At 34.0% G+C, this 60,948-nt stretch overlaps 4 protein-coding genes across 5 annotated transcripts; 2 read left to right on the forward strand and 2 right to left on the reverse strand.

The window, feature by feature from the left end:
* Positions 1-14,627: 14,627 nt before the first annotated feature.
* Positions 14,628-16,375, reverse strand: LOC134279841 (uncharacterized). Of its 2 annotated transcripts, XM_062762254.1 has the most exons (3): positions 16,299-16,375; positions 15,762-15,816; positions 14,628-15,460 (listed from the first exon to the last, which is right to left on the reverse strand). In XM_062762254.1, the coding sequence occupies exons 2-3, from the start codon at positions 15,778-15,780 to the stop codon at positions 14,709-14,711; spliced, it is 771 nt and encodes a 256-aa protein (XP_062618238.1). In that variant the 5' UTR covers positions 15,781-15,816; positions 16,299-16,375; the 3' UTR covers positions 14,628-14,708. The 2 variants fall into 2 exon arrangements, with proteins under 2 accessions (XP_062618238.1, XP_062618237.1); XM_062762253.1 differs by lacking the exon at positions 16,299-16,375 and having other exon boundaries at positions 15,762-15,893.
* Positions 16,376-18,131: 1,756 nt separating this feature from the next.
* Positions 18,132-38,562, forward strand: LOC134279842 (CCAAT/enhancer-binding protein zeta-like). Its single transcript, XM_062762256.1, has 28 exons — positions 18,132-18,222; positions 23,496-23,594; positions 23,794-23,864; positions 23,984-24,236; positions 24,880-24,979; positions 25,209-25,397; positions 25,715-25,779; positions 25,906-26,031; positions 26,195-26,240; positions 26,381-26,424; positions 26,526-26,610; positions 26,977-27,061; positions 27,214-27,310; positions 31,842-31,926; positions 32,368-32,482; positions 33,328-33,469; positions 33,856-33,987; positions 34,180-34,339; positions 34,434-34,576; positions 34,715-34,814; positions 34,922-35,069; positions 35,251-35,360; positions 35,979-36,051; positions 36,312-36,514; positions 36,759-36,849; positions 37,264-37,306; positions 37,467-37,548; positions 38,372-38,562. The coding sequence occupies exons 1-28, from the start codon at positions 18,139-18,141 to the stop codon at positions 38,506-38,508; spliced, it is 3,108 nt and encodes a 1,035-aa protein (XP_062618240.1). The 5' UTR covers positions 18,132-18,138; the 3' UTR covers positions 38,509-38,562.
* Positions 38,563-40,751: 2,189 nt separating this feature from the next.
* On the reverse strand, positions 40,752-50,610 carry LOC134279854 (dr1-associated corepressor-like). The gene is made up of 7 exons (XM_062762272.1): positions 50,490-50,610; positions 46,301-46,373; positions 45,816-45,909; positions 45,545-45,676; positions 42,969-43,035; positions 42,515-42,807; positions 40,752-42,306 (listed from the first exon to the last, which is right to left on the reverse strand). Exons 1-7 carry the CDS (start codon positions 50,529-50,531, stop codon positions 41,976-41,978), a joined length of 1,032 nt encoding a protein of 343 aa, XP_062618256.1. The 5' UTR covers positions 50,532-50,610; the 3' UTR covers positions 40,752-41,975.
* A 399-nt stretch (positions 50,611-51,009) lies between these two features.
* On the forward strand, positions 51,010-58,604 carry LOC134279843 (BTB/POZ domain-containing protein 9-like). The gene is made up of 12 exons (XM_062762257.1): positions 51,010-51,119; positions 52,889-53,102; positions 53,350-53,485; positions 54,196-54,426; positions 54,683-54,947; positions 55,228-55,447; positions 55,660-55,779; positions 56,166-56,275; positions 56,546-56,735; positions 56,920-57,027; positions 57,270-57,348; positions 57,453-58,604. The coding sequence occupies exons 2-12, from the start codon at positions 52,918-52,920 to the stop codon at positions 57,690-57,692; spliced, it is 1,884 nt and encodes a 627-aa protein (XP_062618241.1). The 5' UTR covers positions 51,010-51,119; positions 52,889-52,917; the 3' UTR covers positions 57,693-58,604.
* Positions 58,605-60,948: the final 2,344 nt, after the last annotated feature.

Consider the following 60,948-nt stretch of genomic DNA (forward strand, 5'->3'; position numbering starts at 1 on the left):
ATTAAGAAATTTCTTCCATTAAGTACAAGAAAACTTTTCTGCAATGCATACATTTTGCCTTCAATAAACTATTGTCTCACAGTCTGGAGTAATACGTCCAAATGTAACATTGAGAGAATTCATAAGCTTCAGAAACGGGCTGCTAGAATTATTCTTGATGCAGCACCTGAAAAACTAGGATGGTTAAATGTTTTTGAATTAGTTACGTTTCATAAATGTATTTCATTGTATAAAACTTTTTATGGTATAAGCCCAGAATATATGCAGGATCTTTTTATTTTTCACAGTTCTGAATCATACTCATTGCGTTCAGAATTTAATTATAATCTTCGATTACCAAAGCATCGAACCTTCTTATTTACAAACTCTTTACAATATTCAGGTGTACATTTATGGAATGGTCTACTATGGCACGCCAATTGGTTCAAAAGTATTTTCTGCATAACGATAAAGATTTTACGGTGGTATATTTAGGACACGCAATTATTTTTTTTTTAATTATAAGAAAAAAATTATCTTGTGAAAAACGACATACATTGTAATTATCTTGTGAAAACGAGATATTATCTTGTGAAAACGACTTATTATCTTGTGAAAACGAGATATTATCTTGTGAAAAAGAGATATTATCTTGTGAAAACGAGATAATATCTTGTGAAAACGAGATAATACCTTGTGAAAACGACTTATTATCTTGTGAAAACGAAATATTATCTTGTGAAAACGAGATAATATCTTGTGAAAAAGAGATAATTATCTTGTGAAAACGAGATATCTTGTGAAAACGAAATATTATCTTGTGAAAACGAGATATTATCTTGTGAAAACGAGATATTATCTTGTGAAAACGAGATATTATCTTGTGAAAACGAGATATTATCTTGTGAAAACGACTTATTATATTATGTCGTTTTCACAAGATAAACGCGAATATGTGTGTGAAATGGATATGAAAAGTGAAAGATTTGAGGCAATAGAAGTCATAGACTACACCCCCCCCCCCCGCCCGCGAAATAGATTTTTGACGTTTTGACGAGTTTTATTTTTTTTTTCTTTCTTTGCTTGTCAAGAAATTTCTTGGATTGGATTTTTTTGACAGGGGTGGACCCCCCCCCCCCCCTGGAAAAAATATCTGGACCCACGCCTGCATCTAACACCAAACATAAAAAAATATTTTATTCTAATATCACATGTATTCATACTTATAAAACATCAGGATATTAGTTTTGGTTGAAGATCTTTAGTTTACTTTGTTATGAATTCTTTCCATGTAATCTCATATTTTCAGTTATAAACTACTCAATAAAAAACAAGACATTTCTTGCGAGCGTTACCCTCATTCGTAATGACGATTACATGATAAATGTTTTCATTTTAATAAAAAGGACCAGATGAAGGAGAATATATATACTCTATGTGTTTTATATTTACATGCGCTTTTGTGTTTTGTTAATTTTAAAACATTGTGCTTTCCTAAGTACATTTATATTACATACAATGTTACAAATAGGATGCAATATGAAAAATTAGAATGGATACAGCAGTGTCATAGAACGCGTTTTATCACTCAAAAAATGCAAATAATTCATGCTCTTTATTCTGTTTACATTTCCAATTCGACTTCATGATTTTTAAAATTATTTTCCAAACACTATAAGTTTCTTATAAGATTACTTTTTTTAACATATGTCTCTGGGAGCTTAAAGATTAATTTTCCGTCCGTCGTCGTTACTCCCGGTCAAACCGGAAGTAGCAAAAAATGGCTTATTTTTGCAATTAATTAACTTAGCCCCAGAGGTTCATTATTTGAACAAACTAGCATTTTGAGGATGTTATAAATATCACTAATCATTTTTGTTGAAAAGAAGATTTTAAAAGGTTTCCCTGTATATCCCTACACTACCTGAGGATGATTCCACATGAATTTCATCTTTCCTGGCCCAGTGGTTCTGGAGAAGAAGATTTTTAAAGATTTTTCTAATATATTCCTATGTAAAACTTGGGTCGGCCATTTTGGCCCCAATGAGAACAAATTTGAATCTACACTACCTGTTATTATTCCACATGAGTCTCCTGGCCCAGTGGTTCTGGAGAAGAAGATTTTTAAAGATTTTTCCTATATATTCCTATGTAAAACTTAGGTTTCTTTTCCACTTATTTTTCAAACTTATTATTATGCTTTCATATGAGTTTCATCTTTCCTGGCCCAGCGGTTCTGGAGAAGAAGATTTTTTGAAAATGCCATTAATTTTTAACAAATTCATGATTATCTCCCCTTGGAAAAGGGCGTTTCTGAACAAACTTTCCCCTTCACCCAAGGATACTTTTAGCAAGTTTATTGAAAGGTCCAGCGGTTCTTGAGAAGAAGTCGAAAATGTGAAAAGTTTACAACGACGACAACGACAGACGACGGACAAATTTTGATAAGAATAGCTCACTTGAGCCTTCGGCTCAGGTGAGCTAAAAATGGCTTATTTTTGCATTAATCAACTTAGCTTCAGAGGATTCAAAGCGTTTTGGGGCGTTATTTCTCATTTTTGTTAAAAATGAAAGCTACTTCCGGTCAAAACAGGACGGAAGACCTACTCGTTGCTTTCAACGAGCTTTGCTGTAGTTATTATTAAGGTCTTTCGTCTTCAGCGGAAGACCTTCCTGTTATTCTTAGGTTTCTTTTCCACTATTTTTCCTATTATTATTTTTTTTCTTACCGATTTTGTGCACGCGAGTTCTCGGAAACGGCTCGATGGATTTTCATGAAACTTTCAGCTTTGATGACAAATTAAAAAATTAAGGAAATATATTTTTTTAAATTTGATGACGTCACTTCCGGTTCGTAGATTTTCGCGATTATGTCATTTTTTAGAGGGTCACTTTGTCCGGCAATGTTCTCAAAAACCGTTGAAGATAGAAGTATGAAATTTTCAGTGATGATAGATCAACCTTTGGAGAAGTGCATTGAGTATATCATTTTCACCGGAAGTAGGTAGCGCCGACGCTCGCTATGGCCCGAAAATAGTCCTATCAAGAATTTCAAAATTTTTAACACCTTTTCTACGATATTTTTTACCTGGAATTATTTTGTTAAAACATATTGAACAAAAGAAGTGTAGAATTACAAGATCTTTCAACTGATATCTCCAAAAAAGGGCTAAATGGAGGGCCGTGAGGGGCCGAAAGTTTTTCCTTTATATCTGAAAAAGTGTTGAGAATTTGTAATACGTCAAAGAAGCAAAGTTGTTCAAAATGTCAAGTTTAATCTATTGGAGTCGTTAAAATATGTCCGGCGACGTCATTTCCGGCCAAACCGGAAGTAGTCGAAAAACGCCTATTTTTGCCGTTCGTGACCAGTTTTTAGGTAACACCTGTCACTGGGAGCAGAAAAAAATTAATTTTCCGTCAATCGTCATCACTTCCGGTCAAACCGGAAGTAGCAACAGGGAACAAGACCACATTATTAATTCTTTAACCCACCTCTGATATTTAAAAAAAAAAAAACTTCAAGAATACTCTCCTAAGCTACTTGTAAGTAGAGATTTAATTTAAAAAAAATGGCCTTGACCTTGACCTTTTATTTTGACCCAAATTTCATCCCCAAACTCTAGAATATAAAGCTCACTCATTAATTCATTAAGCAACCTCAAAAAAACGTCAAGAAAAGGCTCCTTGTTAGAAGAGATTCAATTACACATAAATACACATAAAACTGCGGAAACTTTGAGGCATGGTAGAGCTATGTATGGAGAAGTGCATGAGGTATTTCAAATTTACCGGAAATGATGCACGTCGGCGCTCGCTATGGCCCGAAATAAACATATCACGAATTTCAAAATTTCTCACACCTTTTCTTCGATATCTTTTTACCTAAAAAATATTTTGATAAAACATAAAGAACATAAGATGTGTAGAATTGCAAGATCTTTCAAATGATATCTCAGAAAAGGGGCTGGCCCCTAAAATAAGGGATCTAGATGGGCCAACAGTTTCTTCTGAATATCTCAAAAAGTATTGAGAATTTGTAATACGTCAAAGTAGCAAAGTTGTTCAAAATGTCAAGCTCAATCTATCGAGATTGTCAAAATACGTTAAACGACGTCAATTCCGGTCAAACCGGAAGTAGTAAAAAAATGTATATATTTGCCGTTATTGACATGTTTTTGGGTAACATATGTCACTGGAAGCATAAATCTTAATTTTTCGTCCGTCGTCATCACTTCCACTCAAACCGGAAGTAGCCGAAAATAGCTTATTTTGAAGGTTTTGACGCAAAAGTGAAAGTATATAGTCATTGGAGACAACTTAGTTCATCGCTTTCTTTTGTTGACGTCACTTCCGGTCAAAACAGGACGGAAGACCTATCGTTGCTCTGCAACGAGTTTTGCTCTAGTTATTATTGTTTTTTTTTCTCACCGATTTTGTGCACGCGATTTCTCGAAAACGGCTGGATAGATTTTCATGAAACTTTCAGGACTGAGAGAACATCAAACAAATCTGATAGATAATTTTTTGTTTTGATGACGTCACTACCGGTTTTGAGATTTCCGCGATGTAGTGATTTTCAGGGGGTCTCACTGTTCATCATTTTTCGCTAAAATGCCTTTAGACAGAAACATAAAATTTTCAGCGATGATAGAGCAAAATGTGCTGATATGTCACACACCACTCTTTTTCTCCGGAAGTCCCGCACGTCGGCGCTCGCTATGGCTCAAAACAAGTCCTATCGGGGACTTAGAAATTTTTCACACCTTTTCTGCAATATCTTTTTACATGTTAATGTTTTTAAAAGACATATAGAACAAAAGTTGTACAGAATGTCAAGATCTTTCGAAAAAAAATCAACGATAAGGGGCTGGCCCCTATAATAAAGGGCCAAAAGGGGCCGAAAGTTTTTCCTTTATATCTCAAAAAGTATTGAGAATTTGTAATAAATCAAAGAAGCAAAGTTGTTCAAAATGTCAAGCTTTATCTAATGGAATCGTCAAAATACACCCGGCGACGTCACTTCCGGTCAAACTGGAAGTAGTAAAAAATTGCATATTTTTTGCTGTTCTTGACAGGTTTTTGAATATCATATGTCACTGGAGACTTAAATCTTAATTTTCCGACCGTCGACGGCACTTCCGGTCAAACCGAAAGTTGCCAAAAATTGCTTAATTTTTCAATAATTAACATAGATTTGGAGGATTAAACCATTTTTGGACTTCATTACTCTTTTTTTTTAATGAAAGTTACTTCCGGTCAAACAGGACGGAAGACCTACTCGTTGCTTTGCAACGAGCTCGGCTCTAGTTATTTTTAATATTGTTTTTTTTTTCTTACCGATTTTGTGCACACGATTTCTCGGAAACGGCTCGATCGATTTTCATGAAACATTCAGGACTGATTGAACATCAAACAAACCTGATATATAATTTTTTGTTTTTATGACGTCACTACCGGTTTTGAGATTTCCGCGATTTAGTGATTTTCAGAGGGTCACATTGTCCAGCATTTTTCTCAAAATTGCTTTTAGAGAGAAACGTAAGATTTTCAGCGATTATAGAGCAATATGTGCTGATGTGACACACACCTCTCTTTTTCTCACGTCGGCGCTCGCTTTGGCTCAAAAAAAGTCCTATCGGGAATTTAGAGATTTTCACACATTTATGGCAATATCTTTTTACACATTAATATTTTGTAAAGATATATAGAATAAAAGTTGTGAGGAATGTCGCGATCTTTCGAATGATATCAATGATTAGGGGCTGGCCCCTATAATTAGGGGCTGGGAGGGGCCAAAAGTTTTTTCTTAATATCTCAAAACGTATTGAGAATTTGTAATACGTCAAAGAAGCAAAGTTTTTCAAAATGTAAAGCTTAATCTATAGGTGTCGTCAAAATTCGTCCGGTGACGTCACTTCCAGTCAAACCGGAAGTAGTCGGAAATTGCTTATGTTTGCCGATTTAGTGAAAAGGTTTTTGGGATTTTCAAAAAGCATAAACACAAAAGCATGAAATTTTCTGATGCCAGAGTAACGTTTTGAAAAGTCAGTAATTATTCTCTCCGGATGTACGTAACTTCCGGCTAGCTACATGTACCGGAAGTATCGTAAAATTCAAAATTTTTAACATCTTTTCTTCAATATCTTTTTGCTAGAAATATTTTGTTAAAACATATAAGATTTCGAAAAAAGGATTAAACCATTTTTTAATTTCTCAAAAATTACTCATTTTTTTTTTGAAAAATGTTCAAAATGTTGAATCTGATGTCAAAATTTGTCCGGTGACAAACAGGACCGGAAGTACCTCAGAAAATGCGTATTTTTGCCGTTCTTTACAAGTTTTGGGGTAACATCTGTCACTGAGAGCATAAAATTCAATTTTCCGACCGTCGTCGTCGCTTCCGGTCAAACCGGAAGTAGCAAATAATGGCCAATTTTTGCATTAATTAACATAAATTTGGAGGAATCAAACCATTTTGGATGTATTTATTCATTTTTTTAAAGAGTGAAAACTTTCAGGACTGATAGAGCATGGAAAAGAACTAGAAATACTAGATATATATTTTTTTATTTTGATGACGTCACTTCCAGTTTTGAGATTTTTGAGATTTGGTGATTTTTCAGAGGGTAATTTTGTCCGCAGCACTTCTCAAAAAGCACTTAACACAGGAATATGAAATTTTCAGTGATGATAGAGCAAGGAATGTAAATTTGTATATCACAACATTTTTACCAAGTGCTGCACGCCGGCGCACACTATGGCCCAAAAAAAGTCATATGGCGAATTGCAAAATTTCTAACACCTTTTCAACGATATCTTTTTACCTGGAAATATTTTGTTAAAACATATAGAACAAAAGAAGTGCAAATTCCAAGATCTTTCAAATGATATCTCGGAAAAAGGGCTGGCTCTTAAAATTAAGGGCTTAGAGGGGCTGAAAGTTTTTCCTTTATATCTCAAAAAGTATTGAGAATTTGTGACACGTCAAAGAAGCAAAGTTGTTCAAAATGTCAAGCTTTATCTATTGAAGTCGTAAATATACGTCCAGCGTCGTCACTTCCGGCGAAACCGGAAGTAGTCGAAAAACGCGTATATTTGCCATTCTTGACAAGTTTTTGGGTAACAAATGTCTCTGGGAGCTTAAAAATTAAGTTTCCGTCCGTCGTCGTTACTTTCGGTCAAACCGGAAGTAGCAAAAAATTGCTTATTTTTGCATTTATTAACATAGCTTTTGAGGATTCAAAGCAATTTTGGGCGTTATTTCTCATTTTTGTTTGAAATTAAAGCTACTTCCAGTCAAACAGGACGGAAGACCTACTCGTTGCTTTGCAACGAGCTTTGCTCTAGATATTATTGTTTTTTCTTACCGATTTTGAGCACGCGAGTTCTCGGAAACAGCTCGCTCAATTTTCATGAAACTTTCAGGACTGATAGAACATCAAACAAACTTGATACATAATTTTTTGTTTTGATGACGTCACTTCCGGTTTTGAGATTTTTTGCGATTTAGTGATTTTCAGAGGGTCACTTTGTCCGGCAGTTTTCTCGAAAAGCACTTAACACAAAAGCATGAAATTTTCAGCGATGATAGAGCAACATGTGCTGATGTGACATACACCTCTCCGAAAGTGCAGCACGTCGGCGCTAGCTATGGCCCGTAAATATCCTATCAAGAATTTAAAAATTTTAAACACCTTTTCTGCAATATCTTTTTACATGTTAATATTTTGTGAAAACATATAGAATAAAAATTGTAGAGAATATCACGATCTTTCAAAAAATATCAATGGTAAGGGGCTGACCCCTATAATTAAGGGCTGAGAGGGGCCATTTTTTTTCCTTATATGTCAAAAAGTATTGAGAATTTGTAATACGTCAAAGAAGCAAAGTTGTTCAAAATGTCAAGCTTAATCTATTGTAGTCGTCAAAATATGTCTTGCGACGTCACTTCCGGTCAAACCGGAAGTCATCAGAAAATGCATATTTTTGCCGTTCTTGACATGTTTTTGGGTAACATATGTCACTGGAAGCATAAAACTTAATTTTCCATCCGTCGGCATTACTTCCGGTCAAACCGGAAATAGCAAAAAATGGTTGTTTTTTTTAAGGTTTTGACACAAAATTGAAATCATAAAGTCACTGGAGACGACTTAGCCCATTGCTTTCTTTTGTTGACGTCACTTCCGGTAAAAACAGGACGGAAGACCTACTCGTTGCTTTGCAACGAGCTGTGCTCTAGTTATTTTTATTATTGTTTTTTTTCTTACCGATTTTGTGCACGCGATTTCTCGGAAACGGCTTGATCGATTTTCATGAAACTTTCAGGACTGATGGAACATCAATTAAACCTGAGACGTAATTTTTATTTTCATGACGTCACTTCCTGTTTCGAGATTTCCGCGATTTAGTGATTTTCAGAGGGTCACATTGTCAAGCATTTTTCTGAAAAAGTGCTCAACACAGAAGCATGAAATTTTCAGCGATGATAGAGCAACCTTTGGAGAAGTGACACACAATTTCGTATATCACAACCACCGGAAGTACGAAGTGCGCTCTTGCTATGGCCCGAAAAAAGACCTATCAAGAATTTCAAAATTTTCACACATTTTTGGCAATATCTTTTTACACATTAATATTTTGTAAAGACATATAGAACAAACGTTGTGAAGAATGTCACGATCTGTCGAAAGATATCAACGATAGGGGGCTGTCCCCTATAATAAAGGGCCAAAAGGGGCCGAAAGTTTTTCCTTTATATCTCAAAAAGTATTGAGAATTTGTAATACGTCAAAGAAGCAAAGTTGTTTAAAATATCAAGCTTTATCTAATGGCGTCGTCAAAATACGTCCGGCGACGTCACTTCCGGTCAAACCGGAAGTAGTAAAAAATTGCAAATTTTTGCTGTTCTTGACAGGTTTTTGGATATCATATGTCACTGGAAGCTTAAATCTCAATTTTTCGTCCGTCGTCGTCACTTCCGGTCAAACCGGAAGTTGCAAAAAATGGCTAATTTTGAAGGTTTTAATTAGAATTGAAATTAAACCATTTTGGGACTTCATTACTCTTTATTTTTTTTTTAAATGAAAGTTACTTCCGGTCAAACAGGACGAAAGACCTACTCGTTGCTTTGCAACGAGCTCGGCTCTAGTTATTTTTATTATTTTTTTTTCTTACCGATTTTGTGCACGCGATTTCTCGGAAACGGCTCGATCGATTTTCATGAAACATTCAGGACTGATTGAACATCAAACAAACCTGATATATATTTTTTTGTTTTTATGACGTCACTACCGGTTTCGAGATTTCCGCGATTTAGTGATTTTCAGAGGGTCACATTGTCCAGCATTTTTCTCAAAAGTGCTTTTAGATAGAAACGTAAGATTTTCAGCGATTATAGAGCAATATGTGCTGATGTGACACACACCTTTCTTATTCTCCGGAAGTGCAGCACGTTGGCGCTCGCTATGGCTCGAAAAAAAACCTATCGGGAATTTAGAAATTTTTCACACATTTTTTGCAATATCTTTTTACACATTAATATTTTGTAAAGACATATAGAACAAAAGTTGTGAAGAATGTCGCGATCTTTCGAATGATATCAATGATCAGGGGCTGTCCCCTATAATTAGGGGCTGGGAGGGGCCAAAAGTTTTTTCTTAATATCTCAAAACGTATTGAGAATTTGTAATACGTCAAAGATGCAAAGTTGTTCAAAATGTAAAGCTTAATCTATAGGTGTTGTCAAAATTCGTCCGGCGACGTCACTTCCATTCAAACCGGAAGTAGTCAAAAATTGCATATTTTTGCCGTTCTTTACAGGTTTTGGGTTACATATTCACTGGAAGCTTAAATCTTAATTTTCTGTCCGTCGACGTCACTTCCAGTCAAACCGGAAGTAGCCAAAAATTGCTTAATATTGCAATAATTAATATAGATTTGGAGGATTAAACCATTTTTGGACTTCATTAATCATTTTTTTTTCTAAAATGAAAGTTGCAGATGTACTTCAGGTCAAACAGGACGGAAGACCTACTCGTTGCTTTGCAACGAGGTCGGCTCTAGTTATTATTATTATTCTGAAGCAACGATGTCAAAACTTATTGTATGATGTTCTCCATCTGTCACAATACAAATAAAGCACTCAATTTAACATTTTGAAGCAATTTAAATTTTTTGAAAAATTTAAATCGTTTAAATCTCAATCTATTTGACCTTTGAGAGATTTCAAAACACATTGTATAAAGTTCTCCATCTGTCAAAACACAGATATTATACTCGATTTTAAATTTGGAAGAAATTTGTTTTTTTTCTTTTTATTTAAATCGTTTAAATCTCACTCTATTTGACATTTGAGAGATTTCAAAACTTATTATATGATGTTCTCCATCTGTCACAATACAAATATAGCACTCAATTGAACATTTGGATGCAATTTAAATTTTTTGAAAAATTTAAATCGTTTAAATTTCACTAAATTTGACTTTTGAGAGATTTCAAAACACACTGTATGAAGTTCTCCATCTGTCAAAATACAGATATTATACTCGATTTTACATTTGTAAGAAATTTAAATTTTTTGAAAAATTTAAATCGTTTAAATCTCACTTTTTTCGACCTTTGAGATATTACAGAACACTTTGTGTGATGTTCTCCATCTGTCAAAATGCAGATATAGTATTTGATTTTACATTTTGAAGCAATTTAAATTTTTTGAAAAATTTAAATCGTTTAAATCTACACTATTTGACCTTTTTAAGTTCAAAACACATTGTATGATGTTCTCCATCTGTCAAAATACAGGTATAGTATTTGATTTTACATTTGAGAGAAATTTAATTTTTTTTTTAAATTCTAATCGTTTAAATCTCACTCTGTTTGACCTTTGAACGATTTCAAAACACATTATATGATGTCCTTCATCTGTCAAAACACAAATATAGTACTCAATTTCTCAACTGGGAGCAATTTAAATTTTTCCAAAAATTTAAATCGTTTAAATCTCACTCTTTTCGACCTTTGAGAGATTTCAAATACATTGTATGATGTTCTACATCTGTCAAAATACAAATGTAGTACTTAATTTTTCATTTTGAAGCAATTTAATTTTTTTTTAAATTTAAATCGTCTAATTCTCACTGTATTTGACATTTGAGAGATGTCAAAACACGTTATTGTGATGTTCTACATCTGTCAAAATATAGTAATAATAATACTTGATTTGACATATAAATTTTTTTTTGAAAATTTAAAATCGTTTAAATTTCACTCTATTTGAAGTTAGAGGGATTTCAAAAAAACTTATGTGTTGTTCTCGATCTTTTAAATACGTATGTAGTCCATTTTTAAACAATTAGGAGCCAATTAAAAAAAAAATTGAAAAATTTAAATCGATTTGATTTCACTCTATTTGACCTTTGGACGATTTCAAAACATATGGTCTGATGTTCTCTATCTTATAAAAACGCATTAAAGTCCTTGTTTTACATTTGAAAGCAATTTAAATTTTTTGAAAAAAAATTGAAACGATAAAATCTCACACTTTTGACGTTTTCGAGACTCCAAATAAATTGTATAATATTTCTTTAAATCGAAGGATATAGGCCAAAGATCAAAGAGTTCATTCAGCCGCACTGACCGCAAGCGTCCTTGATAATGAGTTCGGCATGTTCTGTCAAAGCAATATGCTTAAATTCCTGAGTTCATAATTTCTTTATTATTGCAGTTACAATCTAAAAAAAATATACCGTTGAAAAGCTCTCAAAAAGATCTATTTAATGGTTTTAATTTTTTTAAAATCGGTCAAGAAATGAAAGAGAAATGACTTTTTACAGAAATCAAAGGATATCCACCCAAGATCAAAGAGCACCGAAGAGTGAATTTGACATGTCCTGTCAAAATGAAGGTATAACTTACCTGAGCTTATATTTTCTTTATTAGTGCACGTACAATAAAAAGAAATATACCGTTGGAAAGGTCTTAAAAAGATCTATTTGATGGTACAAAAAAATTTGAAATCGGTCAATAAATCAAAGAGTTATGATTTTTTAAAGAAAATTCCTAAGAGTACACTTGCACTAAAGTGACCTAAACACACCTGAGCTTATATATTGTTTATTATTGTACTCAAACACAAAACAAATACATTTTTGGAAAGCTCTTGCCAAGATATATCTGATGGTATAAAAATTCTTTTAATTAGATTAAAAAAATTTTATGAAAAATACAAATTTAAAATTTAAAAAATTTAAATGTCTTCTTAAAATTTCAGAACTCAGATGCTCTTGTTAGGATTACATTCAATCATTCCTGAAAATTTCAAATCTCTTTTTTGCGTTGTTTTCTCAGAATATGAGATACCAGAATTGCAGCAAAATGTCAAAAATATGTAATATTTAGGGAACGGAACTGATTTTATAAAAAATGAAAACAAGAAGTCAATAGAGAACATCGTCCCCTATCATCTCTGGAAGTTTTATAAAAATCCACTGAAACGTTACTGAGATACCGGTGTAGAAAAAAAAAAATTACTACTTGATGCCCCTAGATACGTAATATATGACGTCAACAGTATGATATATAGTTGTAGATTATTAAGAGGAACATTTTTGTTTCAATAATGTATCATAAAATATTGATCGTTCAAGAGTTAGAATACAAATCAATTTTTGTCCTTTTTGTCCCTAATTTGATGATTCAGCACTTTTTGATTGACATCATTTGAAAGAACTTTTCATTTTGCACAAATATTATTCAGTATGTTTTAACAAAATGTCTATACTTTTTAAGATATGATACAAAATGTCTCGAAAATTCACTACTTATTCGTTTCCTAAATTTCAACCCCTAGGCCGTTTCCATACTAAACATCTTCGAAAAATTTGAAAACCCAGGTGCATCATGGGATTATGTCCTCTATCATCCCTGAAAATTTCAGCTTTCTAGCTACTACCATTTTTGATTTCCAGAGCCGACAAGGAGACCCTCTAAAATTCACTAAAAGAGCGATAACTTCCGACCGGAAGTGAATTTTTCAAAATTGAATTGCCGGTACAAACTTCAGATAGAAACACATAAAGTCTAAAAATTTGAATTGAATCGATCCAGCCATCTCTGAGAAATCCTCTGCACAAAATCGGTAAGGAGAAAAAAGAATAATAAAAGTGAAAAAGAAACAATACAATAATAGAAGGGTCTTCCGTTGGAGACGGAAGACCCTAATAATAGGGAAAAAGAAACCGAACGAAAACAATAAGGTCTTCCGTTGGAAACGAAAGACCTTAATAATAGGGAAAAAGAAATCGAACGAAAACAATAAGGTCTTCCGTTGGAAACGGAAGACCTTAATAAGAGTTATCCTTCCTGGTTGAGGAGCGGATAACCTTAATAAAATTTAAAGTTCTTGAATGAAACATATAAATGCATATTTAAATTCCTTTTTTTATTCTAAGAAAAAAAAAGTCGTAAAGTAGAACGATCAGATATTATTGTTAATGTCACAAGCCAGGAGATGCACTGAAAGTGTTAGGTATTGTGACCTGCATCGTGTTACATTCAAAAAGCATTACTGCTGCGTTTGGCGTTTACAGGTACAATATAAAGATCCATTGATAACAAGTGTCTGAATTGGGTATAAATTAATACTTAATTTGCATACTGCTTTCTGCAACAAGTTTTCCACCCGTGAAATGAATTGCAGCCAATCTTATGTGTAAATATATTTAATACATGCAGATATGCAACTTATTTTACTGCCACCCGTTGTAGATAATTTTGCTTGATATACCAGTAACTGAATCAGTCTGGATGATAATTTCATATCAATCAGACTTTAAATAATGGCATCTACTGTACATGTAAATATGTACATTATTCTGTACTAGTACTTGAAAAGCCTCCGTTCAACTGATTTTTATGCGCAGATCAGGGGCATATATTGTTTTGTCCTGTCTGTGTGTTTGTTAATTAACCTTTGCCATAACTTTTGAACCATGAAAGATAGAGACTTCATATTTTGTATGCATACTTCAACAATTAAGATCTTTCAAATGACACCAAGGTCAATGGCCTTGTGACCTTGACTGTGACCTATATGCTAAAAATAACTTTTTATCTGCAAACTTTAACCGTCGCCATAACTTTTGAACCATGAAAGATAGAGACTTCATATTTAGTATGCGTACTCCACTAATTAAGCTCTTTCAAATGACACCAAGGTCAATGACCTTGACTGTGACCTGTATGCTAAAAACAGATTTTTCGTACCTTCGCCACGACTTTCGAACCATAGAAGATAGAGACTGCATATTTATAGTACGCATACTCCACTAATTATTCTCTTTCAAATGACACCAAGGTCAACGACCTTGTGACCTTGACTGTGATCTGTATGCTAAAAATAGTTTTTTCGTACCTTTGCCATAAATTTTGAACCATATGAGATAGAGACTTCATATTTGGCATCCATACTTTACCAATTAAGTTCTTTCAAATGGCACCAAGGTCAATTGCCTTGTGACCCTGACTGTGACATATATGCTAAAAATATCTTTTTTAAAATTGTGTTGCCGCCGGGTGCATAGTGTTTCACAAACACATCTTGTTTTTTTTTTCTATTTCATTATTGAGTACATACAAAAATGACATTGAAAAAGAGAGACTAGAATTTTAATGAGATAATGTTACGTCCTGATTAATTTGACCCGGTCCACGTTTTACTATCAAGGTCAAATTTAATTTAGTTTACTCGAAGAAAAATTCAAGAACTTTCTTTCAATGTATAAATCAGTCTTTGTTGTACCCATCATCACCGCGTAACACAACAAGGCGGTGTAATCAAACAAGGTTCCCCAGAAGTCAATAAAAGCTATTTTCCATCTCCATTTGTTAGCAGCCTGGATAGTGTCAGAGGCAATGAAAAGCAGACTTCCTAAACATGGCATTAAGGTAGAAAACTGTAGTCCCTCTTTTCGCAGACGACAAGTCGAACGCCATCCAACGGTATATATGAGAAGTAGGTGGAACAATACAAAGATATCCATTATGCCGTCATCGATAGAATTCATGACGAATGAAAATGACACAAATCCAAAAAACATAAATATATATTTCACTCGGCTATTTGTAATTTCCTGTTGGACAACGAGGGAAAAGTAAAACTGAGCAATTGTGAAACAAAGCATCCCATCCTCCATTAAGTCTGTGTCGAAGATGAAGAAGATGTCCCCAAGACTGAAGAAGAGCAAGCCAGTGATCATGTTTTGATGATCGTAGCTTTTAGGGATAATATGTGTCAGTTTTTCACGTGAGGAAAGTCGTACATATACAATTAAAACCCACACCGGAAGTGCCTTTGCTATGGCTGCAGTCCAGGTTTGTGGCGGGAAGTAAATTAATGGCTGGAACAGAGTGAAGTAAGCTGCGACTGTGATATAAAAAGGGTACATCACCTTGGACGTCAAGCGTTTCTTTAGTAAAGGAAATACTGAAAGTATAGAAAAGTAAAAGTCGGATAGCTAGAACTTGAAAAAAAATTATGTTCATGTTGACTTAATTTTTTAACCGAATTGTGACATTTTTCTCTGCTACCAGTCGGTATGCGCTGGGTAAAATGAATTCGAGTGTGACGTGTCATGTAAAATGAGACAGTTTCAATATAAATTATATTAATAACTGTTTAAGCAGCTGACTGCTACTTAAACGACTTCAAATACTGAATACCGAAAGGTAGTCATTCTTCTATTTTGAATAACCATGCAATTTAAACCAATATGAGAAATACTTACATTTGTCTGTCGACGACATTGTCAAGGTCCTATAAATATGAATGTTCTTCCTCTTCTGAAAACAACGGAAAACAACACACAACTTAAGTACTTCACTCGTCGATTATGTAAAATAAGTAAAAAAAAAAAAAAACTACAGCTCAGCTCGATTCTGACTGATGAGCTGTGAGAACAGTGGTGACGTGATGTGCAAATTAATTGAAATCTTTAAAGTTTAACACAAATCTTATAAAAATCGAAACACTACCAGTTCTGATCTGAGCTGAACTGATGAGAAGAAAACAATAATGGATGTATACAACTACTGAAAGGGAAATCCAGAAAATTATACAATCAACAATAGTTTTACTGCATAAACTTGTTTATCATGTGTACAACCAGAGAAGTTCGGAGTTGAAAGATTCTACGAAAAACCATAAAAAAAAAACCTTCGATCAAGGAAGGAATTGCTTTGTCATGTACAAGTAGTATTTGGGTTCTATACGGTATCATATAAATTTTATGCCATTTCTTGTTGTTGAATGAGTAAGTTCTTACCTGTATAGTGGTGGGTAGAGGGAGGGTTGTAGAGATATCAATCGGGTGAACTATGGAGATATTTGATCGCCCTCATAACCTGCACTATACAATGCAGTCTGTTTAAAGAGATTTATATTACGGGTGAGGAATGTCTTATCTTTTTACGACATGTTTACTTTGGAAATTAATCTTTCTTTTCCCTACTAACCCCTTTCTAGTGTGTACTGAATTTAAATATTTAGGTAATTATTGTCGACTTTTTCGATACACAACAATGGGGTCACGCACATGTTTATACACATTGACTCTCCTGGTTAGCTCATTGTTAGACTAGTTTTGAGACTTAATTTTTTTTCTTAACGAATGCACGTATGTTCATCTATATTTGTAATTTGTCTCTACTCTGTACTTAATGTCAGTTTGTGAGAATAAATTCATTGTTATTGTACACCCAGAGAGAGAGAGAGAGAGAGAGAGAGAGAGAAAATAATTAAGTAACTAGTGTATGGCATTTAAAGATGGAACTCTCTTTTTCATCCCACTATCTGCCAGGAGGAAAGGAAAGCTCATTGGTAACAATTTAGTATCCCTTATACAAAAAATAAATAAATTGGCAAACCACATTACGTGTTCCACTAATTGGTGCATTTAAATATGCTTTATTCGGTACTTGTATATTACTTTAATATTTAATACTTATTCATTCTTGTATTGAAATGCTAGGAAAGACCTATATTGATACAAACTATTGTATAAAAATCATTCTCAACTATTTAAATAGTTAAGTCTACTGTCGCCTTTGTGTGGTTTGCTCTCATTTTGGGTCTGATTTGATAACTCCATCTCGACACCACAGGGTCTGCTATATCTATTTCAAATCTGGATCTTTTACTAACTAAGGACGATAAGGGACAAATATAACTGTTTGACAATCGAGTTGACTTTGTCAACTTTCCGTATTTCGCCCGTTATGCAAATTATCCCATGTTCCCCACAATCGTTGATGCCCTGGCATACTATACTAACTGGACAGTGATTCCTTAAACATATCACTAATATTAACCTACATACATACATGTATATGGTGTTAATATACGCCTTCCAACTTATTCGATACACAAGAGCATGATTCGAGTACGATCATTTTTTTAACCGAGACAGGCTACTGACAGATACGTTGAAGTTACCGGGATTTTAAATTTTTTACGTTTTCCAGGCTTTTTTTCACGATTTTGATATTTACTTCCCAGGAAAAGGTTATAATTTAGGAACCGGTGCCATTACGAAAACTGGGAATTCGCCGTCTCCAACCAGAGGCGGCATTTTCCGTGTGATTTCAGATACTAGTATTCTCTTTAGAAAAATGGACGGGCTTTCACCTACATCGGATGTACATGTAGGCGAAAGTCTGCACACTTCTATAAAGAGAATAGGTTAAGATACTTGTTAGTACTCACCAACACCGTTTTATGGTTCGTTTATAAAAAATATGCATTTCGATGAAAACATTTTATTTTACTGTCGAGACTTGTTTTCATTTTGTGAATTTAACTGAAACTTTTATCTATTGAGAAGTCAATGGCGCGTTTCAATACTCCCCCTCAACATTGAAACGAGCCATCGACTTCTCAATAGAGAATAAACTGAAACGAGCCATCAACTTCTCAATAAGAAAAAAAAACATGAAGGGGTAATCCAGAGATCCATTAAATTGTCTACATATATATACAAATAAAAGTAAACAACTTATTTTTTTTTCTCCCATATTCTTGACATCGATCCTTAAAGAACTATGTCCCGAATATAATCCGGATTATATCGTTCCAACCGTATCGCCTCTCAATCTTATGTTTACAACATGGCTTCCAAAAAGAAAGTCAAAACACGTGTGAAAGATGTTCATCTAGATTTCAAGACTGTCAGTGAGTTAGGTGGAGATAAGGTATTTGTTTATCATAAGACACATTAAATGGCATATCCCTTTATGTGGATTCCTAAAAATTATTTTCCCATGATGAAATTTATCATGAAAACTAACATGTCCTGTTCAATATCTTAAGGGGGATGTACAAGCCATATTGGATCTAGTCTGGTGTAAAATAAGAAATACCAAGAATGCGCTTAATACTGTACTAAACTAGCCCAAAGTTACTCAAAGTGCTAATGCACTAATTACCTACTGTTAGAGACCAAAATCAGTTAATAATTAAGTTTATTTTGTTTTAATTAGGAGGAAATTAATCATGTTAGAACTGCGCAGCTTCAGCATTCACGAGATGAAAAATGCATTGAATATAGTGTTAGTTTGATTCACTGATAATATGGCTACAACCATTTGTTTCGCTTTTTTCTTGTCATAATCCATAATTCTTGAAAATTTGATTTTTCATATGGGTGTCTTCCTGAGGCCATGTGTTTATTTCGTCCGCCATTCCTCTGTCACACAGAGTTCGAATAGCATTGGTTTTAGAATAAATGCGACCATAATAACATCAAGACAAGAAATTACTAAGCAATAATCATTAGGTTATATTACTTACTACTTTTATTTGTTGCATTGCATCGTCTGATTAATGAAAAAAGGCTATTTTAACCCAATTCCAGCAAATCGGGAAAAACTGTTCTGTTTACAGCTCGAGTTTCCTCGATAATATCATTCCACTGAGCACGTGGTTGGCATGTGCATATATCTGCTGTGGATAGATGCGTTTATTACCATGATTATATTTAATTTTTCATGGAACAAGTCTTGATGATTTGTTGGTTTCTTTAAAACTCAAGAAAAAAGATAAAAAATGTCCTAAACATATGTGTTTACGGTGGGTCTCTTTTCTGAGGCAATCGAAGTTATTTTCAAATGGGGCACTGCAAGGAGGATTCTTAACATTTAATTTCAAAATGTTAAACAATATGCAGTGCATGAAAAACAAATTGTAATTACATGTCTTACATTCGAAAAGTTGGTACATGTGTCTATTTTGTTTAGCAGTTAGATAGAGAAAAAAAAGGCAGTTATAGGATTTCCTTCAGGCAACTCACATAAATAGCTAGATTGTTTGCAATGAACCACACATTGTATGGAGTAATGTTTGGACATAAAAACGCATCATGTCTCATTATGTTGACAACATGGTAAGCTCTCGCTCATTGAACATACGAAGCTTGATAAAATATATTGAGTTATTTCTTTGAAATTTAGAAGCAAGCACAATGTTTGCAAAGAAAAGTCCATTGCATATGATATGTCTATCACGCAAAAAAATGAGAGGCTACCCCCCCCCCCCCCCAAAAAAAAATCCTATGTTTGTTTTTCAAAATAGTGTCAAAGATTAAAAAATTTTGCATTACTAAGTATGTGATGGAACATGTACTAGCCTTATAAGACAATTTGTTATAAAAATATTTGGTTGCCCTCTCTCCCGATCTACTGCCTAGAAATGGCCCGACTCAATTTTTTTTTACATCCCATTACATGTTTTTTTTTTTCTTCCGTCAACGAATATGTTTAAAATTTTAGGAATTTTTTCTCACCTATGAATACGGACCCAATAATTTTTCCCTGAGTTGGGAGGACCACCAAACGTCATTTTAAAGATGGTATAAAATATTTCTTAATGTTGATTTTTTTCTTTACTCTGTAGAATTGTAATTTTGACAAAAAGGGCAAATAGAAAAAGTTTTTTTATTCATTAAATCTCCTAACCCACTCTGAATGATTTCATTCCTTTTCAAATGTTGCTCCGCTAAAATCAAAATTGTAAATGTTTATTTGACAGAGTATACGAGGGTAGATCAAAAAGTAAACGATATATCTTAGGTATTTGATAGTTATATTATTGTTGAAATATTCAAGTATTTTTCAAAGTGTAAATTGGAGGTCTTTGATTTTCAAAGCGTAAATTGGAGGTCTTTGATAGCATATTGCTAAATTAAAAACACACCCCTTTTCAAACTTGCTAATATATCACTTGGCAATAAAACAAGTATCATATTTAACCATCTGCCTTCCTTCACTAAAACGATCTATCCAGTCATTGACTGAATTTGTAGGAAGCCATTTGTCTTAATAAACTATGAACAAATTCTTATATGCTACTTCAAAGGCATTTTTAAGATATACCATAAATATTTTAGTCGTTTGTTAAACGAGTTCCACTGAGGCAACCATTTTTCGTCACAAGTACCTGCATATTGACGTCATTATGAGCAAAACTTTATTCAGCATATGCTATTTTATAAAACTTGTGTTTGGCTATGTGTGCACCGAATTTGTTTCTAATCTGAATTGTGGTTTTGTAGATATAGAGATAGTTCGCGAACTTTGTGATCACCCCTCGTACTAGTAGGTACTAAATCAAGGTCATTCATATCGATTTTATGTGTTTAATTTCTTTGTGTTTCATTGGTGATAATTAAAATTTTGATATATATTATAAGTTATCTGTGGCAAACTTACAAACTCTTAATTCTTAACTTTGATGGTGCTCATTTTTCCTTACCTGGAATCAAAGAGTTTAAGATTTTTTTCTTTGATATCAATAAGTACATTATTTAACAACTGTTCGATAATAATTACTAAATAAATTACTTCAAGCCATACTATAACACATTTCCTCTTTTAAAAGTATTCATACTATTTGAAATATTTTGTATTTACTGCTGTAATTCTCTTCTACATTTAAAGATTGTTATGTCCCTCCATATTAAGAAGAGGTCTGGAAAACAAACTTCTGTGCTAAAAATAGACCACGTGCTGCTATCCATGAACTACTTTCATGGTTCTTTACACTCTTTTTGAAGACAACGATACCTTGTTTTGAACTTGAAATTATCATTTAAAAGTGCAAAATTTAGACATTTTCTCAACAAATGGTTGTAGAGAGAACATTGATGCACAGTTTGCATATTTTTTTGGATTTTTTAAGGCTCAGCTGAATTCTGTAGCTGCGCAGTTCTAAGGAGCATATCAAAAGCATTTTTCTGCAAAAGTATAGATTATATATGCACAACATGCATTCAGTTATTAATATTTATTGTATCTTTATCATAAGGACTTAAAATTTGATCAAAATATGATGTATTTTAGCCATTTGAAGAAATGTTTACATTTTGTTCTCACAGCACTAAAGGTGGCCGTACATCCCCCTTAATCAGGTCTGGTACAATCACTAGAGTTAGCTACGTAGCTTGGTTTACCAACTTAGCTTTATTTACCTACCTGAGGTTGCTTTATTTAGCTACCAAATCAATTTATTTCTATAAAAAAGCATTTTTCTTAGGATGTGCAGAAAATCTCATTTTGACAGGTCTGGTACGATCACTAGATTTAGCTACGTAGCTTGATTTACCTACATAGCTTTATTTACCTACCTGAAGTAGCTTTATTTAGCTACCAAATTGATCTATTTCTTTTAAAAAGCATTTTTCTCAGGGTGTGCAGACAATATCATTTTGATGCAGTGATCATTTTCAACTCTGAACTCATCTGAAAACAACTCATGAATAAATCCCTCTTGGAAAAATGTATTTTTCTGCGCAATTGCAATCAAAGTTCTGAAAGTTTTGGGGCTATGTATGACAGTTAGAACAGTTACTCCTTGAATGAAATGACAAAGAAGTCCAGTTCTGGTTAACACGATAATAGGTCGGTAATTATTCAGCACAATGTGAAGTAATCATACTCAGTCATGCCTCACCGCACCTCACCGTATGGTCAGATAACCAAACAATGGAATTACATGTTTTGCTCTAAATTGTCCAAACGCAGCAATGTATAAACTATCTCTGCTTTGAATTGTTTTTTAAAGCCTCACTATTATAAATATCAATAGTCATTTAATTGCGACTTTTTGTCTCTTTTTAATAAAAAGAAAACTTTTGAAAACTTACCTTGAAATAGCTAAATAAAGCTACCTGAGGTATGTAAATAAAGCTACGTAGGTAATTCTACCTACGTAGCTAAATGTAGTGATTGTACTGGACCTGTTTGATGCATGCTGTGATCATTTCCAACGTTGAACTCATCTGAAAACAATTCATGAAAAAAATCACTCTTGAAGAAATGTCTTTTTCTGCGCAATTACAATCTATGTATGACAGTTAAAACAGTTACTCCAGGATTGAAATGCCAAAGAAGTCCAGTTCCAGTTAACATGATAATAGGTCGGTAATTATGTTCAGCACACTGTGAAGTAATCATACTCAGCCATGCCTCACTGCACACAAGAGAGAGGACAGTTACCCAAACAATGGAATTGCATGTTTTGCTCTAAATTGTCCAAATGCAGCAGTGTTTAAACTATCTCTGCTTAGTATTGTTTTTTAAAACCTCTCTAGTATAAATATTAATAGTCATTTTCTTGCGACTTTTTGTCTATTTTTAATAAAAAGAAAAATTTTGAAAAGTTGCATTGAAATAGCTAAATAAAGCTGTCTGAGGTAGGTAAATAGAGCTACGTAGGTAATTCTACCTATGTAGCTAAATCTAGTGATTGTACTGGACCTGTTTATTTGCCTATATAGGTTTGAATAGCTATATAGCTTTATTTAGCTATTTATATGCAGTTTTTCACAAAAAAATGTTTTTGGTTAGAAATAAACAAAAAGTCAAATGTATTTAACTCTTAATATATGTACAGTACTATGGGCTATCAAAACAACAATCAAAATCAAAGTTGTAACATTGCAGCTTTTGAATACTTTTTATGAGCAAAAAAAAGAATTGCTATTATTAGAGTAACTGTCCACTACCCTGTGTGTGTTGAGGCATGGATAAGTCTGATTGCTTACATTGTACTGAATTATTACCAATCGATGTTGACCATATTTATTCTCCTTTATCATGTTTATATACTGTAGTGTACATAAATAGGTGTATTGAAATTTTAGCGCAATCACCAGGTATGAAGTTATTGAATTAATCATGAATTAGCGCTACGCATATCCGTGCCATGTACTGTATATGTTTATGATTTTTTAGTGCCCTTAGCGGTATTCCTGAATTGGCAAAACAGCTAAAATATAAAGCCCCCTTTTAAAAGTACTGGTACACATACAGTATTTAATTGCAGAAGTAACTGTATTAATTGCTTTATATAGCCCACAGATATACTTCGAATTAATTGGGACGGGGTGTATGGGTGAGAAAAAATGCATTGTTTGTTATGGAAAAACTGTATTTTTGTGTGTACTAAATATGGATTCTTTTAATGGTAGAATGATGTTCAATTGTTGGAAGGAATAGATGAGAATGATGAGGAAATAATTGAAGAATTTGATGAAGATGGACATGAAGATGGCATAAGAAGAGATGAGGTAATTTTAGGGATAGTAATTACCGGTACATGTTTGAGAAAACCAGGGACTTAAATTACTAGTATCATCATTTTTTGATCTGCATATTGCTTGCACCTAAGAAGTTAAAATCTGCCTTTATTACAATACATATTGTAGGAAGTGTAAAAAATCCAATTATAAAATCTTATATATCTTATTTTATTTTTTATGCTTGTAGATCTTGGATTTTATTAAGAAACTAGGAATTCCAGAGCAGTTTGCTGAAGATGAACCAGAAGATGATGAAAGGTAAAAGTTCAGAGGTGAAGGCAGGTCAAGGAGAGTTTTAGAGTTAATGCACAGGTGTCTTTGAATAAATAGAAGTAAGACATATATATAATATGTAATTTACATCATGTGTTCCACAGAAAAGAAAAGAAAAAGAAGAAAAAGCTTGCGGTAATGCCAGACACAGAAGAGAATGATGTTCAAGAAGAATCAAAAGCAGAAGCAAAGAAAAAGAAGCAGAAAAACAAATACAAGATTCAGCATGAAGAGATTTCCAGCACAACATTAGACTCACAGACAAGTAAAGGCTGGAGCCTTAAAGCCCATCTGTCATCATATTCACCCAGATCTTACCTTCTTGTCAAACCAGGCCAGGAGAGCCTGGAAGAAGAGGTACATTTATATTTTGCATTCATAGTTTTTCTGTTCTCTTTTTTTGGTATAGTTGAAAATGAATTTTAATTGATTCACTGGTTAGCTTTGGGATGCTGTAGCAGTATTTTAGACATAGATTGGTGAAAGGAAAACTATTTTCATACTTGATTATTATCAAATTTCATTAATTTTAAAATACAATTTGTTAGAATAATGAACTGAGTGCCAAATTTGAAAGCAGCAGCTTAGAAAAAGACTACATAAGCAAACATGGAGGCTTACATCAATGTATGAAATGGTTTCAGAAATTCATTGTACCCATGTGTGGTTTGACATGGGCATGTAATTTTTGGCTGTGATATTTATGAGTAATCTGTTACTATTTTAAAAGTGAAGTCTTAGAAAATCAGGAACATATATTTTAAGATATATTTCAATATCCCTATATTGATTGATGCCTAAAACCAACAAAACAAACGAAAAGCATCAATTGTCATATGATGGGAATACCCCAAAGCTATCAACAAGATCATCAAATTCAGAAACTACAAGTGGGTCAACAGTCCCTGCAATCCATGGTAGAAAGATACAAGAGAGCCAATATAGAAGACCTTTCATGTAGACTTTAGATGATTAATTATTTGTGGTATATTTTCTTTAGGACAGTGAGGAAGGGTCTTCTTTGCCGTCTGATCTAGAACAACAATTGGAATCTTTTGCATCCAAACTATTGGAGGACGAAGTATCTGTGTATCTCAAACGTAAGAATTCTTATATATATATATTTCTATTAAATAAGATTTATTCACGATATTGTTTCATTGAATGATAGAAGAGATCTTGTGCATGTTGTATTCATTTGAAAATGTTCTTTATGTTTTATTTTTGTATTCATGAACAATAAATCTTGTCTCATCTGAAAACCATCTGTGAGTTGCTTTTCACGAGAATGAATGTAATGTTTTGGTATACATGTATTGAATAACGCAGAGAGAGAGAAGTCAAAGAAATCAGAGACAAAGTGGATTAAAACAGTCCTGACCACGGGCACACTGACAGACAAAGTGGCAGCACTGACCCTGCTGGTACAGGAGTCCCCGGTCCACAACCTTCAGAATCTGGAGGGACTTCTTAACATGTGTAGGAAAAAGAATAAGAGGGAGAGCATGATCGCTGCTGGTAAATAACAAAGAAATGATAACCAATGTACACTAGGTGGTAGCCTGCAGTAAATCATAATATTGTCTGGCAGTAAGATACTGATTAAACAATAACCAATGTAAGCTAGTTGAAATAGAACTACAGAACAATTGAAAAAGTCATGGAAAAATTGAGTTCATTAAATTGAAATATCAAGACATGTAGATATGTTGTTGAAAAACAACAGGGTCTGTGTGACTCTGGTGAGCATTGTGGCCCTTGGACCTCTTGTTCGTGTATTTTATGTATTTTAACTTTAGATTTTTACTCAGCAATTGTACATACATGTATTTCAGACACATTAAAAGACCTCTTCATTGCAAATTTATTACCAGACAGGAAGTTGAAACCATTTGACCAGGTAAGACAAACTTAAGTTGGATTCAAGCAAAAGAAAAATTAATAATGAATTGATTTGTATTTATGGTAAAATAATCTAATTAGAAAAAGACAAACAGGGCTTGACATATTTCTTTTTTATTGCCAGCATCCCTTAGGAGACTTAGGAGACATCTCTGGAGGAAATAAAGACACAATAGACAGAAAACTGCTCAGATGGTTGTATGAACACAGGCTAAAGGAAAAGTATTCAGCATTCATCCAAGCTTTAGAGGTATGTATAGGGGTTGAGTCAGAGATGCAGAAATGTAGTGTGAATTCATAGATAACCTTCTATAAAATATGTCACTGGTTCATTTTCATTGTTAATGCTTCTCTAGAGATTTAACATATACATGTATATCAATAACTTCCAACATCCCATTTATTTTTCAAAGGTGATGTCAAAGGATAATATTTTGGCCACAAGACAGAAAGCATTAGGTAATGCTTGTTCTTATTGTATTCCTAAATATAATAGCTACTTTTTCTTTTCTTTTTTTAATTCTGTATTCTGTAACATAGGGATGTGTTAATGTTTGATGTGTAGTACAGATGCTAAAAATTTTAACTTTTCATTTCAGGTATATTCTTTCAGTTGCTAGCAAGAAAACCAGAGGAAGAAAAGGTCATTACTATAAACAAAACTTCATTTACATGATAATAAATAGTGTGAATTAACCTTTCTATTGCTTCTAAATTTCTTTTAATCTCTTGTTGATGTTTTAGGTCTTGTTGGCATTGTTGGTCAATAAAGTAGGAGACCCGGAGTACAAGGTCGCGGCCCAAGCATCACACCTGTTGACAAAACTGGGTAAGATGAATTCAGCAATAGACAGGTATCTAGAGTAGATATTCAAATGATCTGTATTTGTCCTCTGCAAATCTTTTTAGATAATATTATCATTGAGTAAATACACAATTAAATGTATTTATTTTGACCTTTTCTTGTGATTTAAGCTTGATATTATAATTAAGAAACATATTTTGTAGTATAAGTGATTTCAATTTATTGGAAAAAGGCTTGTGCTTACCAAAAAAGAAAAAGGATGGATTTTGATCCATCAAGGAATGTTCTTGCTTATACAATATGGGCATAACTTTAATGCAACATATTCGTTGTAAAATAAAGATTTGTAAATAATCTGCAGTTCTACATGTACTTAATGTTTTTTGACAGTGGATAAGCATCCCAACATGAAGCTGGTGGTAACTAAGGAAGTGGAACAGCTGTTATACCGACCTAACATCCCAGTCAAGGCACAGTATGTAGATTCCAATTTCTATAATCCTGAAAGAAATTTGCAGATCCTAACTTAGTCATGAAAATGGAACAAATTTACAGATCAAGTTTAGTTTATTTCAAGGCATTAGACTGAAAAATTAGATTTTCTTCTTTTTATTTATTTTTTTTTAGATATTATTGCATCTGTTTTATCAATCGTCTGCTGTTGAGTCATGAAGAGAAGGATCTGGCAGTCAAACTCATCAGACTCTATTTCTCATTCTTCAAGGTAAAAATCAGTAGCCCTGATTTTGTATATTGATTATGTTATTAGAATTAGCATGTAGTTTCTCCACTGGCTGACAATTAGGAATGTCAACGAATAGTTGACTAATCAACTATCAGTTGAATGGATCGACGATCAAATAATGAAACGACATTCGAATATTTGATAAATGCAAAAAAGGAGGTGTTAAAGAATTCTCAACTCAAAATTGTAAAGCGTCATTCCTCAAACCATTATAGTATCTGTCCTCAGACGAATAAGAGCTTAAACACAGTCACAGTGTTTAAATAAGTTTCTACATTGTTTACATAGAAGGAACAGTTATTATGGCTGCATTTCATTTCCGGAATTTTTGGTAATTATCAACTTTTCATTTCCGACATTTTTTATTTTTCATTTCCGACATTTTTTTGTTTTCATTTCCGACATTTTTCAGAACATATGTCGTACTTTTAGTTACAGATCTAAAGACTTAACTTATGATAAATTTAAAGAAAAAATCATAAATAAATCATTGAAATCCAATATCTGAGTTTTGTAAATCTATCAATGACTTGGACATAAGTGTGGTGCAGTCACTGACATTTAATTTAATGCACATTAGATGTGGTGAAAAATGCCCATTGAACTCTTTTACTTAGACTTAGGGCTGCACGTATGCATATATGTGTAGATGTTTTTTTTTTTTTTTTTTAATTTTTATCAATATTTTGTAATAAATACTTTTAAAATTCCATTTTCACTTACTTAGAAAACATTGAATTGCCGCACAGGTGAATTCCGGAAATGAAAACAAAATTATGTCGGAAATGATAACAAAAAATGTCGGAAATGCTATGCAGATTTCCGGAAATGAAATGCAGCGGCTATTACATACCGCCATAATTATTTCTTAATTATTACTGACCTTTTTAGGTCACCTGAGTAACTCGAGTAACTCAGGTGACCTATTGCTATCCGTTTTCGTCCGTCATCGTCCGTCGTGCTTCGTGTGTCGTGTGTTAACATTTGAACATTTTCAGCTTCTTCTCTGAAACCACTGAACCAATTTCAACCAAATTTGGTATACAGCATCTATGGGTGGAGGGGAACAAAAATTGTGAATTTCATGGTCCCCGCCCCCCTGGGGCCTGAGGGATGGGGCCAAAACCACTAAAATTAATGAAATCTTTAAAAATCTTTTTCTTTACTCCTGGACATCAAGCAGGCAAACTATTGGCATGAATGTAATGAGCATTGAGTCCTCTACCAAAATTATGAAATTCATGGCCCCAGGGTCAGGGGTTCTAGTGCTAGGGCGGGGCTCTATAGATTATATAGTGAAAATGCATTATTTCTTTGAAAATCTTCTTCTCTGCTCCTGGGTATTAAATACACTAACTAAGCACATAGTTATGATGAGCAAGAGTGCCTCTTCCAGATTTGTGAATTTCATGGCCCCAGGGTCAGGGATTCTGGTGTTAGGGCGGGGCTCTATAGATTATATAGTAAAAATGCATTATTTCTTTGAAAATCTTCTTCTCTGCTCCTGGGTATTTAATAAACAAATTTAGCACATAGTTATGATGAGCAAGAGTGCCTCTTCCAGATTTGTGAATTTTATGGCCCCAGGGTCAGGGGTTCTGGTGTTAGGGTGGGGCTCTATAGATTATATAGTGAAAATGCATTATTTCTTTGAAAATCTTCTTCTCTGCTCCTGGGTATTAAATACACTAACTAAGCACATAGTTATGATGAGCAAGAGTGCCTCTTCCAAAATTGTGAATTTTATGGCCCCAGGGTCAGGGGTTCTGGTGTTAGGGCGGGGCTCTATAGATTATATAGTGAAAATGCATTATTTCTTTGAAAATCTTCTTCTCTGCTCCTGGGTATTAAATACACTAAATAAGCACATAGTTATGATGAGGAAGAGTGCCTCTACCAAAATTGTGAATTTTATGGCCCCAGGGTCAGGGGTTCTGGTGTTAGGGTGGGGCTCTATAGATAATATAGTGAAAATGCATTATTTCTTTGAAAATCTTCTTCTCTGCTCCTGGGTATTATACACTAAATAAGCACATAGTTATGATGAGGAAGAGTGCCTCTACCAAAATTGTGAATTTTATGGCCCCAGGGTCAGGGGTTCTGGTGTTAGGGCGGGGCTCTATTGATTATATAGTGAAAATGCATTATTTCTTTCAAAATCTTCTTCTCTGCTCCTGGGTATTAGATTAACTAACTAAGCACATAGTTATGATGAGCAAGAGTGCCTCTTCCAAAATTGTGAATTTTATGGCCCCAGGGTCAGGGGTTCTGGTGTTAAGTCGGGGCTCTATTGATTATATAGTAAAAATACATTTATTCTTTGTAAATATTTTTCTTTGCTTCTGGGTTTTAAGCCAATGATTCAAGTATATATATATTTATGATGAAGAAAGGTGCATCTAGCAAAGTGGTTTTTAATGCCCCCAGGTTCAAAGGGGGGGGGGATGGTTACATAGCCTGAAAATAAATTAATGCTTTGAAATCTGCTCTTTGGTATTAATCAACCATTTTATGATAAAATTTGCAAAATTTTGAAATATATGGCCCTGGGTCAGTGGTTCCTTTGGGGTGAGGTGCACAACTGGTTATAAAGTGGAAGTGCATTTTCTCTTTGTTACTCTGATCTACCTCTGGGTATTAAGTAAATAGAGTAAGCATGCTAAGTTAATAATTATGATAAGCAATGGTGCCTCTTTCAAAATTGTGAATTGTGAATTTCATGGCCTCCGGTTTAAACACGAACCAAAGAACTATATGCGGTATTAACCAACATTTGCCCCCCAAAATCAAACTTTGATGGAGTAATATTTAATTAAGTCCTTAAACAGGGGAGTATATGCTGACATCAAAGCACTGAATAATTTCATAAGTAATGACGTCATATGTACGTAATGACGTCACAAATATGACGTAAATTTCAGTTTTTTATGAATTTTGCAGAAAAATGTACATATTTCGTCGATATTTTAAATAAAAGTCACCGAGCGCATGTGTGTTCAGGATTAATATTTTGATATAATGTGTAGAATGATAATATCAATGAAATATGTCAATATTGTTCCTGAACACACATGCGCTCTATAAATTCTAAAGCTTAAATTGTTGAAATTTTGTCCATTTTGTCCTCTTTCTGAAAAAGGATATAAAATCGGACTAGTTTGTGACATCATAAAAACAGAAATTGTGAATACACTGCTCTGGAACTATAATATTTTCTGTTAACTTATATTTCTCATACAATTTATTGAATTCAGCACATTTCAGGAAGTTTTCAAAATTTGACTTTTGTGGGGGCAAACACATGCAATATACCGCATGTAGTTCTTTAATTGTTTGAAAGTTGTTACACAATACTCAGGTGACCTATAAGGCCCGTGGGCCTCTTGTTTATTATTGTAGTAAATTATGCAGCGCTTTACTGGACTTTGAAAATTATTAATGGGACTTATACCAATTATAAATTTTTTATTCATGTTACCTTTTTGAATGTTTAAATTATGCAATAGGAACACAGCATAGCAAAACTTCGATAATTATTAAAACAATAATCTCCTCCCCTTTTCCAATTTATTTTATATAAGCTTTAAAAACACTGCTGACAATTCTATAAGCGTACTAGAACGAAAGAATGTACAGACCAATTTTTGAATGTGAATTACGAAATTCATACATTTTGAAGAATCAATATTGCTGGTGTAAATCTATTTCATTTCTACATCTTATCCCAACTTAAGATTCATGTGAATATTGGTGCGTAAGACACAGTACAGGCATTTGATGTTACTTTTTACATAAATTTACGAAAAGGGTTTTTGATTTATGAAAACGCTATTGATGAGGGATTTTTTTATCCAAAAAATGCTCCGAATAGTCGACTATCGTTTGAATAATGTAATTGAATGTTCAACTAAGAAAAATAAATATTTTGACATCCCTACTGACAATCATGCCCAGATACATGTAAATAATGTGATGGTAAAGTGAACCTCATGCATGCATCACTTTTCTTCTGAGGACTTGGTCTGATTTCAGTAAAACTTGTACACGTCAATTATACTTCACCAAGATACAAAATTCAATGATTTTTGAATAACACATATTTTGATTTTTGAAAGTTCAATGAAAAATATGTTTTGCTGAAAATTAAATAATTGGTATATTCTATTTAAAATAAAATAAGCTGAAAAAACTACCCTCTACATCAAATTGTAGTCTACTAACAAGTTGCCTGTGCACTCCTTATCAGTTAATTGGACATACGCTGAAACCCATATGAAAAATAAAATATGAAAGTTATTCAGAATTGTAAAGCTTTTGTTTGATCAAAATGAATCATTTTGAATGCAAACCTCATTAATACATCGATGCTTTCAGTTTTACTATTTAGTTTAATGAAGGATGTTTGAACATCAATTGTGAAATCAGTACAGCTGCAATTTCATCAGAGACATCTGTCTATTATCCTCATCTTCATATTTGAATGAAGAGATATCATTTCTATATTTTTCAGTCCTTTGTAAACAGAGGTGAAATTGATAGCAAAATGATGAGTGCCCTCCTCACAGGTGTCAACCGAGCTTATCCTTACGCTAAAAGTAAGTTATTCAGAAGAGAACAGTGACCCTTTTCACAAAAATTCTTACGACTGACAAAGACCAAAATTTCCCTTTATTCTACCAGCAAATATCTAAGCTACAAATATCTTATTTTTTTCATTACATTATTAATACTTTATGATTACATTGTAAATAATTATTTAGTAAAATTATCTCTATTCAAAAATTACGGAGTGTTGTAATTTTAGTCTAAGTCGCAAGATCTTTTGTGAAAAGGGCCACAGTGTCTTTACTTTAAAAGTATTTAAAGCCTATATATCTTCACCCTTTTTAGGATTTACATGTAGATTCAGGCCCCAGGAATAACAAGGAAAATAAATTACTTCAAAATTTTGATAATGAGTATCTCGAGTTTAATTACATGTACTTAAACATATAAAGAATTCCCTGTTCTAATGATATTTCTAATACTGTTTATAGTGGAGGCAGACTATATCAGTGATCAGATGAACACTCTGTACAAGAATATCCACACAGTAAACTTTAACACCAGTGTCCAGGCTCTAATGCTGATATACCAAGTCATGGACTCCAGGTCAGTTACTGATCACAAGTATGTGTACTGTAAATCACTTTTATTCATGAAAACTTTATTTTCACGTAATTATAGGATACAGTGTACTCGACAAAATTTCATTCGAGCATATATAGAGCACTAACCTTGATTTGTGCAAATTTGTTTAGCTAATAAAGAGTTAATGAATATCTTAAGAAAATAAAGTGTCACAAAAATTAAGTGATCTACATTATCTCAATGTATGTGTAAATATATGTGTGTCCTGAGCATTGAAAAGTGAACAGTTTCTATATTATAGGCATGTGATTTTGTGGGCACTGTACATGACTGATTTTGTAACATCTTTTTTTTTTGCAAGAATATTATTTGGTATTGATAAGTGAAACAAAATTTTCATGAATTCTGTTATTGCTTTATACTGTATATATAATTTTTAATGTTAGACATAGAGATAAGAATGACATTTTTGTTTGGGGAGTCTGAGACAGTCTTTCATATTTAATGTCCCTTTTGAGAATTTATCTCTCAACTGAAATAATTCTTGGAATAAAAAGTGTTTTATAGGAACTGTTATGTACAGAATATTTAATGAATTTAAACACTGACAAAGTTTTCATTAATGAGGATGTGAATTCATTTTTTGGGTAAGGGTCACCTGTGGAACCCACATGAACAATGATGATTCCACAGTAACTAAGCAGTAGCACTATGATATTTACCATTTTTAAAATGCTGTTTATTTCTTCTGCTTAAATTGTGTTGATCAGTCCCCATAAAGGATACAAGTTAGTTTTTTGCCCAAAATACATGAAGTACTGTAACATATATTATATGAATTAAAATTGTTTGTATTTGATTGGCAGTGAGAACATCTCTGACCGTTACTATGTAGCCTTGTATAAGAAGCTGTTGGATCCTGAATTAAAGAACACAGCAAAGCAAGCCATGTTTTTGAACCTTCTCTTTAAAAGTATAAAGAAAGACAGTGTGGAGAGAAGAGTAAAGGTTAGTGTTTTATCAACAGTAGATGATCTTTTTGAAGCATGTATGTTTAATCATGATGAAAAGTTTGTTTATTTTAAAGGTGTATGAACATATAAGTACAGTGTTAGTTTATTGCCCTCCATCATAATGTCATCCTCACGCATCACCGGGAATTTTCATGGAACAGTTTTCCCTTGTGTTAAAACACTGGTTTAGCCACTCTTGCGTTAATGCCAGACTTTGTCAAAGACAAAATTTGGCAATATAATGAGGCATCACTGTACTTAAAAGTGGGTTTTACATTAAGGGGAGATATTTTTTGTTTGTTTTAACAATTACTCTACTGTATGTGCATGTAAAATGCATGGTGTATAATATGTAGTATTGAAATCATTGTATTCTTTAAGGCCTTTGTGAAGCGACTTTTACAAGTCTGTTCCTACCAGCCTGTGCAGTTTGTTTGTGGAGCTCTTGTACTTCTAGGAGAACTGATGAAGGTTCACAATGGCATCTTAACATTGAACCATACAACAGAAGAGGTAAATAGGAAGTTTTATATATAAAATTCATAAGACAGAAGGCTTATTATGGAAAATGTTATCTCGCATTTCAATCAAACCTGTATGAAACAGTCATCTGCATGAACCATTAAAAGTGACCTTTATACAGTGATGACCTTGGAGTAAAGGTTCATCTTTTCTGAGAGAATTTGTTTCCAATATATGTTACAGGACTCTGATGATGAAGAGCACTATGAAGATTTACCTGCCCCTGATGAGAGTGAAGCAGAGGACAAAAGTAGCTCAGAAAGCAGCGATTCCGAGGATGAGCAGAAAGGAGCAGGGACAAAAGTCAAGTCCTCCTGGGTTCACAAAAACCTCAAAAATTCTGGTTAGTGGCTAAAATTTGGCTATTGTTTCTATTTCTATAATGTATACCAGTATTAGAACAAGATTTGAATATTTTTAATTTCATTTGTTTTCAGGGTTCACAAAAACAGCCGAGTATGACCCTCAACACAGGAACCCACTGTACTGTAGAGCAGACTCAGAGTGTGTGTGGGAATTACAGAAACTTTCTCAGCATTTCCACCCCACTGTGTCATTGTTTGCATCAAATCTTCTCAAGGTAATACATGTACATATAATAATAAAATTGTCAAATAGAAATAGAAAAATATTTAACAATTCACCTGAAAATATTTAACAATTCTCCTGAAATCTCTCTCAAGGAACTTTAGATAGATATAAACTTATTTATTTGCAGGGTGAACGGGTGAAATACACAGGAGATCCTCTTCAGGACTTCACTGTTATCAGATTCCTGGACAGATTTGTGTATAAGAATCCCAAGAAGCCAGAAACATGTATGTTTACTTCTCATAGTCCCTGCCTTCATAAGAGATTAGTTGTGTCAAATTGTTTACTTTTCTTTAACTATATAGAGATAACAATTAGTTATTTTACCTTTTAGTCACTGAAATGCAGGGTACCTTGTCAAGGTCAAAGTTCAACACTAAAACAACAAGACTAAAGGGAGTGAAGAAAATCCCTGTTTCTAGTGAGGAGTATTTAGAGAAGGCGGAGAATTACCTTCCAGCAGAGGAGGTATTCTACCATAGGTAAGCTAAAACAAAGACTGGAACATTCAGTACAGTATTTTTTCTTTGAAACTTCTTTAAAAACAAAAGGTTTGATTTAAAAAAAAATGCAGAAATTTTAATGGAATGGAATTAATGATTGAATTCCATGTTTAAAGAGTGCTTATAATCCCATTTCAAATTTTTTTTTTCATTTTGGCAGATTTTTCAAGCAAAAAGCAGAAAAAGAGAAGAAAAGAAATGAACTGGAGGAGGATGAGGAGGTAGAGAGTGATGAGGAAGTCAGCGACACCGAGTTTGACGAATATCTCGGTAATTATACATTAATTGTTGGTTTAATATGAGACACCAAGTTTGACGAGTATCTCGGTAATTATACATTAATTGTTGGTTTAATATGAGACACCGAGTTTGACGAGTATCTCGGTAATTATACATTAATTGTTGGTTTGATATGAGACACCGAGTTTGACGAGTATCTCGGTAATTATACATTAATTGTTGGTTTAATATGAGACAACGAGTTTGACAAGTATCTTGGTAATTATACATTAATTGTTGGTTTAATATGAGACAACGAGTTTGACGAATATCTCGGTAATTATACATTAATTGTTGGTTTGATATGAGACTTCGAGTTTGACGAGTATCTTGGTAATTATACATGTACATTGTGGACAAATCTCAGACTCTGGGTTTAATGAATATCTTGGTAATTAAGTTATTTGTAATTTTTTTGTGGAAATTTAATTATTTCCTGATTGTTTTACCTGACATTGTGACTTTGTACTTAATATTATTATTTGTAATATGAACACATATTGATGATATTAATTATTTTATGTTTAGATAATCATTGCACATTATGAATAGTATGTAGCAGTTGTTGTCCCACTATATTGTTTATTTGTAATACATTTTCATTTACAGATACATATGAGAAACAGTTTGAAGGTGGTGATGTTGGTGATATCTTCAGTGGTACAGACATAGACTTTGCCAGGTACGTGTATTTTGTTTTGTTTTCTCTCAGTTTATAGTAGTGATATGGTATTTTCTTAATGCAATGCCTGCATCATTTTGCAAATACGTAATTTCACAATACATGTAACTCATGAAGTGAGGTCATAGATTAATATATGTATTGGACAATCTATTGTTAAAACTGTTTTCTTGATCTGTAAAGTATATTTGATAACTGGCAGTCTGGCACATATATAGTATGTACACATAATTAGTTCACACTATGTCTTATGGTTACAGTGCTGTGGGTATGAAGGCCACAAAGAAAGGTAAGCTGGTGATGGAATCTGATGATGAGGACGTCAGCGATGAGGATGACGATGACATGGATCTGTCTGATGAGGAGATGAACTTTGAACAAGATGAAGATTTTGCCAAAGAATTCCAGGAATTTGATGCTGATATTGATGATGATGTGGAGGAGGAGGCTAGCAGTGGGGAAGGTAATGTTTAATCGTGTAGTGTCTGAGTATGGAATTAAGTTTTATACTTGTCAAGGCGAAAATGTGCCAGGTATGATAAAACAAATGAATATCTTCTTGTACTCAGACACTATAAAACAATGATCCATTAACCATTTTATCTCACTAATGATATACATGTATATATTAAGGGTCTTTGATTTTTAAATTTTTACCAAACTGTCTGATCATATCACCATATGCATACTAGTATTCCTTGTTACAGATGAATTCGCCGAGTTAACACAGAAGAAGAATGCTTCAAAACGCAAGGTCAAGTCTGCTGCCATTACTGTTGGCAATAAGAAAATGAAAAAGTAAGTGTATATTGTAATACTTTCCAAATATCGAACACAGTTTGTGCCATCTTACTTTGTTACTTCTTTTAATTACTTAATGTAGACATTGATATACTATGTATCTGTCACTTTGTTGTTGTTAAAGATAAGCACTTGAGTATAAACTATATATGTATACATTGTATTTATGTACAATCTATGTGTGTTAAGGACATCATTTATATTTGTTGAATCCAGAAGAAATGGAACAGGAAATTTCAACTTGTGGAATTTTACCATGTGCCAGTATTAAAATGAGCCATATATGTTTCATTTAAAAAGTATAATTGTAGTTTATAATTTATGATGTGGTTCTGGCTAAGGTTGGCAATAGAATTTATTAAAAAAAATGTGTTTAATATTCCACATTTTGAATCATGTTTTTATTTCCAGGTCTGACAAATTTGACTCCAATCTTTTTGCTTCAGCAGATGAGGTAAATAAAGAGTACTTATGATTTTTCATGATATACGATTGTTTTTAAAAAAAAAAAAGCACCAAAAATGTGTTGACCTGTTGTAAATGATTGACAGTATTTATCACATCTGTAGCTACATAAGGATGTATTTAATTGTTTGGTTATATTACTTGTCTAGTTTGCTGATGTGATAGAAGAGAGTGCCAGCTCTGGATGGGACACACTGGGATCCAGTGCTTTATCCAACCAGGACAAATCCAGTAAGTCAGCATCAAACAGGGCTTGGGAATCAATGGAAATCTGCTTTAATTTTTGTTTAAAGAATTTTTAAGTAGACATTGTTAAACAAATATATGTAGGAATGGATGCTTGCTTTGGTACTATACCTATGAGAGGATTAAATCATAAAAGAAAGTGTATACTTGCATTCACTCTGAAGTTGGCCTGAATGAAGCAATCTGTAATGTTTCCAATTGAAGCAATTTTACACAACTCTGCCTGTTCAGATTTTCAAGTGTGCTCCTCACTTTGCTAAGTTTGTCTCTTTTTGTCCTCAACCCTATTCATTTTCAATTTTTCTTCATAACCTCTTGTTCAGTTTCAACCAAAAAGGACTGTATCAGATATTTAGGGGAGCTGATTAAGAAATAATGATATTAATTTGGACTTGTTAAAATATTTTGTCCTCAAGAGTCATTGAGTTGGTAGAGAACTTCAGAAAAGATTATATACAGTTACATGTATTAAGTTCTCCTGCAACAAAATGAGTTGTTTTTTTTTAAATCAGTTTGTCTATAGCCAGTCTTATGTCTGTCATTGATCTATTTGTAAATACATGTACTACACGTACATGTATAAGGCTGTATATTTCAAATTAAATTAACTTGTAGTTCATGTCTATAAATCTTGCCTATTAATTGGACATTGGCTTTTCTTCAACGTTGAATATATGTTAAATGTAGAATGTTCCTTTATGCTGAAAGTACATGAAACTTCAGGTTAATTGTTTATTAACACTCATAAAAGTGAAACTGTACTAGTTAGCTTCTTTACATGTCATTTATTAATTTTAATTTAATTCAGGTGCTAAACAGCTGAGATGGGAAATGGACCGTGATGATTGGATTAAAGGGAAGAATAAAAACTTTAGAAACAAGAAACAGAAAGGCAGAGGAAAATCTTTTAAAAAGGGACAGAAAAATGTCAAAAAGAAGAGATAAAAACAAGTGCTATTCTGTTCCAGCAGCAATAAATATTTTAATGTAACTCGGCTCTTCATACTTTGTTTAAAACATGTTACATCATGTTTAATCAGTAATACATGTACTTGTACATACCTACTTGTTAATTATCCTGCAGTTCTTAATTCCTACTAAATTTTTGTGTCCTTAGATTTAAGGAGTGGGGTATTAATCCTTTTTTATACCCCACTCCTACCCCCTGCTTGCAAACAAAGTTTTGGGAGTATATAGGAATCACCTTTTCCAACTATCCGTCTGTTGGTCAGTCTGCAAATATGTGTGGCCCATGTCTTTCTAATGGAGAAACTTAAGAATCTACTACTTCCTACAAAGATTGTTCATCTGCTGAGGGTGTTTTACAAGTTCAAGGTCACCAAAAGAAAAAGTTCATAATTTGTATCTGTTCCTTATCTTTCTTATAAATAAACTTGGTGAGTTCCCATTCTACACTAAGATATGACCTGAGTGTATGTTAAAACCTTGACCCAAGGTCATTTGTGCAAATTCAAGGTCCCTGACAGAAAAAGTTCCAAAAACTTTTAAAACCTTGGACACTGATGCAGATGCCAATGGTAAGCTTCCCCAAATATTTGGAGCTGCGTTAAAAATTTCCCTTACCCCTGGGGCCCATTGTACAGAAGAACTTGCTCTCTGATCCCATGCAAATTCCCATTGTTCTTTACACTGTGCAGTCTGACACCCTTGCCATTTTGACTCAAAACTGGTCTCCCAGTCCCAGTGAGTGTTGGATAAGACATGTTTCACTGTAATAAACATTGAGCCCTCAACCAAAACTTGAAATTAAGGATCCCTGCAATCTAATGAAAATTAGATATTAGTTACCACTCGCATACTAGCTACACTAAACATCTAACAACATCCCATAGAGGGTCACATCAGAGGTCAAATTTGGAACACCTGTAGACTTATTCACTTCAACAAATAAATGATTTTGCAGGCAACATTTTGATTGGTTGATATAATTTGACCTCTGACTGGACCCTCTATAGGATGTTGTTAGATGTTAGAGTAGCGAGTATTCGAGCAGATCTAACATCTAATTTTAATTAGATTGGGACCCCTGGGTTTTGATGTAATGGCTGGGCAGTATTGATCATACTGTGAAAATGCCTAAATTCTTTCGAAATCTCTCCTGTAGCTTTAGCAGATAAACCAAGTGCATGGTAATGATGAACAAGGATGCCTCTATTAAAATTGTGAAATTAAGTCATGGCTCCTAGGTCAGGGAACTGATGTTATGGCCGAGATTTATCGATCATATGAAAGTTTGTTTTTTTCTGAAAATCTCTTCCCTATATTTATCAGACAAATTAAGTGCATAGTTATGATGAGCAAGGGTCCCTTTTCCAAAATTTTGAATGAACCCTGGAACAGGATTTTTTTAATGTTTAGGTGGGGCTTTATTGAATATATATAGTAAAAAATATGTGAATTTAATTTTTTTCCCTATATAATCATTACAGCCCTGCCCTTATACAAAAACCTTTGACCCAGAGGGGCATAAAATTTACAATTTTGGTAGAAGCAGCCTTCCTCATAACTGCATTTAGTTTGTTTTCATATTACCCAGGAGCAGAGAAGATTTTCAAAGAATTATTGCATTTTCACTATATGATAATTTAGAGCCCCTACCCCAACTCCAGAATCCCTGACCCTGGGGCCATGAAATTCACAATTTTGGTTGAGGGTTCAATGCCGACAACAATCATGCCAACAATTTAGCTGCTTGATTTCCTGAAGTAAAGAAGATTTTAAAGATTGCTATAATTTTAAGGGTTTTTGTCCCACCCTCAGGCTCCAGGGGGGTAGGGGCCATGAAATTAAACAAAAATTACTCCCCTTCACCCATAGATGTTATATGCCAAATTGTTTGGAAATTGTTTGGTGTCAGAGAAAGAGCTGAAAATGTTAACACACGATACACTACGATTGATGAAAACTGAAAGGTGACCATAATTTTTTTTTTTCGATTCATCAGAATCTCTGTGCAAGAAAATATGAAACTAATGTAGAAGTGTAGATTCATGATTATGATTTACATCATGATTCACATCATGACCCCTTGATTGTAGGGTGGGACCACAATAGGTGATCAAATTTGTTTGAGGTAAACATTAATTTACTACCTGTAGTACATGTATTTATAATGTACTAAGAGTCTATGAATAAAATCTGAATCTGAACATAATGTGCCAAACAAACTCAGTTCAATCACTTTAATCATTCACATGTCAAAAAATATCAGACAATAGTTTTACATTAGGAATACATGTACATGTACTGACTTCATACAGTGTGATATTAGGAAACAGTCTGTAATCCAAAAGGTCTCAAAGCCTTGTTCTTGTTCATATAGCAAATAAATGTCAATTCAAATCATTGTTTCTAGGTATCTCATGACTTTAAAAAAGTCTGTTCTTTACTTTAGTATTACATGTATAACTTCAAAGGCTTTCTACCATATTTTTTTCTTGCATGGATACATACTGATAAGCAATATTGATTACACATCAAAGTACAGACATTCAAACAAGAATGTATATAGTGATTTTTTCCTTTGATATTGTATCCACATATTATCAGTAAAGAACTTTATTCCTGAAACACCTTTTTTTATGGAAAGACTATGATTAAGTACATTACAAGAATTTATCACAACTGCTATTGATAAAAATCAATAACTCTTGGTATACACAATATACAACCATTGGTTCTCTTAAATTCTAAAGCAATGCAAAATTCATATTACCGGTAAATGATGAGATACATTCCATGGAAATTTTGGTACATAAGACAGCTCTATATAGACAGAATACTATTTTATTTGTTTTGTTTTTCTGGTGTAATATATTCAAGCAAGTTCAAGCTGCATTAATGACCCATGATTATATTTAAAGTACATGTAATATGCATGTATATTTTACATTTCTTTGAAATCATAAGCATAATATATACAGGGTTATTTTCGCACCACTTTATTTTTGCCCTTTCACACTTACAAACAGTTTTGCCCTGTTTTAAATTTGCCCAGTCACAATTTTATTAAAGAAAATATACTGTACTCTTTAAATTTGCCCCCTTTTTCAATTCGTCCAAGTTTAGGGCGATAGGGGTGAAAATGAAATGGGGGCGAAAAATTCCCTGTATACAGTATTTATACCTGTGTAGCTATAGCATATTTTATAGGCAACATAACAAACAGTGAAAAATACTGAGTTCATCACACAATCTCAAAGGGTGACAAATAATTTTATCCAAAACAAAACAAAGTTACAAGTTCTAACCAATTTATGTTTTTAACAGATCAATACACGTAATCAGATGACAACGGAATAAAATGGCTCACAAATGATCCTGAGTTTGTTCTCTTTCCCCATGGGGGTCAATTTGCATAAAATTGATGTTGAAAGGTCACAGAAATCCATTCACGCATCATAATCATCATCTTCAGCGGAGTTGGGTGGAGTTTGTTTTACATGTGATGGAGCTACAGGATTTATGCTAGACTGAGACATGTTCTGTCCTTGATCACATGGGGGTGGGGCCTTGGGGTAGACCGGCAGATGGGAGGGGCCAGGCATGGGGGCTGATGAGTGATTCATGCCTGGATGGGATTCGTGTGGTGGAGGCATAGGATTCATATGAGGTGGGTAGGGGTATCCTAATGAAGGGGGATAGGGATATCCAGATGACATGTACATAGATGGGCTGTATGATGGGTTGTTACATAGATTCAGGGGTTGTGTCTGTTGTGGCCTAGAAAGAAATAAAAAAACATTAAAATGTACTATCAAGCCTTTGCAATACAGTATAATTCTGTAAAACTGCTAAATATTCAACAATTTGGTTTAAGAATCTTATTTTCTACGATCCAATGAAAAATTTATTTTTTAAAACAAAATTATTCCTTTTTCACCAGCTCTGCAATTTTCTTGTGCACCTGTATCAATTCTATGGTACTTACATGTGATTATTCATTTGCATAGAGTAAGGATTATGCATTCCCTGTGGGGGTAACCCAGGTAATCCTTGGGGAGGGTAGCAACCTGGTGGAGGGTAAGCTGGGTGGCTGGGCATACTGCTGGTGGATGGGTAGGACATCATAGCCTCAGGGTTCTCTCCCGAGTTGATGGGATTTGGGTACGTGGCCGAGGGAATTCCCTGGTGTTGTTCATTGCTACTGCCTGAGGACAGCTGTGTGTGCTGACTGCTCTCTTCATCTGTCTCAGTACTGGAACCATTCTCATTCTCTTCCTCCTGTAAGAAAGAATTCAGTTGTATACATCCAAGATACAATGTTTAACAATCTTTTTTTTTTTTACTTCTATAGAATCTTGATAAAATTTATCTGGCCCATAAAACAGGTACCTGGTACTTTGCCTTATTAATCTAAACTTGTCACTTAAGACTACGCTAACCTCTGAGTTGCTTTCTGATGAATTCTTTTTTCTTTTCTTTCTACCTTCTGTTCTTTGTTTTCTTGGTCTAAAATGAAACAACCATATCCAGATTCAACAAGAGGTCAATGGGCCACATCACTCACCTGAGCATATTGGCTAAAACGAGAGGCCCATGGGCCACATCACTCACCTGAGTAACTTGGGTGATTCAGTTCTTCACCAGATGTCCCCTCTTGTAAATACCTATTGTGGCCCCTACCCCCTATCTTATCTTGATTTTGACAATTTAATAGTTACACTACCCAAGGATGCTTCCACGTAAGTTTTAGCTTTCCTGGTCCAGTGGTTCCTGAGAAGAAGATTTTTAAAGATCTGTCCTGTATACTTCTATGTAAAATTTGGATTCTCTATTGTGGCCCCACCCTACCCCCAGGGGTTATGATTTGATAATTTAGAATTTACGCTACCCAAGGATGCTTCCATAAAAGTGTCACCTCCAATGGCCCAGTGGTTCTTAAGAAGAAGATTTTTAAAGATTTTTTCTATATATTTCTATGTAAAACTTGGATTCCCTATTGTTGCCCCACCCTACCCCCAAGGGTCATGATTTTAACAATTTAGAATCTACATTACCCCAGGATACTTCCACATAAGTTTCAGCTTTCCTGGCCCAGTGGTTCTTGAGAAGAGATTTTTAAAGATTTTTCCTATAAACATGTATATTTCTATGTAAAAATTGGATTCCCTATTGTGGCCCCGTGCTACCCCCAGGGGTCATGATTTTAACAATTTAGAATTTACACTACCCCAGGATGCTTTCCTGGTCCAGTGGTTCTTGAGAAGAAGATTTTTAAAGATTTTTTCTATATATTTCTATGTAAAACTTGGATTCCCTATTGTGGCCCCAACCTACTCCAGGGGTCATTGTTTTAACAATTTAGAATTTACTCTACCCTAGGATGCTTCACATAAGTTTTAGCTTTCCTTGCCCAGTGGTTCTTGAGAAGAAGATTTTTAAAGATTTTTTCAATATATTTCTATGTAAAACTTGGATTCCATATTGTGGCCCCACCCTACCTCTGGGGGTCAAAATTTTAACAATTTAGATTCTACACTAACAAAGGATGCTTCCACATAAGTTTTAGCTTTCCTGGCCCAGTGTTTCTTGAGAGGAGGATTTTTTAATGACCCCACCCTATTTTTGTCTTTTCTTGATTATCTCCCCTTGTGAGAGGACCTGGCCCTTCATTTTAACAATTTAAACTCCCCTTCATCCAAGGATGCTTTGTACAAATTTTGTAAAAATTGGTCCTTTGGTTCTTGAGAAGAAGTCGAAAATGTGAAAAGTTTACAGACGGACAAAATGTGATCAAAAAAGCTCACCTGAGCCTTAGACTCAGGTGAGCTAAAAAGGCACGAATCAGTTAAGTATTGAAAAGTAGGGCTTTAATTTTATACTACCTGAGAATACTTCCACATCAATAACAATGGCTTTACTCTTCTTGAAAAGATTTTTTCTATATATTCCTTCGTAAAAATTTCATCCCCATTTTGGCCCCTCCCTATTCCTGGAATCATGATTTTAACAAATGTGAATCTACACAACCTAATGATGCTTCCATATCAATATACCTAAACAAGGTCTTTCCATTCTATAGAAGGAAATTTTTCCTAGATTCCAATTAAAAACTTTGATTGTTTATTGCGGCCCCAACCAACTCCCCAATCCCATCATGATTTACCATTTGAGCAAACTGAATTTGAACAAACTTGATTCGAAACTGGGGCCTTATGTGTCACAGTGGCCTTCTGTGCAAGTGGGCACGAAGAGGACAGGTGAGGTGGGGTGATTTTAAACTACCTGAGGATGTTCCATTTAAATATGACCAATCAAGGCTTTGCTGATCTCCAAAAGAAAATTTATAAAGATTTTCCTATATATTCCTATGTAAAACTTTGATTTTCCTTTGTGGCCCTGTGCTACCCCCAGCGGTCATGATTTGAAGAAACTTGATTCTACACTATCTGAGGATGCTTTCATATAAGTTTTATCTTTCCTAGCCCAGTGGTTCTTGAGAAGAAGATGTTCAAAGATTTTTCCTATGTAAAACTTGGATTTTTTTTGTTGTGGCCCGCACTACCCCCAGGGGTTATGATTTGAAAAAAACTTGATTCTACACTACCTACCTGAGGATGCTTCCATATGAGTTTCATCTTTCCTGGCCCAGTGGTTCTTGAGAAGATCATTTTAAAAAAATATTTTCCCTATGGGTCATGATTTGAAAAAACTTGATTTTACACTACCTGAGGATGCTTCCACATGAGTTTCATCTTTTCTGGCCCAGTATTTCTTCAGAAGATTTTTAAAAATCATCATTATTTTTTTCATTAATTATGAATTATCTCCCCTTGGAAGAGGGTGTGGCCCTTTATTTTAACAAACAAGGATACTTTATTGCAAGTTTGATTGAAATTGGCCGAGTGGTTCTTGAAAAGACGGACAGACAGCTAGATGGACGCCGGACAGAATGTGATCAGAAAAGCTCACTTCAGCCTTTGGCCTTCCCTCACAGATTGATTCTATACATTAGTACCTGGGTGTTTTTTGTCGTTTTGTCATGTCTCCAGTGTTCAAATCTGTATCCTCCTCTGCTTGATGGTCGGGCACGTTTGCCACCAGGTCCTTTAGAAAATCAAACTTCTTCTCTTGATAAATGGTCTGCTTGCTGTAAAATAACACAAATTCAATCAATTCAGGTGTCTTAAGGATCTAACGTTGAACATGATTTAGCTGAAGATAAGTATTTTGGAGAATTTTTTTATTTTCCTGAACAATGTAATTTATATTCATAAGTATTCACTCACATGTGGGATGTTGTTAAGGTTTTAGCATTCCTGGTTTTTGTGGTTTCACTGGTTTTCATTATTAGAGTTTCTATGAATTTCTCCAAAGCTCTAGCTTTTAGTAAAGTTAAGAAACATAAAATCTGATGAAATAAACAGCATTTAAAGAGGATTTGTATCATATATGAATACTTTGAATAGCAAAAAAAAAATGTGACCTTGTTTTGATAAATTAAACAGTTAAAATAAATTTAAAATAAAATGACAGGATTTGTTTTGTAATTGGTGCTTTAAAAATCCTACAGTGGAAAATCTTAAATCTATCCACCTCTTCGTTAAAGTTGGGTAAAGTTTATTAACAGACTCTCTGCTCTCTTTTCTTTCAAACTCTCTGGATTGAATGGCCTTCATTTTCAGATGCAATGAAAAAACAAGGGTTCCTAAACTACCATGTAAATGTATGTTCTCAATTCATTTTTGTTGATGGCTACACACTGAAAGGATACATATAAGTACAGGTACTGCAGCTGCCACCTTGCCCACATCTTCATCAGTTTGCATGATTTTCTTTATTCGAGCCTAAAAAAATAAAAATAAAAATTAATACTATGAATTATTTTTCTAATCTTTATGAAGCCTCAACATCTCCAAATTGAATTGTAAAACAATCTATTGTACAGAGCCAAAGAAAATTTCCTTTGCAAGGTTTTGGTTTGACATGCTGTAAAGATATACATGTATCTGTATTTTGTGTCACCACCTAAAGACAATGGAAAAACACTGGGTGCGTTGGCTGACAAAAGTTACCACTGGTAGAATTTTTTTACCATTGGTAAGCCAATGGTACCAAAGTTTGCCGAATAAAATTACCATAGGTAGATTTTTCTGCAGACAAACTAGAGCTCTGTTAGTGATGGTAACTTTTTTAATGACGTCAAACAAAATGGAGGGTACTGATCGAGTCGGCCCAAGTAAACAGAGAACCCGAGAGATCTCTAGGTTTACCAGGTGGTATTTGGTAAATTCAAATAAATTTTATGCATAACAGAGTTCATTTTTCCTCTATAAATCATTTTCTATCTATAAAATTAATAACAAGATTATTCTATAAAAGTTTTCCCTTGGGAAAACAAGAGGCCCATGGGCCACATCGCTCACCTGAGAAGCTTTGACCATTCTGTTCTTTACCAGATTTCCCCCTTGTTATACATAATGCATCCCCACCCTACCCCCCCTGATCACAATTTAGACAATTTGAAATCTACACTTCCCCATGATCCTTCCATGGGCACATATGTTTCAGCTTTTTTGGCCCAGTGGTTCCTAGAATATTTTCAAAGATTTTTCCTGAAAGTAAAACTTTGATTCCCTATAATGGCCCTGCCCTTCCCCCGGGGGTCATGATTCCTACTATTTAGAATTTACACTATGCTTCCACATAAGCTTCACTTTTTAAGGCCCAGTGGTTCTTGAGAAGAAGATTTTCAAAGATTTTTCCTATATATTCAATATAAAACTTTGATTCCCCATTGTGGCCCCGCCTCCCCCGGGGGTCATTATTTGAACAATTTAGAATCTACATTATACCAGGATGCTTCCACATAAGTTTCAGCTTTTCTGGCCCAGTGGTTCTTGAGAAGAAGATTTTCAAAGATTTTTCCTATATATATCTATGTTAAACTTTGATTCCCCATTGTGGCCCCGCCCTTCCCCCGGGGGTCATTATTTGAACAATTTAGAATCTACATTATTCCAGAATGCTTCCACATAAGTTTCAGCTTTTCTGGCCCAGTGGTTCTTGAGAAGAAGATTTTCAAAGATTTTTCCTATATATATCTATGTAAAACTTTGATTCCCCATTGTGGCCCCGCCCTTCCCCCGGGGGTCATGATGTGAACAATTTAGAATCTACACTATACCAGGATGCTTCCCCATAAGTTTCAGCTTTTCTGGCCCAGTGGTTCTTGAGAAGAAGATTTTCAAAGATTTTTCCTATATATTTCTATGTAAAACTTTGATTCCCCATTGTTGCCCCGCCCTTCCCCTGGGGGTCATGATGTAAACAATTTAGAATCTACACTATACCAGGATGCTTCCACATAAGTTTCAGCTTTTCTGGCCCAGTGGTTCTTGAGAAGAAGATTTTCAAAGATTTTTCCTATATATTTCTATGTAAAACTTTGATTTCCCATTGTGGCCCCGCCCTTCCCCCGGGGGTCATGATTTGAACAATTTAGAATCTACACTACCCCAGGATGCTTCCACATAAGTTTCAGCTTTACTGGCCCAGTGGTTCTTGAGAAGAAGATTTTTTAATGACCCAACCCTATTTTTGTCTTTTCTTGAATATCTCCCCTTGCGAGGGGATATGTCCCTTCATTTTAACAATTTAAATTCCCCTTCAACCAAGGATGCTTTGTACCAAGTTTGGTCAAAATTGGCCCAGTGGTTCTTGAGAAGAAGTCGAAAATGTGAAAAGTTTACAGACGGACAGACAGACGGACAGACGGACGGACAGACAGAAATGTGATCAGAAAAGCTCACTTGAGCCTTCGGCTCAGGTGAGCTAAAAATTGAAAAAGTAACAAATCATTGTAATGTTTTTACCATACCTATATACATAAACTCTGTGTATAGGTGTGAAACATCTTTTTTTAAATGTGGTTTTTCTTGACTGAAAGTTTCAAAATCTTTATTTTAATAACTTTTTAGTGTATTTAATGTAGAATCAAAATTTCATTAATTTAATTATTTTACATTTGACAATCCGGAAGACAAGTTTGAAAAAAATTCTGTTGTGGAGAAGTACTTTACTGTACTGAAAAAGTATTTCTGAAAGCATTCTCTTGCTGCAAAATGATGCACGAAGCAAGAATAATAATATTGGTTTGACATTTTCTTCTAAGAAATCTGTGAATGTTAACAATGGTATACACCAATGTCACAAATGGTACACCAATGGTGCCATTGTTAACATTGGTGAGTTTCCTACCAACTCTACCCAAAATTAGAATACATGTGGGTCCAATGGTACCAACGGTACAAATTGTTGTGAACGCACCCACTGTCGTCACCTCTGGCAGTTTTTTGTAAGGATATTAAATATTTTTACTGTACTGGTTGTAAACCAGAAGTCTCTGATGAGACTGTAGTTCTACTGGTCTGTATGTTTAACAAAGGAAAAGTAGCACTTGGTTTTGAAAGTTTGCAACAGGCAACAATAAATAGAATTATTTATCTTAGTGTGGTCTACTTGTGTGCCAAATGATATTGAAATCAGACCAAAATTGTAGGTGGAGTAGCGTTTTAATATTTCACAGAAATTTCTATTTTTAGAAACCATGGCAACACCATTCATCTAAATAAGAAACCAAAGCACTAAATTATGTACCTTAGTGTAATCTGCATGTGTGCCAAGTTATATTGAAATCAGACCAAAACTGTAGGAGTAGCGTTTTAAAGAAATTTCTGTTCTTAGTAACCATAGCAACACCTTATATCAAAATCAAAAATCGATATACTAAATTATGTATTTTAGAATTGTCTACTTGTGTGCCAAATTATATTGAAATCAGACCAAAATTGTAGGTGTATGGAGTAGCGTTTTAATATTTCAAAGAAATTTCTATTTTTAGAAACCATGGCAACACCATTCATCTAAATAAAAAACCAAAGCACTAAATTATGTACCTTAGGCCAAAAAAAAATAATAGTCTTGTTTCCTGCTACCAGCCTAAAAAAAATAGGGTAGGTAGGTCGGAAAATTATTTTATTTTTTTATTTCATTTTATTTTTTCCAATGGTATTTGTAGGATATGAAATATTACAAAACCAAATTGAACATGTCATTGGTCAATATTATCGTTTAAAATAAGTAGTGTTTCATGCAGGTCCAAATTTAAAACATATATATTTCATGAAATACCACTTGAATGTATATTTGTTTCACTTTTGGATCATAAAATTTTCGATTTTCCCTCAAAAACTAAATAAAAACTTTAGGGTCGGGTGCAAAAAAAATAGGGTAGGTCGGGTAGCAGGAAACAAGACTATTTTTATTTTTGGCCTTAGTGTAATCTGCATGTGTGCCAAGTTATATTGAAATCAGACCAAAACTGTAGGAGTAGCGTTTTAAAGAAATTTCTGTTCTTAGTAACCATAGCAACACCTTATATCAAAATCAAAAACTGATATACTAAATTATGTAATTTAGTATTGTCTACCTGTGTGCCAAGTTAAATTGAAATCAGACCAAAACTGATGTAGGGGAAGTATAGCATTCTTTAAAGGAATTTCACTGAAATTTCTATTGATAATAACCATGGCAACACCGTTCACAGAAATCTCTGACCAGCAGAGCAAAAATATTAATTTTCATTCAATTCATTGATATCATTATCAATCATTCAATGTGATCATTGATTTCTCTGTCACTAACAGATTTTATCATTTTCACGTTAGAAGTAGAAAATAGCAGTGTCTTTTCTTACTATATAAAATTTTACAAAAGCATTTACTCTGTTATAAATCACTTCTTACATAACATTAATTACAAAAAACAATGATTCCTAAGTGAACATTTTTGGACAAACCGGCTGAAAAGAGGGGGGTGTATTAAGCATTTGTAAAACATTCCCTCTTCGTGATTTACGTGCTAATAAAGAAGTAAACTGAAGAAATATTGATTAAACATACTGGTGGAAACCGGGCACTGAATTTCTTCTTTTTGCTAGGCATTTCTTCCTGGATTTGTAACCTTTTCAGTAATTTTTCTTCCACCAGCAAAAAAATTTCTCAAACCGGAAGTTAGCATAACGAGTTAGCTCATAGGTGGTCTGGGAAAATGGTACCTTTTCATGTTAAATGTAGGGACATTTGGGATCATTGGAATTCTTGGGGTTAATTATTCAAATTATTATTATTATTTTCAATTGATTTATACATATGAATAATGTATTACTTCCAGTGATTTTTTGTGTTTTCTTGTCATTGATAGTAAAAAAAAAAGGGGGGGTCTTGAATTTTCATATAAAAATAAACTAGTTTGATTTAAGTTTCAAAGATATTTAACAGAAGCAACTATTTTATCAATCAAAAAAGATTCAACAATATAATTTCATACAGTGAATAAAAAATACCCTTATATCAATTTAAGTACCATGATACGGACCAAAATGCTTAGGGGTCAATATATATTGCACCGCTTACAAGCTACAGGAAAATAAACATGTCGGAAAGTAAATTTTGCTTGTGTTGACTCGAACAGTTGAGACCAACTGATACATATTCAAAGGATGTAGCTGTCTTAATTAGGAAGCATTTAAGGTAAGATATGTTTGTATTCCTTAAAGAGAACACGTAAAATTATCTTTATAGTATTCAGAGCACATTTTTGTGACAAGTTTTTCCATCTAGGTTGAAGTTCACTTTCATTTCTATCAATGTCAGTTAAACTTACTTTTTTTACTTAGTAGCATCAATTCATTAGGATTAAATAAGTGATAATGTGTCCCTATTAATAAATGTAAGACAACTGGTATCAAGCATAATCCAGTGGGAAATGACATATCACCTTGTCCGTAGTCAGGTCCTGTCCAAAGACTATTTCTACCTACGTAGGTATTAATAGCTACCTAGGTATTTAAAGCTACCCAAAGTAGCTATTTTTACCTACTTTCTGCTGTACTTGCATTTTGTGGCCAAATGCAGGAACGGCGCAACATGGTGAGCACAAAATTTCTTGATACAGTCACACTGATGATAAATATGACAAAAATTTTGCGAAAAAATGAAAACTTCGTATATTATTAATTTTGCATAGAAACTAATGTAAAATTGCCAATTTAGGAAGTAATCATTTTTTTGGCCAAAATTTTGTCGTTTTCATGATTAGTGTGACCGTATCAAAAAATATGGTATTCACCAAGTTGCGCCGTTTGGTCTTTTGGTCGCAAAATGCAGAAATTATATAAAGTAGGTAAAAATAGCTACTCTGGGTAGCTTTAAATACCTAGGTAGCTATTAATAGCTACGTAGGTAGAAATAGTCTTTGGACTGGACCTGGTAGTCACTCTTTTGTAAACATTTATGTAAAGTTTATTTTTAAGTTAGCAATAACAATAATTCCTCTTTACAAAAATAAAACATCCCCACTTTTTTCAAATTTTTAGGTATTACCTTATTGATAAATGTCATTATTATACTTCTGTTAAAATGTTTCCTATATAAAGTTCAGAAGGTAAAATAGCTATCTTTTATAGTTCACGCATAGCAAAGCTATACCCCGGGGGTATAGTTCTTGCTATCCACCCTCGGAAAATTTTCATGCAATTTTTGCCTCCAATTTTGATTTCCAACGATAGATCTATCTACTGGTGATGTCATAATGACTTCAGTAGCATTGTGACGTCATCAGGATTTCAGATTATTCTTGCAGTATTATCTTACCCCGAAAAAATTCAAACCTCAGAAATTATATTATACATCAGTATAATAAAACGCTTATCCACTGTTTGTGAGTGGGATAACTCTTTTATCAAACCCTTGACAGAAACTATTCCCCTCGGGCAAGCCCTCGGGGAATAGTTCTCTGTCGCGGGTTTGATAAAAGAGCTATCCCACTCACATCCAGTGGATAAGTGTATATTATACTTGCTAATCAGGGTTTTCCCTGAAAAGCCTGAAATTAGCAATGTCTCACACCCTACTTTTGGCATCTTCACTGCTTTTTTTTTTTTTTAACTGTCATTTGATTAATCAAACATAAGTTGATGATGCGACCATTAGGGCAAGCACAGATACTGAGATTGCTATTCAGATTTACTTTAGATCCGGCTATGAAAACTGCATGTAATATTTGTTACATACATGTATAGACTTTGACGTCTTTTGACATTGTTGCATGTGTTTGCATATTTTAAACAGAATGTTGGTACTGAATTTAATTGTAAAATTGTGACTTTTTCCGAGGTATCTGGTTTGGACTGGAATTTCCTCTCATGTTAATGTAAGCTAAAGAGCTTGCTATGCAAACACCTCTACATGCTGATAACTGCATCTGCAATTTAAAAAAATATGTAATTTCTGCCTTTCAGATTGCTATGAATTAAAAAACTGTGGAAAAATGTGTGACCATCGGCACTTGCGATCTCCTCCACCAGCAGGCATCGTTGATCATGTTTCTTTTCTTTCTGACAATCTTGGTGAATTAGTGGAGAACTCCGATTACAGTGATATTACTCTCGTTGTGGAAAATGTACCATTTCCTGCACACAAAGTTATTTTGGCAACAAGATCAGAGTATTTCAGGTACATTAAATGATACACTCCAATATTCTGTCAGTAATTTCGATATTAATTATTAAAATTTTAACTATTTATCTTTAAATATTTAACATTTTAAAAGACATATTTTTGTTTATTGAAAAAAAATAAACAAAATTACCAAAATAAAAAAGTGAAATTAAAAAAAGTGTTCTCTATGTTTTATATAAAATATGTTCATATCTCGCAGCTTGTTCAAATTATAAAAATACTGGTAATCTCTGTTGTTTAGAGCTCTTTTGTATGGTGGGATGAAAGAATCTCAGCCAGGCACTACACAGGTGGAACTGAAGGACACCTCTGCCTCAGCGTTTAGCATCCTGTTGAAGTACATGTACAGTGGACGTCTTAACCTGCTAGAAATCAAGGTAACATCTAAGATCCTGAAACAGACATGGTTGCATTATATGAGATTAAGATTGACAAGATTTCCTTCTTGTTAACTTGATTCTCTATGCATGTCTTCAGAAAATTATTCATATTTCAAACTCCACCTTTTGCCATATCTTTTTCCATGTTATGTTATTCTGTTCTTCTACATTATTTCCTGGAAATAATATTAGTTATCCAGGTTCAATCAAGTGTGTACGGGGATTTACCCTGGGTTTTATTCCATACATGGAATATGACCCGATGTAAATCCCTGTACACCCTTGCGTGGACCTGGATAGTGAATTTATTTCCTTTGTACCCATAAAAATGCTTTGTAAACATCAGAGTGTGTCTCAATCTATCGATTAGATAACTACGTACTACAATGCATAGTGACGTCATGTTATTTGGTTTTTATCATAGAGAATGTATGCATTGTGACGTCACGTTTTATTTACACCCGGCTCAAGTCGGGTGCAAGGATATTTACACCCGACTTTGTAACCAGTCAAAGCTCGTATTACAAGCTAGATAGGAAATAAAGATCTTTGTACACTATATCCTTACACCATGGAAAACTTCTGCCAAATCTGGTCTTTACAGAATGCTGCTCTGTGTTTCAATAGGATATTCTTCTTATAGTCAAAATATGATAGATATACTTATTCTAGAAATAACATGCATTTTTTAAAAATTTTATTTACAGGATGAAAATTTGTTGGACATATTGGGGATGTCTCATCGCTATGGCTTTGTAGATCTTGAAACTGCTATTTCTGACTATTTGAAGGCAATTTTGAACATCTCGAATGTCTGTCTGATTTATGACATTGCAAACATGTATCATCTTACTTCCCTGTGTCAAGTTTGCAAGGATTTCATTGACAGAAATGCTCAAGATATTTTGGTGAATGAGACTTTTCTTACCTTGTCTCAGGTGAGTTTTCAGATCCATTTTAAAATGATTAAAGCTTGGATTTTGAAAGATATAACTAGTTTATGCTCTGAAGGATATGTACAACTAATGTTCAGATTAAGGATCATTTTGTGTATTTGTATTTAGTAAAAGATGCAAATGTTTAGTAGAACTAAGAAGAGGAAGAGGAAATTTGTGCTGTAACATATAGATGCCCTGAAATTTACATCTTACATTGAAGGATTATTTTGAAATGCTATGAATTTTCTTTTTTCAGAGTTCAGTCAAAGATTTGATATCAAGGGACTCCTTTTGTGCCCCGGAGAGTACAATATTTAATGCTGTGGTTAAATGGTCCGAACACAACCAGGGTCAGGACCCGAGCCCCATTCTGCAGTGTGTGAGATTACCCCTGATGACCATGAATGACCTGCTGAACGTGGTCAGACCTACGGCACTAGTATCAGCTGATTCCATACTAGACGCAATCAAACTGCAGTCAGAGAGTCGGGACATGGAACTCAATTACAGAGGCTCACTAAGTCAGTAGACAGGATTTGGTTCTTAATGAATTTTAAATTTAGAATCATAAAAAAAAAATCAAAATAACTACCGATACATGTACTTACTTGCTGTTTACTTCCAATCTTTATATCTCAGTTGACAAAGAAGAATCAACAATATTTATCTTATAAAAGTAATTTTACTCTCAATAATGAAAGGATGAATCATGATTATAACTTATTTCAAATACATGTACATATATTTTATTGGGAAATATTTTTTATACATTATATTAACATGCATATACCCTGAATATAGTTCCAGAAACAAACATAGCTACACAGAGGTTTGGAGCCCAGGTAATTCGGGGGGAGATGAAAAATTCACTTCTTGATGGCGACTGTCAAAATTACGATCTGGACAGAGGGTTCACACGTCACCCTATTGACGATAATTATGGACAGGGCGTGGTGATTAAATTAGCCAGCCCTTACATCATCAACTGTATCAAACTATTGTTGTGGGATAGGGATATGAGGTAAAAAGAGAGAGAGAAAAAAAAATACATAAAAAACTATTTGAAAGCTTTGTTACACATTATTCATTCACTTTACTTCATTGATAGTAAAACTAAAAGAAAATAATTTCTTTAAAATACTACTTGGGTATCTAATTCTTTTAAAAGAAAGTCAGTTTAAGCTAGAGATTTGTTTACTTTTCTTACTTGATTCCTACTTGTTTGATTTATAGGTCCTACTCGTATTACCTGGAAGTTTCTATGGATGACAAGGACTATGAAAAGGTGGTGGATCACAGTAAATACCTGTGTCGGTCCTGGCAAACACTTTTCTTCCAACCAAGAGTTGTCAGGTAATAGCACTCATGTGGAAATGCTAACACAGTTTCCAGTCTTAATAGGGGTGTATATAATGAAATTTTTCCAAAAAATTGGTGTGCACTCTAGATAATTACCTTGGCTTTACTCATTAGTATTAGACATGAAACATCTTTATTATGATATGTGGGTATCCTGTAGTATTCATTCTGGTTGTTTGTTTGTTCACCCATCTATCTGCTATTTTACCTGTCTACTTATAATGTAAATTGAAATTCTTATAAATATGAAAAAAAAATCAAATTCCTACATCACCAACCTCATATATGTAAGTCTTCATGGAGCTCTGGCTAGTTTTCTAGTGTTATGTAAATACATTTGTTAAAACTATATTTAATATTGTTTGATATATGTCTTTCAGATACATAAAGGTTGTTGGAACTCATAACACTGTCAACAGAGTGTTCCATCTTGTTTCTTTTGAATGCCTCTTCACAAACAAACCTTTTGTGTTGGAGCAGGGTTTAGTGGGTGAGTAACAGATTTCTGTAATAAAAAAGAAAAAAAAAGAAAGAAAGAAATTCCATGAGTGGAAGTCTCTGTGTAAGGGAAAATATGAAGAGATTATGTACAATAATGAAAAACTTCGATAATCTGAATAACATGCTTAGTTATTGATTGAACAAGATTTGATTGGAGGTCAGGCTAATCAAGCTCTTTAGTCTTAACAGAAATCTGAGTGTAAAATTAGACAAGACATTAGCAGTATTTGATGAGTAAGTTTTTATTTGGTATCTTTAGTTCCATCTGAGAATGTTGCCACAATAGCAGCAGGTGCCTGTGTGATTGAGGGGGTGAGTCGCAGCAGGAATGCCCTCATTAATGGGGACACCAGGCACTATGACTGGGACTCGGGCTACACCTGCCACCAGCTGGGGAGTGGGGCCATTATTGTCCAGCTAGCCCAGCCCTACATCATAGACACCATGAGGTAAGGGCTCTTGTCATTATAATGTGTGTGAGATACCACTTTTTCACCAAACTGCTTACCATAATTGTTAATAAAAGATAAAAAAAAAAAATGAAATGTAAGAGGAAAAATCACCTATGAAATCTTCCATATTTTCATCTGCAGAGCTCTATACTGAGTCTCTTCCTTCCATGTTTTACTTCAGGTTGCTGTTGTGGGATTGTGACGACAGGAGCTATAGTTATTATGTAGAAGTCTCCACAGATCAGAAATCATGGTTCTCCCTGGCTGACAAGCGCAAGGAGCAGTGCAAGTAAGTGTCCACTTCAAAAATCAAGAAATATTAAATGAATATAGTACATGTATCACCCATGATAAGGTGCCAAAGAAAAAATAACTACATGTAGTGTAATGTAGATAATGTCCATTAGGGCCTAATTGTGATTTTTTGAATGTTGTATATGTAGTACCATTTTTATTCATGATTGATTTTCCATTAAATGTGATTTGTTGAATGTTGTACATGTAGTATTATTTTAATTGATTTATTTGTAGATCATGGCAAGTTATTAAATTTGAGAAGAGACCTGTAACATTTGTGAAGATTGTTGGAACCCATAATACAGCAAATGAGGTAATGAATTGACTTTTTATTAAAAATATATCATCTACTTCTGTTACTACCAGTGTGCATTTGAATACACTTTCAAAACAATAATCATGGTCTTTTTCACCTAGGTTTTCCATTGTGTTCATTTTGAATGCCCTGCAGAGATGACCAACACTGCTAACAACAATAGTGTCCCATCTCCTGCAAGTCCCCAAGCCCCTGGGCCCAGGTCTGCCAGCCCCTCCCCCAGACCCAATATGCACCAGTCCCAAAGTTCAGAGACTTATGCAAGTGCAGAGTACTCCCCCCATGATGCCCCAGAAGCCGATCGATTGGACAGCAACAGCTCTCACGAGTCGGAAAACTAGCTTCTGATTGGACAGAATTTCTAAAGGAGAGTGCAATTTTTCTGTGATTTTGTGTTACAGTCAGGAGAATAAATATTCCCTGATTTAACACAGTTGTGACTAATTGACATAGACAGCTTTACAGTTTTTTTTTTTTAAGTTAGAACAAATTTAAGCATTCAGATGTATATGTACAGTGTATTTTATTTATTTTGATACTGATGACTCTTTAGAAAGAGTATGTTACAGTTAAACAAAATGAAATTTGCTTTACACATAAATGCACTTTAGAAAGAGTGTTTTAAATTTGTTTTTTTCTTAAGTTGATTGTATCATTATTTATTCAAGGAAACAGGAATTAATTATTGAAGGAGGAAATCCAAATTATCAATATGACTAACATTCATTCTGTCACATGAAGAGCGTAGATTTGATATCTTAATGATTAAATGAATGTAAAAAATCTCTCAATTTGGTGCATTTATTAGGTTTATTTATGGTAGAAACTAGGGCTAAATTTTGTCTTATACTTGTATTCCTGTAAATACTAGTAACCAAAAAACGCCTCATGAAAATTTACCAACCATGATTTAGCATCTGATCTTTGTGAGAAACCAGAAATACATGTAAACCCATTTGATTAGGAAAATAAGTACCGGTAAACTGTTAGAAACAACACTCCAGTATTGATGATTTTCCTAATTGTTTTTATATTTATCTAATTTTTTAAATGTCCACATGATGCCACTACTGTACAGAATAGCTAGATTCAAATCAAAATCCAGTCAGATATTATTTAGTGATTGTTAGATCAGTCACTGCATTGTATTTTATTAGCAGAAAATTAAGTAGCATTTGTGTGCAGTGAGAAATGTTAAAGATATTTCATATTAAATGATGTTGGTTTTTTGCATTAAATTAAATTTTGATTCACCATTTGTGTTTTCATTCATGAAACCTCAGGCTTGGAAATGGTAGATATACCTACATGTAACTTCAACACTTTTTAGCTCACCTGAGCCAAAGGCTCAAGTGAGCTTTTCTGATCAAAATTTGTCCGTCGTCTGTCGTTGTCGTTTATTGTCGTAAACTTTTCACATTTTCATCTTCTTCTCAAGAACCACTGGGTATTCAACCAAACTTGCTACAAAGTATCCTTGAGTAAAGGGGATTCAAGTTTGTTCAAATGAAGGGCCGCGCCCTTTTCCATGGGGAGGTAATTATGAATTAGAGAAAAATTAATGGCATTTTTAAAATATCTTCTTCTCAAGAACCACTGGGCCAGGAAAGATGAAACTCGTGGAATCATCCTCAGGTAGTGTAGATTCAAGTTTGTTCAAATCATGACCCCCGGGGGAAGGGTGGGCAAGGCCGTAACTAGGGGTAAAAGATAGAGGAGGCGGGGGTTTGGGGGCCACCGATTGAGGCCCCCAAAGATTTGGGGGGCAAAGCCCCATTTTAAAAAAATTGCTTCAAACGGCTCAATTTTATGATTTTAGAATGCTTACCACTTTATTATATTAATTTATGTACTATTTTGGATAGATATGATCAAATAAATTTCAATTTTACGTCCCGCTCAAGAATATTTCACTTATATGGCGTGTTGTAAGAAGCAACTGAATGGGACAGTCCCTCGGATGAGACGGGAAAAACCGAGGTCCTGTGTCACAGCAGGTGTGTCACGATAAAGATCCCTTCCTGCTCAAAGGCCCTGAACGCCGAGCATAGGTAATGGTGACACTCACTGGATAGCTGAAAAATTGCTCAGGTGGCTATAATCAAACAAATAAATGATCAATCTTGATCAAGCTGCTTGTGTTGTGTTTCTTATTTCCAAAAAAAAAAATGAAAATCTAGAGGAGGCAATTGCCTCCGTTGCCTCAATGGTAGTTACGGTCCTGGTGGGGCCAAAATGGCCGATAAAAGTTGAACATAAGAATATATAGGAAAAGTCTTTAAAAATCTTCTTCTCAAGAACCACAGGGCCAGGAAAGATGAAACTCATATGGAATCATCCTCAGGTAGTGTAGATTCAAGTTTGTTCAAATCATGACCCCCAGGGGTAGGGTGGGGCCACGATGGCAGATCAAAGTTTTACGTAGGAATATATTGGACAAGAAACTCTTGTGGAATCATCCTCAGGTTGTGTAGATTCAAGTTTGTTCAAATCATGACCCCCGGGGGTAGGGTGGGGCCTAATGGCCGATCAAAGTTTTACATAGGAATTTAAGGGAAACCTTTTAAAATCTTCTTTTCAAGTACTTCAAAGCCATGCTTAGTGATATTTATAGGGAATCATCCTCAGGTAGTGTAGATTCTAGTTTGTTCAAATCATGACCCCTGGGGGTTAAAATTCAAACCCCCTTCCCCCCCCCCTTTCAGTAAACTTTCAGTTCTGATCTCATATGTGCTTTTTCCTATCCAATTGCTCAGGTGAGCGATGTGGCCCCTGGGCCTCTTGTTTGTTGAAGTACTTTAAAACTTTGTCAAGGAATCATTAAAAGAGACCTTTGGAGTTTTATTGCACAGCAGATATAGTGTATTGGTGAAATATTTTATATCAATACATTTGAGTAGTGCTGATAAATCAATATAAATATATATATTTTTTGTAGCAAATTCTTTCAAATAAGAGAAATCTTTTGGTATCAGGTTACTGTAGAAGTACTTTTTTCCGCGTGGTATTAATTTACGCTATATACGCGGACTTAAATTTTCCGCGGAAATTTGTCCAAGCGTACTTAATATAAATGTAAGACATATAGTGACAGCCAAAGAAATCTGCTTAATTTTCTACCCGCGGATTAAACACAAATCGACATTCCGCGGAATTTTGACCCCATGGAAAAAGGTACGTCTACAGTATTTTAGAATTGTTTTTTGTCTTAACTTCTAACATTAATGAAGAAACAAATTCCCTTTAGAATTTAAGAAAACATATTTTATTTAAACACCATAAATAGAATAAACAAATTGAAAATAGTGAGAAATAAATTCATCAATTTAAAAAAAAAATTCATCTGCATGTGTTGAAAGGAAATTATAGAGTATGTATCGATAATAATTAAATGCATCAGTGACATATCAATATCCGATATTTCCAATAGTTTCTATATATATATGTAGTTCAAAACATGAACATAACAGTCCAAAGATGAAGATCGTATCTTGGACAGCAGTGGAATAACATACAATATACACTATGATGAAACCAAGCAGAAATTTTTATGCCATATACATGTATTGTAAACCAACTTTTATTCACGACAAATTT

The sequence above is a fragment of the Saccostrea cucullata genome, unplaced genomic scaffold (genome assembly GCF_032062105.1).
Source record: "Saccostrea cucullata isolate Sc308-1 unplaced genomic scaffold, CSIRO_AGI_Scuc_v1 ctg614, whole genome shotgun sequence".
NCBI classification, from domain to species: Eukaryota; Metazoa; Mollusca; class Bivalvia; order Ostreida; family Ostreidae; genus Saccostrea; species Saccostrea cuccullata.

Coding starts and splice junctions, on each gene's coding strand:
- LOC134279842 (XM_062762256.1), top strand. CDS start 18,139: ATGGCTTCCAAAAAGAAAGTCAAAACACGTGTGAAAGATGTTCATCTA. Junction 26,241..26,380: donor CACAAGACAGAAAGCATTAG/GTAATGCTTGTT, acceptor TTTTCATTTCAG/GTATATTCTTTCAGTTGCTA. Junction 27,311..31,841: donor TCTATTTCTCATTCTTCAAG/GTAAAAATCAGT, acceptor TATATTTTTCAG/TCCTTTGTAAACAGAGGTGA.
- LOC134279854 (XM_062762272.1), bottom strand. CDS start 50,531: ATGCCTAGCAAAAAGAAGAAATTCAGTGCCCGGTTTCCACCA. Junction 45,677..45,815: donor ACCTTAACAACATCCCACAT/GTGAGTGAATAC, acceptor GTTATTTTACAG/CAAGCAGACCATTTATCAAG. Junction 42,808..42,968: donor CATCAGAAAGCAACTCAGAG/GTTAGCGTAGTC, acceptor TCTTTCTTACAG/GAGGAAGAGAATGAGAATGG.
- LOC134279843 (XM_062762257.1), top strand. CDS start 52,918: ATGTGTGACCATCGGCACTTGCGATCTCCTCCACCAGCAGGCATCGTT. Junction 53,103..53,349: donor ACAAGATCAGAGTATTTCAG/GTACATTAAATG, acceptor TCTGTTGTTTAG/AGCTCTTTTGTATGGTGGGA. Junction 56,736..56,919: donor TACATCATAGACACCATGAG/GTAAGGGCTCTT, acceptor GTTTTACTTCAG/GTTGCTGTTGTGGGATTGTG.